At 42.6% G+C, this 70,963-nt stretch overlaps 2 protein-coding genes, 5 non-coding genes and 2 pseudogenes across 8 annotated transcripts; 5 read left to right on the top strand and 4 right to left on the bottom strand.

Moving 5' to 3' along the window:
- Positions 1-335: 335 nt before the first annotated feature.
- PRSS16 (serine protease 16) lies at positions 336-8,385 on the top strand. 2 transcript variants are annotated; one of them, XM_078001338.1, is made up of 7 exons: positions 3,491-3,703; positions 3,800-3,847; positions 4,333-4,623; positions 4,796-4,937; positions 6,675-6,854; positions 6,968-7,113; positions 7,230-8,385. In XM_078001338.1, exons 2-7 carry the CDS (start codon positions 3,818-3,820, stop codon positions 7,296-7,298), a joined length of 858 nt encoding a protein of 285 aa, XP_077857464.1. In that variant the 5' UTR covers positions 3,491-3,703; positions 3,800-3,817; the 3' UTR covers positions 7,299-8,385. The 2 variants fall into 2 exon arrangements, with proteins under 2 accessions (XP_077857465.1, XP_077857464.1); XM_078001339.1 differs by lacking the exons at positions 3,491-3,703; positions 3,800-3,847; positions 4,333-4,623 and adding exons at positions 336-405; positions 480-646.
- Positions 8,386-22,449: 14,064 nt separating this feature from the next.
- TRNAI-AAU (transfer RNA isoleucine (anticodon AAU)) lies at positions 22,450-22,523 on the bottom strand. The gene has a single exon. It is a non-coding gene; the product is annotated as a tRNA-Ile (tRNA).
- An 8,328-nt stretch (positions 22,524-30,851) lies between these two features.
- LOC144340626 (histone-lysine N-methyltransferase SETMAR-like) lies at positions 30,852-40,216 on the bottom strand (annotated as a pseudogene).
- TRNAV-UAC (transfer RNA valine (anticodon UAC)) lies at positions 38,620-38,692 on the top strand. The gene has a single exon. It is a non-coding gene; the product is annotated as a tRNA-Val (tRNA).
- Positions 40,217-41,882: 1,666 nt separating the features above from the next.
- Positions 41,883-41,956, top strand: TRNAI-AAU (transfer RNA isoleucine (anticodon AAU)). Its single transcript has one exon. It is a non-coding gene; the product is annotated as a tRNA-Ile (tRNA).
- Positions 41,957-43,427: 1,471 nt separating this feature from the next.
- Positions 43,428-43,499, top strand: TRNAQ-CUG (transfer RNA glutamine (anticodon CUG)). Its single transcript has one exon. It is a non-coding gene; the product is annotated as a tRNA-Gln (tRNA).
- A 2,211-nt stretch (positions 43,500-45,710) lies between these two features.
- TRNAS-GCU (transfer RNA serine (anticodon GCU)) lies at positions 45,711-45,792 on the top strand. The gene has a single exon. It is a non-coding gene; the product is annotated as a tRNA-Ser (tRNA).
- Positions 45,793-48,484: 2,692 nt separating this feature from the next.
- LOC699544 (large ribosomal subunit protein uL11 pseudogene) lies at positions 48,485-55,130 on the bottom strand (annotated as a pseudogene).
- Positions 55,131-56,800: 1,670 nt separating this feature from the next.
- On the bottom strand, positions 56,801-60,686 carry POM121L2 (POM121 transmembrane nucleoporin like 2). Its single transcript, XM_001094164.5, has one exon. The coding sequence runs from the start codon at positions 60,644-60,646 to the stop codon at positions 57,479-57,481; it is 3,168 nt and encodes a 1,055-aa protein (XP_001094164.5). The 5' UTR covers positions 60,647-60,686; the 3' UTR covers positions 56,801-57,478.
- Positions 60,687-70,963: the final 10,277 nt, after the last annotated feature.

Genomic DNA, 70,963 nt, shown 5'->3' with positions numbered 1-70,963 from the left:
AAGGACAGTAAGGCATGCAAAGGAGGAATCTGAGATAAAGAAAGGGTAGACTGAAGGGTGGAGAGAAGGAGACTGAGACAGTGAGGGCTACTGAGAGCTGAGGGAAGAACAGACTGAGAGGCCCAGAGAGAAGGAACTGGGAGTTCCGATGCCACATCAGCAGCCTCTGTGTACAGACTCTAGCGTCCCTGCCCCGCTTTAGCAGTTCCTACAGACGCTTGACCTGCCAGGAAAGGAAAGAAACCTGAGCCTCTGCTGAAAGGTGATGGATTTAAAGCCCAGCTGCTGAGGATAAGATAAAGGTCCTCCTGGGGGAGAACAGAGTCCCAAACACCATGACTGTCTGGCTTGCCCGGTGGCTGGGCCCTCTGCTCTTGGTTTCCCTCTGGGGACTCTCGGCTCCAGGTAAGAGGAGGCTGGGGGTCAAGCAGGGCATCCTAAGGGGGCCAGCCTGACTTCCTCCCCTCCATGTCCCACAGCCTCCCTTCTTAGGCGCCTGGGTGAGCACATTCAGCAGTTTCAGGAGAGCTCTGCCCAGGGCCTGGGCCTGAGCCTGGGGCCAGGTGCTGCGGCCCTCCCAAAAGTGGGGTGGCTGGAGCAACTGCTGGACCCCTTCAACGTGTCCGACAGGCGATCCTTCCTGCAGGTGAGGCCAGGAGAAGGGGAGTCCACTGCCCATTCTGCCCTCTCCTCAGTCTCCCTCATCTCTTCCTCAGTCTGCACTTTTTTCCCTCTCCACACCTCAGTTCTCCCCATCCCTCTGCTTGAATCTCATGTTATGCCTTCTGTCAGTATCCCTTTTCCTTCCCTGTTTTTTAGATTTGGCCTTAGTCTCCCCTCTCCCCGGGGTCCCACTCTTTTTGTCTCTCAGATTTTGCCTTTCACCATTTCTTTCTCTCTGTCATTCACATTCATTCTTTCACTGCTCCTCCCTACCCCCTTCCCCTGTCCAGACTGGACACAAAACCTACCACGAGGTCTCAGTAGGTAGCAGAAATTTGAACCAGCTTTGGAATCAGACCTAGCTCACAACAGGCACTCAAAGATACCTACCAAAAGAAGGAACAAATTCACCATTTTTCAGTGCTTCCTCTGTATTTAGTCTCCAAAGATCATCCCACTTGGATCTTATTCCTAAATCCATCTGCATTTATGTCTTATTCTACAATTATTACTTCAAGAAACAGCAAGTTCCTTCAATGTGAGAGCCACTCCCTCAGTTCTGGGGATATAAGAGTGAAAAAGCAGGCCAAAAATTTGCTGTTGTAGATTTTGCATTCTAGATGAGAAGAACGGGAGAAAAGTGAGCAAGTAAATAAACAAGCTCATTTCAGATACTGTTAAGTAAATAAGGAAAGATCCATTAGGGAGAGAGACTGGAACAAACGAGGAATCGAGAATAAGTCAGGACTCACTCACAATGCCATTTCTTCTTCCCCATCCCACCTCTTAGCGTTACTGGGTGAATGAGCAACATTGGGTTGGTGAGGATGGACCCATATTCCTGCATCTTGGGGGTGAGGGCAGCCTTGGGCCTGGCTCAGTGATGAGAGGTAAGAGGCAAGGTTGGGGAAAAGAAGGAGTTGGGATGCTGGTGGGGACCAGGAAGGGGAGCTGCATATTGCAATACTGTGAGACCTGAGGGGTGCAAGGACTTAAACTCAAGTTGCATCTCACACCCCCCCCCACCCATACACTCTTCACAGGCCATCCCGCAGCCCTGGCCCCAGCTTGGGGTGCCTTGGTGATAAGCCTGGAACACAGATTTTATGGCCTGAGTATACCTGCTGGAGGCCTGGAAATGGCCCAGCTCCGCTTCTTGTCCAGCCGCCATGCGTGAGTGGAGGAAGGGAAAGTGTTTATGGTCAAAGGACAGGAATGTCTGTGCTTTGGCATCTCTGCATCTGTGTCTCTCTCCTCCACTGTCTGAAGTCAACCTCTGAGTCTCTGGTTCCCTCTGTTTTCTTCTGTCTTTCACAGTATCTTGTTTTTTCTCTTTCCATTTCTGGGTCTCTGTCTCTCCCTATCTGTCTTTCTCTTATCCTGTATTCTTTCTGTTTCTGTGTCTCTGTCTGAAGTAAGCCACTGTATCACTGTGCAGACCACCAGCATTTCTTACCTGGATTACAGCCACAGCATTCTCACCATTTTCACCATTTTCCCTGCTCTGCCCTTGACTTCCAGGTGGAAATCAGAGTAATTCTGTTAGTACATAAACCAGGTCATGATCCTCCCTGGCTTAAGTCCCTCAGACGTCTTCTGCATTGCTCAGAGTAAGGTCAAAGCTTTTATAGTGGCCATGGGGTCCAATGGGTTTTGGCCTCTAGTTAACTCTGACCTCCACTCTCTCACATTCACTGGGCTCCAGCTACACTGAAGTCCTCACTGTCCTCCAGACTTACAGGCACATTCCTGCCTTGAGCCTTTGAACTCATCTCTGCATGGCGTGACCTTCCCCCAGATATTTGTATGGCTCCCACCCCAGCCTCCTTCAGTGCATCTCACTCCTATTAACAACCCCCACCATTTTTCCCCCAACTTTACTTCACCTGCTTTTTGTTTCTTTCATCTGCTTTATTCTTACAGAACTTAGCTTTTTCTTTCCTCATTGGTGTCTCTGTCTGTTTCTGTCTGTAATAGTCTCTTTGCCTGTCAGTCTCATTTTCTCCGTCTCTGTATCTACATACGTGCCTCTTTGTCTCCATCTCTGTCCCTCTCTGCATCTTAATCTTTTCTACAAGCTAAACGGTTTTCTAACTACAGCAGGATGGCACCAACTGCAGGCCATTTCAGAAACGTTAGGGAAGAAAGAAAGCCTTTGGGAGGAGAAAGAGGATGTTAGACATATCCAAACTTCACTTTCCATTTTTCTTTGTGTCTGTTCCCTCTCCCAATACCTTCTGACTCATTAGGTTAGGATCCCTCCTTCTCCTCTGAGTAGCCCTCCTTGAGTGCCCTCAACCCTTCCCTACATTTGTCAGGTTTTCATCTAAACTGACTTGGAAATTTTTCCTCTCCTACCTAAAATGAGAAGGGAAAGAGGGTGGAGGCTTTCTAGAAAGTGGACGAGGACAGGGTCTCCCTTGGCCTAGGCACACATGTTCTGGGAAGTATATGTGGCTTTGAGAACCCTTGAAAACACATCATGAGAAAACAGCCCTGGCTTCTGGCCAGATTCACCCATTCATGTATCTGGATCCCGGTTTCCCCCAGAATGGGGAAATCTTCAGGGATTCCCAGCGATGAGGACCGACCGAGTCCCCTCTCTGTCCCTAGGCTGGCTGATGTGGTCTCTGCCCGCCTGGCACTTTCCCGCCTCTTTAACATCTCCTCCTCCAGCCCCTGGATCTGCTTCGGAGGCTCCTATGCCGGCTCCTTGGCCGCCTGGGCCCGGCTGAAGGTCCTGTGACTTCTGCGGGTGGGCTGGGGGGAGGGAACTCCAGGGCCCCAGTCTCAGATAATAGAAATACCCTCCCACCACTACCTTCCTCCCGCCCCCCAAAGAATTTTGCACAAGCTGTCCTCACAAGAGCCCGAGATCACACAGCGAGGGAGTGACACAGAGGCAGGAAGATATGCGATTCCAGTCCCTCAGCCCGCAGGCTGACGGCGTCTCCTTCCTTAGTTCCCCCATCTCATTTTCGCGTCCGTTGCCTCCTCCGCCCCGGTGCGGGCCGTGCTGGATTTCTCCGAGTATAATGACGTAAGGATGGCGGGCAGCAGGTGCGGAGGGTAGGGGGGTCCCAGTGGACGGAGACCCTCGACACTTCCGATACCTTCCTCTGCGGTCCGACCACAGGTGGTATCCAGAAGCCTAATGAGCACGGCGATCGGCGGGTCCCTGGAGGTAGGAGGTGGGGCCTAGACCGAGGGGGACTGGGAGGGAAAAGAGGCCTCGGATGCCAGGGAACAGAAGGCCACAGAAGGGCGAAACCTGCAACGTGGCGAGGTCTAAGGAAGGTCGGAGCTCGGGAGAATAGGCAGGTTTTGGAAGAAGGCGGGAGCTGACGAAGAGGCGGGGCACCAAGAAAAGAAGCGCTCCCCAGGGAGGGCGGGGTTTGGGCAGGGACGATCCTATCCGGAGGTAAGACTCAAGGTGGGGCGGGGCCACAACGGAGGGCGGGGCCTGCAGGGAAGACCCGAGGAGGAGGGCTGCGGGTCCAAGGTCTGGGGGCGGGGGGCTGTGGGCGGGGGCCTGGGCCAAGAGCTGGGTCTGCACCCTCTGAGTCTCGCTGCAGGAAAGTGGGGAACCCAAGGAGGACGCAGGTCCTGGGCAGGGAAAGCCGAGGCCCAGCCTAAGTATTGGCGGACATCGGCTCTTGCTTCCCACAGTGCCGGGCGGCGGTGTCCGCCGCCTTCGCGGAAGTGGAGCGGCGGCTGCGCTTGGGTGGGGCGGCTCAAGCAGCGTTGCGGAGTGAGCTGAGCGCGTGCGGTACCCTGGGCAGCGCTGAAAACCAGGCGGAGCTGCTGGGGGCGCTGCAGGCACTGGTGGGAGGTGCAGTGCAGTATGATGGGCAGGCGGGAGCGCCGCTAAGCGTGCGACAGCTCTGCGGACTTCTCCTCGGGGGCGGGGGCAACCGCAGCCACTCCACGCCCTACTGCGGTCTTCGTCGGGCGGTGCAGGTGAGCACAAGGACCCAGGCGTCCACCCACTCTGACCACTGACTCCCAGGAGAACTCAGGAACTCACCCTTGTATTTCTGGCTTTTGACCTCTGGGGACATAGGCCCTTGGGCCCTGGCTTGCTGAGAAGAGAGGAGGAATTTATGTCTTATGTATGTACATTGTTCCCTAGATTGTCTTGCACAGCCTGGGCCAGAAGTGTTTAAGCTTTTCACGAGCAGAGACAGTGGCACAGCTGAGGAGCACAGAACCTCAACTGTCCGGTGTGGGTGACCGGCAGTGGTTGTACCAGACATGTACCGAGTTCGGCTTCTGTAAGTGACTGGCCTAACCCTAACTTTGTCCCCTCAAACAACCTTTTTACTGTGCCCAGAGAAGTCATCTTACAGGTGGTCTGGACTCATTTCGACCCAGCGGTCAGGATTTGTGTAACCTGCAGATGTTGGGCTGGAGAAGGTGGAAGCCATACTAGTGTGCGCATGTGCTTGGTCCTCACATGCCTCCTCACGCACACACCGAGGTCTCCACTTGAGTGATCTTCCCTTCAGCCTGTTCTTTCTCTGTGTCCCCATTCCAGGGATGCCCCCCTTTCCCCAGCCACCAGACTAGAAACTTGAGCCTTGTTTTAGTTGCTTCCTTCCCATTTTCTAGCTAGCCTGTCAATTACTGAGTCCTCCTCACTCTGCATGGACAACTCTGTAGTCCATCCCTTCTGCTTTCTGTGCCTACCTCTGCTGTCCTGCTAGGAACCTCCATCCTTTCTTGCCTGGATCCCTTCCCAGCCTCCTCTCTGGTCTCATGGTTTTCACTTCATCTCTACAATCCAACTTTCTCATAGCATCCACAGAGATCCTTGTAAGTATAAACTTGTCCCTCCTCTACTCAAAACCACAGCTCCTCAAAGACCCCAGGGTAAGGTTGCCAGATACAATACAGGATGCACAGTTAAATTTGAATTTCAGATATACAACAGATTTTTTTTTAGTATAAGCATCTCCCAAATACTACATATGGTAAAGTTAAATGTTCAAATTCCAGCTCCAGCTCCATTTTCTACTCGTGATCTTGGGCAAACTTGGGCAAGTGACTGACTTCTCTATGCCTGTTTCCACATCTATAAAGTGGGAATACAAACAGTACTTCTCTCATAGGGTTGTTTCAGGACTAAAAGAGGTAATATTTGTAACATTCTAAGAATAATGCAGGTCTACAGTAAGTATTCCATAAACCCTTGCTATTGTTATTATTATAAGGCTTTACATATTTTAACCCTCTTAATACATTAGTCTTCCTAACACCTTAGCATCTTTGTACATGCTGTTTACTTTGCTTAGATTATTCATCTTCAAGTCTCAACAGGATGTCCTCCCTCAGGAAGCCATGATCCCTCAAGATAAGTCAGCCTTCCCACCTCCGACTTCGATAGCTCTGTGTTCTCTTTAGCATTTTACACAGCCTGTCATCATACATTTTTTATTGCCTGTCTTCCCCCCTGGATTGAGTCCTGTGACAGCAGAACCTGGAGCTGTCTTGATTGCCACGGTGTGTCCAATAGTGTACAACATTTATCTGAGCACATGGTAGGTGGTCAACAAATAGGGAGGGAAGGGATGAATTAATCTGATGTTATGGGTTAGCTTTACCCTGAAAGCACAGTGAGCTACGGATTTTAAGCAGGGGAGACATAATACAATTTGAGCTCCGAGCATTCCAGACCTTTGCACATGCTATTTGTTATGCCTTCTCTCTCTATCTTTGTTTGGCTCAGTCCTACTCATTTCTCAAGGTCTTATCCTTTGCAGGATGCTTTCCCTGAGCCCATCTTGTTTCCTCTGGGATCCCTGCCTTCTGGCCTTTTTCCATTATAGCCCTGATCACTCTGGGCTGTCACTGTTGGGGGACTGTGTGAGTCTCTCTGCCAGGACTGTGAGCTCCTTGAAGGGAGTATTACAAATGTTCTGGTCATCACTGAGGAAAGCTCTGAAAATGATTATTAAAGGAGAGTGGTGGGCTGGCTGTATACCCACACTTACAGGTATCTCCCTACACAGATGTCACCTGTGGGAATCCCAGATGTCCTTTCTCCCAGCTCCCTGCACTACCCTCCCAGCTAGACCTATGTGAGAAGGTGTTTGGGCTCTCAGCCTTGTCAGTAGCCCAGGCTGTGGCTCAAACAAACTCCTACTACGGTGGCCAGACCCCTGGGGCTAACCAAGTGCTGTTTGTTAATGGTGAGCATGCTATCAAAACCTGGCTCCTAAACCTCCACCTAGCCCCAGCTCAACATAGCCCCATCCTCTCCCAGCCCCCATCTACCTAGCCCCATCCTCTCCCTTCTTTCCAGGGGACACAGACCCCTGGCATGTGCTAAGTGTAACGCAGGCTTTAGGATCCTCAGAATCAGCTCTTCTTATCCGCACTGGCTCCCACTGCTTGGACATGGCACCTGAGAGGCCCTCAGACTCCCCCAGCCTCCGCCTAGGGCGCCAGGTAAGAGAAAAACGTCTCTGAATAATTTGCATTCTCATTTGAATAATCACTTGCATGTTCCTTCCTTCTGCTGGTGCTGAAATCTGACTTTCAAAATTCTTCCCACCTCCCCACAGAACATCTTTCAGCAGCTACAGACCTGGCTCAAGCTGGCAAAGGAGAGCCAGGTTAAGGGTGAGGTCTGAATCTCATACCCTTTCCACTCCCTGCATGGTCACCTCGGTCCTGGACACACTTATTCACTGAACAAAAGAAAGCAGCTTGTTGTGAAAGAAGAAATTCCCAGGAATTGGGATTCAGCACCTGTTCTGCATGTAACCGGCATGTGTCTGCAAACATCTTTATTCCCAACTTCAAGTGCTTTATCTCAGAGAGTTATGGAAATATAAGTAGATGATTATTCTCATTGTAAATATTGGTATTTTGAATGTTAAATGTCAAACAAATGTGACTCCTCATGCTGGTGCCCTCCCCCTGCTGATCGGATTCTGGTTCAAATTCTGCCACTCCAGTTCCTGGGTTAGGGGCTTTGCTGTAAGTTTCTCTTTCTGGACTTTAGATCCTGAACCTGTCCTTGCTTCTCAGTTTCTCTCACTGTACCCCTTTCCCTCAGTCTCTTCCTCTCTCTTTGCCCTGTGACTATTTGTCTTTCTAGTTTCCTGTTTCTCTGAATATCTTCATTTCTATCTCTCTGTTTTTGTCTCTTTCTCTGTTTGTCTTTCTGTTCTTCAATCTGTGTTTTTGTCTCTGGCTCTCTGTCAGTGTCTTTGTCTCACCTCTCTCTCTTGCTCTGCCCTGGCTATTTCCACTTTTCTATTTCTGACTGTCATTTTTGTTCTCTGTGTGTCTCCTAGTCACTTTCTCTCTCACTCTATCTCTGTCTATATTTCCCTCTCTCCTCTGCTGTGTCCTCAATCTCTTTGTCTTCCTGAGGCTCTGTTTCTGTCTCTGATGCTCTTCTGTGTCTCTATTTATTTTCCTGTCACTTAATCTTTGTCCTTCTCTATCTCTCTCATTTAGTCTTCCTTCCACACCCTTCACTCACCATCTCTTCCCACAATCAAATATCACTCCCTGGTACTTCCAGCTTCCAACCCTAGGGATTCATCATTCTGGTGGAGACTCCTTCTTCCAGGGCCTGGGAGGACAGGGCTAATCCTAAGGGTGCCTGCTTAGGCTATGTTAACTGTGACAAGAACCTGCCATAGATTTGCACTGTTCTTTCCTAAAGAGCAATTGTTTTTAACAATAAATACTTCTCAGCTTTTTGTACATCTTTGTATGCACAGAGATGGTAGTTTTAGAGTTTTACCCAGTTTCATATTTCCTTGTTGGTAAGAGGCAACCTCCTCATGCTATCATACCAGAGTCAATCTCCACTACAGATTAGTTCTGCCTGTTCTCGATCTTTATATAAATGGAAACATGCAGTATATACTATATGTTTTTGTGTCTAGAAGTTTGAAATCAAGGTGTCAGCAGAGCCATTCTCTTTCTCACAGCTCTAGGAGAGAATCCTTCCTTGCCTTCTAATCCTTCCTTGACCAAAAATGAGAGGCAGAAATAGAGCAGTGGAAATAGCCAGGGCAGAGCAAGAGAGAGAGGGGAGACAAAGACACTGACAGAGAGCCAAAAACAAAATTACAGATTGAAGAACAGAAAGACAAACAGAGAAAGAGACAAAAACACAGAGATAGAAATGAAGATATTCAGAGAAACAGAAAGAGATTAGAAAGACAAATACAGAATGCTTCCGTGCCGCTTCCGTGCCTCTTCTGGCTTCTGGTGTTTGCCAGCACTCCTGTGTTCCTTGGCCTGTAGATGCATTACTCCAGTCACATGGCCATTTTCCCTGTGTGCCTTCACATCACCTTCCTTCTGCACGTGCCTATCCATATGTCCAAATTTCCCCTTTTATGAGAATACCAGCTATCTTGGGCTAGACCCAGCCTATTGATCTGATTTTAAGTTGGTTACCTCTGTGAAGACCCTGATTCCAAGGTTACCTCTGTGAAGACCCTGATTCCAAATATGGTCACAGACTGAGGTACTGGGGGTGAGGAGTTCATTGTATCTTTACTGGGGAGAAGGTGGGACACAGTTCAACCATAACGCCACCCAAATGATAACAAGTGAAGGCTATTTATTCGGAACTTGCTGTACCAAGACAATCCACCACCATTATTTGTGTTTGGCAGCAATTCACAACAGGCAGAGGAGTGGGAAAGCGCTATAGTGGAAAAAAGAGAGGATTCTTGGTATGCCTTAACTAGAGGCTATGGCATGGGGAAGCTGTGGGCAGGCTAACTAGAAGAGGGGCATCATATGTGATTGGTTGGGAGTACATGTATGGCTTTCCTTCATTGGTCCTAAGTTGAAAGCAAGGGCAAAAATTAGGGAATTCTGGCCGGGCGCCGTGGCTCAAGCCTGTAATCCCAGCACTTTGGGAGGCTGAGATGGGCAGATCACAAGGTCAGGAGATTGAGACCATCCTGGCTAACCCGGTGAAACCCCGTCTCTACTAAAAAAAATACAAAAAACTAGCCGGGCGAGGTGGCGGGCGCCTGTAGTCCCAGCTATTCTGGAGGCTGAGGCAGGAGAATGGCGTGAACCCGAGAGGCGGAGCTTGCAGTGAGCTGAGATCCGGCCACCGCACTCCAGCCTGGGCGACAGAGCGAGACTCCGTCTCAAAAAAAAAAAAAAAAATTAGGGAATTCTGAGTTATTATATTTACTAAGTGCTAGCCATTTGGAGCCAATCAGAACAGGGGTATGATTGTTTGTCTTCTCCTACTGTTTGCTACAGATAGTAGCTTGACTTCCTGGACTGGTTACTGTAATAGTAGGTTGGCTTTCTGTGCTGGTTACTGCAGGTTGTAGGTCAGAGGTCCATTTTTACTTTTAGTTTGGCCATTATCTGTTTGTATATTCAATCTCTCAAACTTTTTATCTTGGATCTCATGTGGCTTGGGGATTGCTCTCTAGTTCAGGGAGTTTACAAGTCTACTGTGCATTCAGCCAGAGACAGTATCCTTTCTGGTCTTTTCTGAGCAAGCCCACCCTTGTGCATGTGTACAGTCTTCCAGACCACCAGAGATGAGTGGGTGGTCTGTATGACTGTGCACTTGCACAAGGGTAGGGTGCCCTTCGGTCATCCCTAGATGTCATTTTTAAATTTCTGGTAGATTTCTAAATTGAATATATTAACTTGCATGCTTCTGTTAGTATCCTTGAGCTGTCAGTTTTCCCTGATTACTCTTCACTGTGACCTCTATTGTTTTCAACCTTGCCCTTGGGCCGGATTTTTCCATGTTCTACTCCAAATAAAGTCAACCCCTTCACACAGGGGCCCTGAGCAGCCAGTCATCAAGGTTTGCCATACCTACTAGGGCAGAACCTCTTTAACACAGAGTTGAAGCTTTAGGGAAGTGGGAATAGGAGCTTCCTTGCCAAGGAGTAGGAGTGGGGCTCACAGGAGCAATGGGAGTTACTGGTCCTCACAGATAACCCTTCATGTCTAGAGTGGGACTTCTACAACATGTTGGGAAGGGGAGAGATGAGCACAAACCCTGGCTTAAGTGCCACAGACTTTCATGGTCTCTACCAATACTCAGTAAGTGATTTTCAATATGCTGTAGAAATTTGGTCAATTTCCAGAGACTTTAAATGAAAATCCTACCTGTACCTGGGATAAGTGAGGTACTGCACTTGTAGAATGTGAGAAATTACTTTTAAGATAGAGTCTGGTGTATTTTTAAGTAAACAGCACAGTTAAAACAAGAAGATCTCAGCCAGGCATGGTAGCTCATGCCTGTAATCCCAACACTTTGGGAGGCCAAGGTGGGTGGACCACCTGACGTCAGGAGTTCAAGACCAGCCTGGCCAACATGGTGAAACCCCCTCTCTACTACAAATAGAAAATTAGCCAGGTGTAGTGGCCGGCTCTGTAATCCCAGCTACTTGGGAAGCTGAGGCAGGAGAATTGCTTGAACCCAGGAGGTGGAGGTTGCAGTGAGCTGAGACCGCACCACTGCATTCCAGCCTGGGCACCAAGAGTGAAACTCCTTCTCAAAAAAAAAAAAAAAAAAAAAATACAAAACTAGACTCTTATAGTTTGCAGATGAGAACAATGAAATCTCAAGAGATGATCGAGCATCTCACAGAAACAAAGGCAATAAAACTCATACTTAAACCTACTCATCTAAATTTATGTTCAAAGCTTTTATTTCACTACCAGGGCTATAATGTGGCCTGGAACACATGGCATGTATGTGTGTGCATATGTGTGTGTGTTGGCCAAAGAGGTTGGAGGAAGTTTTTGATACTGGATCAAGCACTCTCAAAAATTAAAATTCCTACTAATGCTTCTGCCAACCAAATTCAAGACTATCATTTTTCCTGAGGAAAACCTGCCTGGTGGTACATGCCTTTGTTAACATCAAATTCATTAAAATTAAAATTACACACACCCACACACACACACACACGTCCCTCCTGAATTAAACAGTTTTCTGCAGTGACTGGGAGTCACCTCCAACCATCCCAGGGGGGCAGTTTTGTTTTTGTTTTTTGAGACGGAGTCTCACTCTGTCACCCAGGCTGGAGGGCAGTAGTGGATCTCAGGTCACTGCAACCTCTGCCGCCCGGGTTCAAGCAATTCTCCTGCCTCAGCCTCCCGAGTAGCTGGGATTACAGGTGCCTGCCACCACGCCCAGGTAATTTTTGCATTTTTTAGTAGAGACGGGGTTTCACCTTGTTGCCCAGGCTGGTCTTGAACTCCTGGACCTCGTAATCCACCCGCCTCGGCCTCCCAAAGTGCTGGGATTACAGGCGTGAGCCACCGTGCCTGGCCCAGGGGCAGTTTTAAACATTATCTCCATAGTCAGTGAAAAAGGCCAGGCTGCTCCGCACCTGGCAGGGCCAAGGTGTCTCCTGCCTGCCGCCTGTGAATTTGCCCAACTTGAGTCTCAATGCCTACAGCTTTTCCCAAATTTTGATGTTTCTCTTAAGGGAAATGCCCCGACTCTGGATGCACCCTGGCCTCGAGTTCTTCATGGCATTGATTTGGGAGTCTAGGTTGTGCCCGAAGATGGGGAGAACTCAGAGTTCTGGAGACAGGCCGTCCCACACAGTTTTTAAAACCCCACCTGCTGGATTACCTGAGGTCAGGAGTTCAGGACCAACCTGGCCAACATGGTGAAACCCCATCTCTACTAAAAATACAAAAATTAGCTGGTCGCAGTGGCGGACACCTGTAATCCCAGCTACTCGGGAGTCTGAGACGGGAGAATTGCTTGAACCCGCGAGGCAGAGATTGCAGTGAGCCAGATTGCACCATTGCACTCCAGCCTGGGCGACAAGAGCAAAAATCCGTCTCAAAAAATAAACACATAAATAAAAACAAAACCCACCCATGCAGGACCATTCAGGGTCGCGGTGCCTGGAGAACCACCCTGAGCCCAGGCAGCGAGAGGCTGCAAATTCCCTGGTTCTGAGGCCTCAGGGAAGAGCCCACCTGCCCGGTAAGGGTCTCCAAAAGTGAAAAGGAATCTGCACCCTGCCCTAGGGAGCCGAGTCCTTTGAACCCTGCAGTGGCTTCGTGGTTGCTTCCCTGATCCACTTGCCACAGTCTCAGGGTTGGAGCAGCTTGGCGTTTGCTCCCGGGCCTTCCCCAGATGGGAGAAGGAAGCGTGCGTGGGAACTTGAAGTTTTTCAGGTCAGAATCAGGTAGTGGTAGTGCTGGTGGTAGTGGTAGTGGTAGTGGTAGTGGTAGTGGTAGTGGTAGTGGTAGTGGTTGTTTGAGACCAAGTGAGCCACCGTACCCAGTCAAGAATCGGCTGTTTAAGAAAGACTACTTTTCTACATAAGAAGTAGGGTTCTTTGGGCCAAATGTTGAGCTTTTCTCTTTCCTTTTTCCTATCTGCTTGATGAAGAGAATGCAATAGGAAGAATGTGAAGATTTTTAAAAATTGTTTTTGGTTGTTTCACGTTTGGGGATTTTTTTTCCCTGCAAGGAAAAGAAGAGTTAAAGGGAATAAAGAAAAAACTCGTTTTGTTTTCCTTTGCATATAGCAAAGGGGCCACAATTCTCATCCTGCCGGCTGGTTAGCTCGGTTGGTTAGTGTTGTGTTAATCATGCTAAAGGTTGTGGGTTTGATCGCCTTACGGGCCACATGAGGGAAATTAGTTCTTTACCACTTTTGTTGATCACATCTCCTGTGAATTCTGCTTACACTTTCTCTGAAAATAAGCTCTATATCGCCACTACTGAACTAGGAACACAGTCTTTTAAAAGAATAATGTGACCAAGGGCGGTGGCTCACGCCTGTAATCCCAGCCCTTTGGGAGGCCGAGGTGGGCGGATCACTTCAGTTCAGGAGTTCGAGATCAGCCTAGCTAACATGGTAAAACCCCGTCTCTACTAGAAATACAAAAATTAGCCAGACATGGGCAGGCGCCTGTAATCCCAGCTACTTGGGAAGCTGAGACAGGAGAATCGCTTGAACCCAGGAAGGAGAGGTTGCAGAGAGCCAACATTGCGCCATTGCATTCCAGCCTAGCTGATAAGAGTGAAACTCCATCTCAAAAAAAAAAAAAAAGAAACGAAAAGAAAAAAGAAAAGAAGAGGAAAAAAAGTAATGTGAGAGCTAAGATGGAGGCCTTCATTTTCGTTTTTAAGTAAAATTGAGTAAGGTAAGGTGTGTGTGCTAAGGGAAGGGGAAATAGCATTAAACAGTTTCCAGCTTTGTTTTAGACAAAACTTTTTGAAACATCGTTTCACGTTAAACTTGTGAAAGATGAAAAAAGATTCTATTTGTTGTGACTGGTTAGCTCAACTGGTTAGAATTCTGTCATAGATTCCCATTTGTCCCTGGCTAAGCACACTTCATGATCTTGCAAGTCCTCTCCAAGGTTTAACAAGATCCCCAATAAATCTGTAGAATCTGATGGCTGTTCCCTCACAATTTAAGTCTTTGCTTTTATTTCCATCTTCATATACAGAAAATTGGCCTGTGTGAATTGTCTACATCTGAGAAGAAATTGTGAAGTCATCTGCACTTCCAATCACTTCCACACCTGGGTTTTCACCGGATCACATGAAATAGGATTTTTAAATGACATATGTGAACAATTTTCATTAACATCAACACACTAGGAAAACAAAAAAAAAAAGCTAAAAGCTTCATTTTAAACTGAAATGACATATAAAAGACATTGTTGTTTAAACGTCTAATTAAAGTTTAATCTTGGGATAAGAAATATGGTGGGTGCAGTGGCTCATGCCTGTAATCCCAGCACTTTGGGAGGCCGAGGCGAGTGGAACACTTGAGGTCAGGAGTTCGAGACCACCCTAGCCAACATGGTGAAACCCCATCTCTAGTAAAGATACAAAAAGTAGCTGGGTGTGGTGGCACACGCCTGTAATCCCAACTACTCTGGAGGCTGGGGCTTGAGAATCGCTTGAACCGGGAGGCGGAGGTTGCAGTGAACCGAGATCGCAACACTGCACTTCAGCCTGGGTGACAGAGCAAGATTCTGTCTCAAAAAGTAAAGAAAAGAAATATATTCACATTTCAAAGTTAAAAAGCATAAAAAGATACAGTGAAAAGTCTGTTCTTATGGCTTATCCACCCATAAATCATTTCCAATGTCCATAGGTAAACTCTATGCATAGTTGCTTATGTATCCTTTCCAATATTTATACAAATTCTGGTTTTCTCTAGTTTTTTATTTATTTATTTAGAAAGAGTCTGGCTCTGTTGCCCAGACTGGTGTGCAGTGGCACTGTCTTGACTCACTGCAACCTCTGCCTCCTAGGTTCAAGCAATTCTTGTGCCTCAGCCTCCCGAGTAGCTGGGACTACAGGTATCTGCCATCATGCCCAGCTAATTTTTTGTATTTTTAGTAGAGATAGGGTTTCACCATGTTGGCCAAGCTGGTCTTGAACTCCTGGCCTCAAGTGATCCACGCACCTCGGCCTCCAAAATGCTGGAATTACAGGTGTTGAGTCACCATGTCTGACCGTCTCTTTTTATAAAGGAACACATCATGTTGCAATTTGCCTTCATCACTTCACAATGTAACTTGGAATCACTATTTTATCAGTATTTAAAGATCTAGCAAATAGCACTTTGCAGTTGGCAAAATCAGAGCTCATTTTCAAGAGTTGGCATATTCAGCAGAAGTTGAACCTGAAATGTTCTGTTTGCATCACTGAAGGAGGGAATGTACACAAGAAGGAGACTTTGAGAAACTTGAAAGTCGGAGAGATGATGACAGCTATAATGTTCTGCTACAAAGGAGGACAACACGTTTTCTGCCTAACAGCATAAAATAGTACAAGAATATGTATTAATTTAGCAAATATTTACTGATTTCTCCACTCTTTAGAATGCAATAATTAGTTGTTATTCTACGTCTGGTAGTTGCTGTTGAGATATTGTTATGTGGAAAAAACAGAATCCAAAACAGTTTTGCAAGATTATGATTTTTTTATTTAAAAAAAACTTTATTATGGGATGATTTACATATGATAAAGTATACAATTTGATGTTTTGGCATATTTATACATATATGTAACAACTACCACAATCAAAGTAGAGCACGTTTCCATGATCCCAAAACGTTCCCTTGTGGCCTGTGATAGTGAGAATAGTGGTCCCCCAACAATGTCCACATTCTTATCCTTGAAACCTGTGAATGGTATCTTTCACAGCAAAAGGAACTTTGCAGCTGTGATTAAATTAAGGATTATGAAATGAGGTGATTATCCTCAATTACCTGGATTGGGCATTATAATCACAAGGATCCTTTTAAGAGGGATCATTGTCAGAGAAGGCGATGTGACAGTGGAAGCAAAAGTTGGAGTGATGAGTCGGGGCACAGTGGCTCACGCCTATAATCCCAGCACTTTGGGAGGCTGAGGTGGCGGATCACCTGAGGTCAGGAGTTTGAAACCAGCCCGGCCAACATGGTGAAACCTCATCTCTACTAAAAATACAAAAATTAGCCAGGCATGGTGGCATGCGCCTGTAATCCTCCCTACTCAGCAGGCTGAGGCAGGAGAATTGCTTGAACCCGGGAGGCGGAGGTCACAGTGAGCAGAGATCGCGCCACTGCACTCCAGCTTGGGGAACAGAGTGAGACTCCATCTTAAAAAAAAAAAAAAAAAAAAAAAAAGGTTGGAGTGATGCAGGGCGATGAGCCAAGTAATGCCAGCAGCCTCTTCTAGCTGGCGAAGGTGAGGAAACAGATTCTGTAGAGCTTACAGAAGAAAGACAGCCCTGCTGACTCACTCTAGACTGCTGACATCCAGAGCCGTGAGATAAAAAATTTGTGTTGTTTTAAGCTATTAAGTTTGTGGTAATTTTTCACAGCAGTAATAGGAAACTAACACATGCCCTTTCCCAGTCAGTCACACTCCAACCACACAATTTCCAGTCAACTATAGGCCCTTTCCATTATGATGGTTTTGCCTTTTCTGGAATTTACATGGAATTATATGCTATGTACTCTAGTTTCTGGTTTTTGCTCAGAACATTTTTGAGATTCATTCATGTTGTTGCACATATCAGTAATTTATTCCATTTATTAGCACTTTATTGGTAAAATGTATTCTATTTGTACAGACATGCCACCATTTGTTTTTCCATTCATGTGTGGGTGAACATTTTTATTATTTTCACGTTCTAGCTATTATAAATAGGGCTGCTGTGCACATTTGTGTAACAAGTCTTTGTGTAGACATATATAAGCCAGAGTTCTTCAGAAACAGACAACCAATAGTATGTGTTTGTGTGTGTATGTGTGTGCACGCGTGCGTGTGTGTGTGATTTTAAGGAATGGACTTACATGATTGTAGAATCTGGCCAATTCAGATTCTGCACGGTATGCCAGTAGGCTGGAGATCCAGGAAAAGTTACTGTGGCAGCTAAAACTCAAAGGCAGTCTCCTGGCAAAAGTCCCTCTTCCTGGGGAAAGAAGTTAGTCTTTTTTCTCTTAAGTAGTTTTCAACTGGTAGGAAGCAATCTGCTTTACTCAAAGTGTACTGATTTAAATGTTAATCTCATCTAGAAGTACCTTCACATCAACGTCTAAACTAGTGTTCGATCAAATATCTGAGTACTATGAGCTAGCCATGTTGACATGAAAAATTAACCATTGCATATGTTTTCACTTCTTTTCCAGGAAATACCTAGAAGTGGAATTACTGGTCATTTAGTAAGTGGGTGTTTAACTTTATAAGAAGCTACCAGTGTTATCCAAAGTGGTGGTGCACTTTACATTCCAAAAAGCATTGTATGAGAGTTCCGGTTATACAACCTCCTCAGCATTTGTTGTCAGACTTAATGTTTGTGAAAGATATCCTATGACATCTTTGCCTATTTCATAATCATGATTTTCTCCTATATTTCCTTCTCAGAGATTTATAAATTAGCACTTTCGTTTAGGCCTATGATCTATTTTCAGTTAATTTTTTTGTGTATTCTAAAATAAGGGTCAAAGTTAATTTTTTTTCCATATGACTATCTCCTTGTATCTGCACCATTTTTTAAAAGACTATCCTTTCCTTATAAAGCACATAGGCACCTATGTTGAAAGCAAAGTTATTATACATGTACATCTATTTTTGTAGTCCCTATTTTATTCCATTAATCTATATGACTCTCATAAGTATACTTTAGAGTAATTTGTGGGCCAATTAGGATGGCTATTATCAAAAAACAGAAAATAAATTTGTAAGGATTTATTGGTAATGAACCCTTGTGTATTGCTGGTGGAAATGAAAAGCGGTGCAGCCACCTTGGAAAACAGTAAGATTTCTCAAAATTCTCTTTTTTTTTTTTTTTTAGACAGAGTCTTGCTCTGACTCCCAGGCTAGAGTGCAGTGGTGTGATCTCGGCTCACTGCACCTTGCCTCTGCCTCCTGAGTTGAAGCAATTCTCCTGCCTCAGCCTCCCGAGTAGCTGGGACTACAGGGTCGCGTTGCCATGCCTGGCTAAGTTTTTTTTTGTATTTTAGTAGAGACCAAGTTTCACCATGTTGCCCAGGCTGGTCGCGAACTCCTGAGCTCAGGCAATCCGCCCATCTCAGCCTCCCAAAGTGCTTGGATTACAGGCGTCAGCCACAGCACCCGGCCAATCCTCAGTTAAGTGTAGAATTACCATATGATCCAGCACTTCCATTTTTGGGTATATATCCAAAAGAAATGAAAACAGGGGCTCAAACAGATTCATAGCAGTGTTATTCACGATATCCAAATATCCATCAACAGATTTATGGATAAACAAAACGTGGTATACACATACAATGGAATATTCAGCCTTGAAAGGAAATTCTGGCTGGGCGCAGTGGCTCAAGGGAAATTACAATGGTGAAACTTTAGGAGTAGGCTGATTGAAATCTTATAAAACTTCATCATAATTGTAGTTTGCCAAGTTAACAGTTCACATGTTAAGTATTTCAAACAAATTATTGGACCATTTTGGGTGGAAACTTGATATTAATAACTAGTGTAGGGTTCTTTGCAGTTTGTTGAAAAAATTGTAGGCTAGGCACAGGGTTCATGTTTAGATTTTAAGCACCTTTATAACAATGAGAAGTTCTTTTTTGGAGATGGGGAACTGTCAACAGTTTGTTAACCTGACATCTCTGCTGATTTAGTTTCTGGGCAGAGTTCCTGTGTTAGCATTCTCCTCTTCTTTTGCATTTATCAAGTTGTTTGGTAGAGGTGGAATCTAAGTGGTTTTGTCTCAACCACTCGGGAAAATACTTGCAAGTTGACCACTGTCGGATTTACAGAATATAATTTCTCTAAATCCTCTCACATATTTCTTTCTTTCTTTCTTTTTGAGATGAAGTCTCGCTCTGTCGCCCAGGCTGGAATAGTGAAGTGCAGAGTAGAGTGGCCCTATCTCACTGCAACCTCCGCCTCCCGGGTTCAAGCAATTCTCCTGCCTCAGCCTTCCGAGTAGCTGGGACTACAGCCGCACACCACCATGACCCGGCTAATTTTTGTATTTTTAGTAGAGGTGGGGTTTCACCATGTTGGTCAGGCTGGCCTCGAACTCTGACCTTGTGATCCGCCTGCCTCGGCCTCTCGATTGTGCTAGTATTACAGGCGTGAGCCACCGCGCCCGGCCCACATATTTCTTATATAGATTTATTTCTGTTCTCTCTTTTTAAAATGATCACTGAAAAAAATGCAGGTGTGCTTGGAATATGGATTTGTATCTAAAAGAAACTTTTATATTAGTTCCAATAAATAAGATATATTAGCTACTTCATAGAGAAAACGGAAAAGACAAAAACAGTGAAAAATTATTATTATTTTTAAAGGGTAACTGATTTACAAAATCAGATACATGAAATGATTCTCAATGAAACTAAAGTAGTTCTCAGGGCATATAATAAAAATGCTAACTTCTATTTCTCCAAATACACTTTAAAGTTAGAACGTTAACTATTTGAAAAGGCGAAAAAAGCCTACTTATCTTGATACAATTGTAGGGTCACTAGGATTTTATAATTTTAGTATAAATACCATAAGATCTAATTGAATTAGTGGCTAAATATTTATGCCATAATAAAAGCAGCTAGGATACTCAATCTCCTGAGAATTTCAAAGAAAGCAGCTTTTAAAGATGTACAGAAGCAACTCTTTCTAACACCACCACCGATAGATGTAAAATGTAACTTTTGCAAGAAAGGTAATTTAAAGGTCGTCAGCTAACAACTTACCAAAAATCATCTAGTCCACAAGCGAGTTCACACAGATCTCTGGTCTCCGTACCCTCTGTTGTGGGGAAGGACAGGGACTGAGCGGACTCGCTGTGGGGAACTCAGGTTCTGGGCGGGTGGCATTCATCCACTCACAATCCCCTAGGCTGTGCCAGATGGCAACCACCCTTGGGGCCTCCTAGGTACAGACGCTGGGAGGACCGCCCAGATTCCCTTACCAGAAGACGCCCATAGAGTGCAGAGGCGAAGGTGTTCCAATTTCCTCAGGTGAAGGATATCTACTGGTGGCTACAGGGCACAAATAAAGAAAAAGTGTGTGGATCCCACCTACCAGTTGATGTCCAGCAGAGATCCGAATGCCTATTTTAGTTATATTTGACCCTCCGGACCCCTGGTCCCAGAACCTGCCCTCCCCCAAGCTCTCTCTCTACCTCTGTGCCCACTCCAATCAGTCAAACAGAGCATTTCGGGGCAAACCCAAAAGAAGAGCAGGCAATTTAGCCCCCCTGGGGCCTGTAGCCTGAACTCTTCAGACATGTTGTCCCAGTCAGAGCCTGGAGACGCAGCTCAGTATCTGCCTGCCCCAAGAATCCTGAGGCTGCAAGATCTCCGGACAGCCCTGGGAGACAGGCCGCTGCACTTACATAATAACAGGGTCCTCTCTGGTACCAAAAGCCTGCAACGCTTAGCAGAAAATAGCTCCTCCAGATAGCTCCTCATCCTCCAAATAACTGGGAGATGATTCTAGTCAAGTTGGAATAACAGGGATCAGATTTACATTCCTGCTGTAAAGAACCAAAACCTAACAAAAAAGATGAAATGACACTTTTCAAGACGTACAATATTTGGTAAGGAAGAATAATAACCCCGGAATCACAGGGGAAAAAATGAATGATTGGAGAGAGGGGGAGGTGAACACCAGGATTAGCCCCTAACTATGGCCTTGAGTTTCCAGGCCCCAATGCAGGAAGACAGAACCCAAGCAGAGCCGGTGGACTCCCAGAGTTGATGAGGAGTTGATAGACTGGGAGACTAGGGCAGCTACAGTTAATATGACAGCATACCAGAAAGAAGAGAGCTGTAATAAGAGATAACTCCAGAAAAAACTTCTGCAGTGTTCAGCTTAATACTCATGAGTATGTGCAGGTATGGAAACTATACAGGACAGAAAAGACTACCCAGAATCATCAGAGGTAATATGATATTGAATTGTCTAAAGTAACTAAGAAATTGTTTCTCCTTGTGAGACAAACAGGAATTATATTGCTGAATTTAATGCTTTCACCAAAAAAAGATAAGGGTCTAGATGAATGGGGTGGGAGGGGGAGGAAGAGACCCAAAACTTTGGCTGTTGGCCGGTTAGCTTAGCTGGTTAGAGCGTGGGGCTAATAACACAAAGCTCGCGGGTTCTATCCCCGTATGGGCCACATGTTTTCCTCAGTACTTCTGGGTAATTCTAGAGAAACTCGTCGGTTTTCAGCCACCGAAGAGCTAAGGGTAATTAACAATGCAACTCGTCGGTTTTTAGCCAGCGAAGAGCTGAGAGTAATTAACAGTGCTCTCAGACGGTCCAAATTCCCTGCCATCATTTCTTAATCTCTCTGAAACCTAACTCCGTTCCCGAATCCCCCAAATGTCTACATCTCCTCAGGTAAAGTTCTTATTCTTTTCCTCCAGGTGTAAGGGCTGGGGACAGAAAGCTGTTCAGGGCAAAGGGCCCAAAATCGGGAGTCCTGCCGAAGGGAAAAAAAATTAAAAATTAGAATTTTACCGGCTTTTTAAAAATTATTTAAATAAACCTTAGTTGATTTCAAACTGTCCTTCCAAATTACTACTGAAACCAACCTTGTTTCTCAAATTTACAAGAGATACGAGATAACAGAGAAGAAATATTGAATTGCCCTTTCAAGTTGGAAGCAGTATGCAATATGCATGTTTATTAATCACAAGAGGCCAGCTTCGACTCCTGTCTAGTTCATCCTTTCCTAAAAACAAAACAAGAAACCAAACCAAAATAAACCAAACCAAGTCTGTGCTCCATGTTCAAAGCGATAGCTTCCTCTCAGGGCAATCTTTTCTGTCAGTTAAATCTGAAAGAGTCTTCAGAGACATATAATAACAATCTCCTAAGAATGTCTTCCCTTTATCTTGTATCTTTTGACAATTTGAGGAAGAAGGTTGGTTTCAGGAGTAATTTGGAAGGACAATTTGAGATCAAGTGAGCTTCATTTAAATAACTTTTTAAAAGCCAGTAATCTTCTAATTTTTTTTCTTTCTTAGGCAGTGCTCCCAGTCTTGGGTCGTCTGCCGTGAACAGCTTTCTGTCCCCAGCCCTTACACCTAGTGGAAAACAATAAGAACTTTACCTGAGAAGATGTAGAAATTTTGGGGATTCGGGAATGGAGTTAGGTTTCAGATGGATTAAGAAATGCCTGCGGCGAATTTGGACCGTCTGAGAGCAGTTGTTTATTATCCTCAGTTCTTCGCTAGCTGAAAACCAACGCATTGCTTTGTTAGTTATCTGTAGCCCTCAGCTGGCTGAAAACCGACGAGTTTCTCTAGAACTGCTCCCTGAAAAACTGCTGAGGAAAACATCTGGCCTGTACGGGGATCGAACCCGCGACCTTGGCGTTATTAGCACCACGCTCTAACCAACTGAGCTAACCGGCCCTCGGTAATACCGGTCTCTTTGTCTTGCATTTAATCTCGACCTTCATCCCTTTTTTGGGAAAGCATTAAATTTAGCAATATAATTCCCGTTTGTCTAACAAGAAGAGACAATTTCTTACTTGCTTTACACTCTTAATTTAAAAAAATGAGAAGCTTTCTCTTAAAACAAAAGCAAAACAAGGAAAGAACATTTTTCATTTATTTATTTTTATTATTTTATTTTTTAAGCCATGTTCCTAGAGTTGAAAAAGGACGCTTAAAAATTCCAAACTGCTGCGAATAGTCCAGGAATCCATGGAAACATTTGTTGCTTTCTAAATGTCTGGTAATCAGTACGTGCAGACAGTGAATCAGACTCCGTGAAATATTAGTGAGTCCTTGTTTTTTAAGGGCCGTTCACTAACACAACCTAGAAATTGGCATCTGAAGGACATTCCCGACGAGTCTGTTTTCGATGGTCCCACCGTCGAGATCGTCCTAGGTTTCTTATGCCCGGAGCCTCCATTTGGAAGTTTCCCTACCTGTTGCCTCAGACTTCCAGAGTGATCTCAAATCAAAGCCCACTTTGAAGACCTTGGTATTGGAGAATTCTAGAAATGTGGCTCTACACCACTCAGGGACAGTTAAACCGATCTTTCTACCCAGCCATTGTCTCCCAAAAATATTATCATTGTTTTTTGTATCTTCTTTATTGTTTCAGAGATTTTGAACACATAGACAAAGTTAAACAAATGTTTTCTTTTTTCTCTTCACAAATAGTGGCATTTTATCCACTGTTGTGGGAAGTCAGGGACCCTGAATGGAGGGACTGGCTGAAGCTGCGGCAGAAGAATATAAATTGTGAAGATTTCATGGACATTTATCACTTCCCCAATCAGTACTCTTGTGATTTCCTATGCCTGTCTTTACTTTAATCTCTTCTTAGGACCCTGCGATGATTGCATTAACTGCACAAATTGTTTGTAGAGCATGTGTATTCAAACAATATGAAATCTGGGCACCTTAAGAACAGGATAACAGCGATTTTCAGGGAACAAAGGAGATAACTTTAAAGTCTGACTGTCTGGGCCAGGCAGAACAGAGTCATATTTCTCTTATTACTGAAAACAGGTGAGATAAATATCACTGACTTGTTTCCCCAGTAAGGAATATTAATAATTAACAGCCCTGGGAAAAGAATGCATTCCCAGGGCGGGGCCTCTAAAATGGCCGCCCTGGGAGTGTCTGCCTTTATGCAGAAGTAGATAGGAATGAAACACGCCCTGCAGCGCCCCCAGGCTTGCTAGGATTAGGAAATTCCAGCCTGGCAAATTATAGTAAGACCGGTTCTCTGCTCTTGAACCTTGTTTATCAATGACAATGCATGCACAAGTGGACATGGAAGTTCATTAATGATTCTAGTTTCACCCTGACTTTGTGATCTCGCCCTGACATCCTGCCTTGTGATCTTTTGTCGCCCTTAAAGCATGTGATCTCTGTGACCCACGCCCTATTCGTATACTCCCTCCCCTTTTGAAAATCGCTAATAACAACTTGCTGGTTTTACCGCTCAGGGAGCATCATGGAACCTGCCAACATGTGACATCTTCCCTGGACACCCAGCTTTAAAATTTCTCTCTTTTGTACTCTTTCCCTTTATTTCTCAGACCAGCCAACGCTTAGGGAATAGAAAAGAACCCACGTTGAATATTGGGGGTGGGGGTTTTCTCCGATAATCCACTTTTAAACCCTTTGCTTTTTTTTTAACTCAGAATATATTTTTGCAATTCTTTCATATCAGAACAGAAAAATGTTCTTCATTCTCTTTTAAATATTCATAGGATTCAGTTATATGTGTTTATACCATAGTTCAACGGGCATAGCTTAGACTTCCATCCTCCTATTGCAAATTGTCCGTATCTATGAGCATACACTGTATCTGATGTATGCCATGATACTTTGCACATGTGGAAAGGCTGCATCAAAGAAAATTTACATTGGTAATTTTGATGGCCATTGTCCCCCTGTGCTTTAGAGGGTTGATCCCAACACTCTTTTTGCTTGCTTGTTTGTTTTAACTATGCTGAGCACAAATAGGATCCTGGACACATTTCTACACCTTCTTCCTGAATTCCCTGCTACAAATTCGAAGTGAAACTAGGCAATCAGTGTGTAGACTGTCTAGTTGGGGCATATTATATTCTGGAATATTGTTTTGGGGTTACAAGTAATGATGTAAAGGGACTGTGATAGAATCAGGTGGGAGAAGGAAGGGGCTGAGTGGAGAGCAGGGAGAAGGAGACAACAGTGGCCTTATTTTGTGAACCTCAGAGAGAACAACACGGGCAGAAACACCTGAGGGAGAGAAACTAAGACACCTCAGTCTGTCTGGAGATTAAGACTGAGCTGCAGAGTGGTACAGGGCGACTAGTAGGAGATGAAGTCTGAGGAGGAGAGAACATGTATTAATATATGATGCAAAACCCTCTAGTAGATTACTATAAATTAATCAGAATACTTGATGGTAAAGTGGATGTGGCACTAAAAATAAATTGGCAGGGTGCAGTGGCTCACGCCTGTAATCCCAGAACTTTGGGAGACTGAGGTGGGCGGATCACCTGAGGTCAGGAGTTTGAGACCAGCCTGGCTAACACGGTGAAACGCCATCTCTACTGAAAATGCAAAAATTAGCCAGGCGTGGTGGCAGAGGCCTGTAGTCCCAGCTACTCAGGAGGCTGAGGCAGGAGAATGGCGTGAACCTGGGAGGTGGAGCTTGTAGTGAGCCAAGATAGCACCACTGCACTCCAGCCTGGGCAACAGAGCAAGACTCCGTCTAAAATAAATAAATAAATAAAAATAAAAATAAATTATCAGGTGTTAATTGACCTACATTAAGTCTAAACTAAGAACTATGATCACTATAGGCCAAGTTAAGGATTTTTGAATTGGTCCTAACAACAATGGGAATCTATGCAAGGATTTTAGGCAGAAAAGTCACATGGACAGAGTCACATTTTAAAATTTAGTTTATTATTTATTTTTGAGACGGAGTCTGGCTCTATCCCCCAGGCTGGAGTACAGTGGCACAATTTTGTCTCACTGCAAGTTCCACCTCCCAGATTCAAGCGAGTCTCCTGCCTCAGGCTCCCTAGTACGGTACCCAGTAGCTGGGATTACAGGCATGTGCCACCACACCCAGCTAATTTTTTTTTTTTTTTTTTTTTGTATTTTTAGTAGAGACGGAGTTTCGCCATGTTGGCCAGACTGGTCTGGAACTCCTGACTTCAAATGATCCACCCGCCTCGGCCTCCCAAAGTGCTGGGATTACAGGTGTGAGCCACTGTGCCCAGCCAGATTCACGTTTTAAAAAGATCTCTTTAACTTTGTGTAACAACTACACAGGTCCAGTTCTAGACACTTGACAGGCATCAGGGAACTATAGCAACGCATCAGTAGTACTGTGCCAATGAAATATCTGCCCTCATAGAGGATGGAAACAGAGATAAATAACAAACATAACAAAAATATAAATTATAAAATATGTAAGAAGGTGTTAAATGTGATTGGTAAATAGAGGCAGGTAGGAGGAATTGGAGTGATGGGAATAGGTTGGAATGCTAAACAGAGCTGTTAGTGCAGCCTTAGTAAGATTGTGACTGGAAGAAAATGAGCAATCAAGCCATCTGACATGCGAGGTGTTAGAAGCAGAGCACAACCACTATAAAAGTCTAAAGGTGGATACTCGCATGGAATGTTTGAGGAACAGTAAAAGGGTTCAGTGGCCAGAGCACAAGGGAGGAAGAGAGTCATAGAGATGAGATCAGAGAGAGATAGAGGATCGGAGTATGTAGGATCTTGTAGGAGGTCTTAGGACTTTGGCTTTAGTTCAAGTAAAATGGGAAGCTATTGTATAATTCTGATTTTAGGAGAGACAAATCTGATATATGCTTTAAAATGCTGTTTTTAGTAGGTCTTTTGTAAACAGACTCTAGGAGATTGTATTCGGTTTTATATTAAGATTGCATTAGCCAGGTGCGGTGGCTCACGCCTGTACTCCCAGCACTTTGGGATGCTGAGGCGGGCGGATCACGAGGTCAGGAGTTGAGACCATCCTGGCTAACATGGTGAAACCCCATCACTACTAAAAATACAAAAAATTAGCCGGGCGTGGTGGTGGGCGCCTGTAGTCCCAGCTACTGGGGAGGCTGAGGCAGGAGAATGGCCTGAACCCGGGAGGCGGAGCTTGCAGTGAGCCGAGATCTCTCCATTGCACTCCAGCCTGAGCGACAGAGCTAGACTCCGTCTCAACCAAAAAAAACAGAGTGCATTAGGTTTTTGTATTCCATGAGAAACAGGCTCCAGGATATAGTTTTCACGAAGGAAGTCTATTGTGTATCCAAGAATGATATACAAAAGAGGACTCAACCATTCCCATGGGGAGCTCTGGAGCTATAATGATCCTTTAGAATTGTCCCGAATTGGGGAAAAGGAGCTGGGTCATTGTATCCACTCATAGACGTGGCTTTAGATGTAGGCTGATCCCAGAGAAAAGGTATAACCTTAAACAGGGTAGCTTTCTTTAGCTTAGAACAATTCCTGGGAAGAGCTCAGCTTTGAGTTAGCAGCAAACAGCACACCAGGATGTTGGATGTCTGCGTACCTTGCCCCACAAAACATTGGGCAATGTAGAAAACCACTGGGTTCTAGGTAGAACACCATCATATCCATTACAGTCTACCACTTGCCCTACTCAGAGCCGCTTCCTTCATTAATGAATTCATCCCACCTGGGAATAACTTTTCTAGGATTCCAGTTGATCTCTTCGTGAATAAATCTGAAAAGAGGCGAGTGGCTGTTTGGCTCCTTCTATACCTAAAAAAAAAAAAAGAAATCCACAAACGGGTCCATATATCCAGAGCCAGTAGGCTTCATTTACCCACAGGGGCTGGCCTTGGCCTGAGTGCAGTAATCTCCGAGCTGGACTCTTGAGTCTGGATGGGGAGGGAAACTCAGCGAGAACATCTGCCAGCCCAGGTTCCTTTCGAGGACCTCAGTACATGTACATATAGGAAAACACCCTAATCCCACTCCTAATCTTCCTGGAGCGTCCTGAGTCTAAGTGGAACCTTGTGATGATCCCATGGAGCGAAACTTAGGAGCAGCGAGTGAGCGACTGGAGCCCAGCCTGCACCTGGAGAGGCAAGTCTGGCCCAGTGCTCCCGGAAACTGTGGCTTTCAGCAAAATCTCGGCCTCGCATTGACTCTGCAGGAAAAATGTTCCTGAAATGAAAGATCGTTCAAGTTGCCTGCGAACCGAGTCCCTGAGGTCTTTTGGGGACCAGGCGATGAGAGCATCAATTATAATAATAATACTTTGCTCGGCAAAAAATTGCTTGGGACTGTTCGTGTCCACCTGAGAAGACATGGACTCTTGGCTTTGAAGAGGACTTTTTCCGTGTCGAAAACGGTAGGGGCTCTGGTGGGAGAAAGGCGGCAGGGGTACTTTGGTTTATATTCACACCACAGGTGACAAGGACAACCTTCTCTCCTAAACGGCTAAAGATGGTGCGGGGGTGCAATTCTAAAAACGTGCACTGAGAAATTCAGCTAAGGATTCCTCAAAAACGCAAGTTGTTTCTACCCGGTTTCGGACTGGGGACCTTTCGTGTGTGAGGTGAACGTGATAACCACTGCACTACAGAAACCCTCATGTTTGACAATTTTTCTCCCAGGGGGAGAAGAAAATTTTTCTGGGTATCCCAGATTTGGTAACATCGAATTGATCTTTTCTTTCAGGAAATTATCAAGGTTGATAAGCTTTTCTATTTATTAAAATCAGTAATATTGGAGTTCAGGAGTCACACAAAGAAAATACTACAACTTGTGAAAAATTTTCTTTTCAAACACAGCACAGAAATTTTACTTAGCCCCCCAGTAGAGTACATTTTTTTCTGTTTAAGTGCTCCCTCTGTTAGGCCTTCTCCAACAATAGAAGGCTCTGTGATCTCCATCTCTTGGGAGGCAGAAAATTACCCCAAGAAAATTACCAGGAGCCAGTGGATTGAACCCTGGAAACGGCCCACTCTTTGTGTTGGGCAGTGCTCCAAGGGAAGAAATTGAGGGCCCAGGAGTCGAGTGTGTCCAGTTGTCTGCCAGGCAGGATAAGGACTGGGAAAAATGAAAAAAAATTCCTAGACATACACAACCTACCAAGCCTGAATCATGAAGACATAGAAAATCTGAACAGACCAATAGTAGATAAGGAAATTGAATCAGTAATAAAAACGTCTCCCGTCAAAGAAAAGCCCAGGACCTGTAGCTTCTCTGGTGAATTCTATCAACTATTTAAAGAACTAATACCATTTATTATGGAAAACAGTATGGTGGTTCCTCAAAAAATTAAAAATAGGGATACCATATGATCCAGCAAACCCTCTAGTGGGTATATAGCTAAAGGAAGTGAAATCAGTATGTCCAAGAGATTATCTGCATACTACCAAGATATGGAAATTTTTTTTTTTTTTTTTTTTTGGTGGCACAGAGTCTCCCTCTGTCGCCCAGGCTGTAGTGCAGCGGTGTGATTTTGACTCACTGAAACCTCTGCCTCCCGGGTTCAAACGATTCTTGTGCCTCAGCCTCCCGAGTAGCTGGGATTACAAGCCTACGTCAGTATACCCCGCAGATTTCTTTCTTTCTTTTTTTTTTTTTTTTTTGTATTTTTAGTAGCGACGGTTTTTCACCATGTTGCCCAGGCTGGTCTTGAACTCCTGAGCTCGCCTCGGCCTCCCAAAGTGCTGGGATTACAGGCGTGAACAACCGCACCCAGCCAATATATGGAATTCTTGTGTTCACCATTGGATGAATGGATAAAGAAATGCATTTAGCCTCCCTGTGCCTTGGAAGTATAATTTCCAATTTATCATCTGTGTGTACATTTTTATTGGTGTACACACAGTAAATTTTATTTTTTATTGTTGGCTCATAACTAATTTTTGCAGTCTGTTAATCTACCATAGTTTCAGTTTTGTTGTATTTTCTTATATATTTATATTGTGTACTGACGATGTGTGCATGGATTAGTAATGAGTACTCTATTATTTTTAATTAAATGTCATAAAATACATGAAAATACATTTTTCTGTATAATCACATGATTTCCTCCTACTATGAATAAAGACATAACTCACTAAGGGGAAGAATCTTGGCCAAAATGTGTGATAAATCATGCAACAGTTAAAAGTGTGCAAAAACAAACAGTAAAGATGAAAGGCGGCACAAATTTAATAAAGTTACTCCATAAATCATAATTGACATTAAATGTTGGAATGTAGGAACTGATTTATTAACCTCATAAATTTAAAACAGACATGTTATCTTTTGACAAATTGTTTACCTATTTTAGTTTTCAAAGTGGGCAAAATTAACACCTCAAAACATAAAAGTGTTTTAAGAGAAGAATCAGAGAGAGAGAGAGAGAGAGTGTGTGTGTGTGTGTGTGTGTGTGTGTGTGTGTGTGTATAATGGTAATATGTAGACTTAACAGCACCTTTTTGCCTAAATGACTAAATGGCCTAGACCAAATCTGGCAGAGTCCTTTTTCTAGAAGAACTGGGAAAACCTTTCATATTTAAGTTTGGAACAACAGAGAGAACGGGAAGACTTTGGCATTTAGGGAATGTGATTATTTGTATTTCTCGATAAAGTGAGAAATCTTTTTGGAAAAGCTATTGTTTTCATCAGTTTCAAATCTGAGACCCCTTTCTTGTAGGCAGATGTGCTAACCAGTACACCCCAAAAAACTTTCTCTTCTGTGCAGCAATCCATAGCAGAATGAAAGGAGGATTCTTTGGATATACGCAAACCTAGTAACTTTTAATATGTTTTCCTTTTTAGCATATTTTTATCCACAGGGTGTTTCTTCCTTCATACTGTCTTTTTTTTTTTTTTTTTTTTTTTTTGAGACGGAGTCTTGCTCTGTCACCCAGGCTGGAGTGCAGTGGCCAGATCTTAGCTCACTGCAAGCTCCGCCTCCCGGGTTTACGCCATTCTCCTGCCTCAGCCTCCCGAGTAGGTGGGACTACAGGCGCCCGCCACCTCGCCCAGCTAGTTTTTTGTATTTTTAGTAGAGACGGGGTTTCACCGTGCTCGCCAGGATGGTCTCGATCTCCTGACCTCGTGATCCGCCCGTCTCGGCCTCCCAAAGTGCTGGGATTACAGGCTTGAGCCACCGCGCCCAGCCCCTTCATACTTTCAATTCGTTAAAATTAATATTTAGGTTGGTGCAAAAGTAATTGCAGTTTCGGACAGTGAATTTTTAAATCATTATGACTAGGCTCAAACACATCTTTTTTAGTCAAAATAGGAACCATTAAAATCAACACATTTTTGCCAACAAGAAATAAGTTTGTTTATCCCTGGAGGGTAAAAACCTGTGCTACGGGATTGGACAGTTAGAAAATGCTTGCATCCCGCTGGTTGTGGAAGCGTTTTACCTGCAAAAAGTTGTGGAGATGTTTGAAGAAGTGGTAGTCGGTTGGTGAGAGGTCAGATGAATATGATGGATTAGGAAAATCTTCGTAGCCTAATTCGCTCAACTTTAGAAGCGTTACTTGTGCGACTTGCAGTCGAGTGTTGTCGTGAATAATTGGGCCCTTCCTGTTAACCAATGCTGACTGCAGGCGTTGCAGTTTTCGGTGTATCTCATTGATTTGAGCATACTTCTCAGATGTAATGGTTTCACGAGTGTTCAGAAAGCTATAGTAAATCAGACAAGCAGCAGATCACCAAAAAGCGAATATGACCTTTTTTGGTACAAGTTTGGCTCTGGGAAGTGCTTTGGAGCTTCTTCTCGGTCCAATCCCTGAACTAATCGTCGCCGGTTGTCGTATAAAATCCACTTTTCATCGCACGTCACAATCCGATGGAGAAATGGTTCGTTGTTGCGTGGAATAAAGGAAGATGACACTTCAGAACGGCGATTTTTTAAAAAAAATTTTTGCTCAGCTCATGAGCCACCCATTTACCAAGCTTTTTCACCTTTCCAATTTGCTTCAAATGCCGCATGGTAAAATGGTCGACGCTGAGTCGTTTGGCAACTTCTCTGGTAGTTGTAAGAGGATCAACTTCGCTGATTGCTCTCAATTGTCTTGCCACTACACTCTTCATCTTCAAGGCTCTCCTCACCTTCGCAAAACTTCTTCAACTACCACTGCATTGTACGTTCATTAGCAGTTCCTGGGCCAAATGCGTTGTTGATATTGCGAATTGTCTCCGCTGCTTTACGACCCATTTTGAACTCGAATAAGAAAATTGCTTGAGGCCGGGCGCGGTGGCTCACGCCTATAATCCCAGCAATTTGGGAGGCCGAGGCGAGCGGATCACCCGAGGTTGGGAGTTCCTAGACTGGCCTGACCAACAAGAAGAAACTCCGTCTCTACTGAAAATACAAAATTAGCCGGGCGTGGTGGTGCATGCCTGTAATCTCAGTTTCTCGGGAGGCTGAGGCAGGAGAATAGCTTGAACACGGGAGGCGGAGGTTGCGGTGAGCCGAGATCGCGTCATTGCACTCTAGCCTGGGCAACAAGAGCGACATTCCGTCTCAAAAAAAAAAAAAAAAGGTGAAGAGAGAAAAAAATAGTTTTTTGTTTTGTTTGTTTTGTTTTTGGTTTTTTTTTGGGGGGGGGAGGGGGGACGGAGTCTCGCTCTGTCACCCAGACTGGAGTGCAGAGGCGCAATCTCGGCTCACTGCAAGCTCCGCCTCCTGGGTTCACGCCATTCTCCTGCCACAGCCTCCCGAGTAGCTGGGACTACTGGCGCCCGCCAGCACACCCGGCTAATTTTTTGTATTTTTAGTAGAGACGGGGTTTCACCGTGTTAGCCAGGGTGGTCTCGATATTCTGACCTCGTGATCCTCCCGCCTCGGCCTCCCAAAGTGCTGGGATTACAGGCGTGAGCCACTGCGCCCGGCCTTTTTTTTTTTTTTTTTTTTTTAAACATATATGTATCTTGTTAAGAGGGAAGTGAACTTCGCGTCACGACCGGTTAACTTAATTGGTTCGACCGTTGTGCTAATAATGCCAAGGTTGCGGGCTGGATCCCCGAACGGGCCACAGTGGGTGTTAGCTTTTCATCATTTATATCGATCATCTATGAACGCTGTGAACGCAACCAATATGTCTGAATACAAACTATAGATTGTCACTGCTGAATCCAAGCACAGTCATCAAGATAATTTCACCTGCCAGAGGGGGTATTAAGTAACACTTAATACCTTAATTTGAAGAAACGATATCGTTTAGTTGTCGTCATATATATACATATATATATATATATATAGTTTGTTTGTTTGTTTTTGAGACAGAGTCTCTCTCACTGTCCAGGCTGGAGTGCAATAGCACAACTCGGCTCACGGCAACTTCCACCTCCTGAGTTCAAGCGATTCTCCAGACTCAGCCTCCCGATTTATTTTCCATAATCTTGATTCTTGAAGATTAGCTTAGCTTGTTATATAATTCTTGGTTCACACTTTATTTCTATTTTTTAATGCTGATCTAATTTTTTATATTACTGTTCAGAAGTCTGATACTAGGCTTCTATTTATAGAAATTTCCTTGGATAATCGTTTCAATGATTACATCTACTCTATTGACTCTTTTCTTTCTTTCAGGTAATCCAATTAAAGTATAAATTTTCTGAGGCCTTACCTTAAGGTATGCAGAAAAGCTTTCCTTGCTCCTTTGTCTCCATATTTGGTCCCCTAAATTTCTCATTTGCATAGCAGCCATTGAGACTTTAGCTTGAAAGGAAAATATAACTTTTCTTCTTCAAACTTTCCTAACTCTCCACAGCACATCACACTAAAGTGTTAAGTGAAAGATACTCCTCTTTCTTCCTGCTCTAACCCTTATTTTCTCATTTTGTCTTATTTGCTCCTACTCCCTGCCTCAAATTTAGAATTCCTTGGAGTCTCCGCAAACACTGACTTATTTCTCCATGCTGCCTCTAATGACAGATTCCCCTAACCCCTCCATCTCTCATCAGCCAATTTCTTACTTTTCATCTATTAAGTCTTGGATCAGTTATCACTTCTTCTGAAAGCTTTTCCTCATTATTTGGAGTGACAGAGTTTCCCCTTCTCTATGTTTCTGTGATAGTGCATGAGTATTTATCTCCGAGGTTTCATTTGTCAATTTAAAATATAACCACCCTGTTTTGGGTAATTTTATAATGAAAATCAGGGCTTGAGCCCTTTGTTACCTCGGGCACGTCCATTTTTTTCAGGTTATCTGTTACCTCTAGAGCCTAGCTCAGGATGGGGCATATTGTAGGCTACTCATTAATTTCTTTGAAATAAATGTCTAATCAAATTGTTGAAAATAATAAACTCATGCCATTTATACTTCAGATTTAATGTCAGAAAAAAATCATAAGACTCCAGATCTTGCTAACTGGGAAATACTGTCTTTCTTCTCTGTTTCCTGAAACATTGTGATCAATCCAAGTTTTAGCTGCCAAGAGCAGGAGTTTTCCACTTTGCTATTTGTCAGAGATTCATAAGTGGCACTGTCCTGTCATGTCAACAGATTTGGAGGAAGAGCACCATCTCACTGTTGAGCATCTTCCAGATACCCGGGAAATGCTGGAAAAGGAAAAAAGACAGTGACAAATGTCAGTTGAAATAGGAAAAGAAATAAAGAATAGACGAATGTTGTACATCACCTGTCCATTAAACAGATTGACGTAATCACTGAGCATATGCTTTCCAGAGCAGTATGAGTGACACAAACAATAGAATGACTGATGACTCCTAGACACACTCACCACACATGAACTCCCAGTCACATGAATTCGCAGATACCACCTCTTTTTTCATCACCTTCTGACAGTCAACTGGGCACAGCCCACCCCTCCCCCATCACATCCCCTGCTCAGCAGTGTCCTCCAGACAAGCATTGACTTTGCAGAAGCTTGAGTGGTCTCCAGATCTTAGTGTGTTGGATCCTCCTGGCTCCTCAAGGTCAAGAAGAGAGTTGGAAATCAAAGCCATAGGAAAACATTGAAGAGTTCCTTGAAATCAAATCCCTGTGTTTATTCTGCCTAGCTTTGGGGGAGAAATTTAGACTCCAGGTATGAGCTGTATTTGGTTATGAATCATGGAGTTTCTATAGCATTAATTTTAACAAATAGAAAGTATGAAGGAAAGGGCCAGGTGCGGCAGCTCACGCCCGTAATCCTAGCACTTTGGGAGGCCGAGGCCAGCGGATCACGAGGTCAGGAGTTTGAGACTAGCCTGGCCAACATGGCGAAACCTTGTCTCTACTAAAAATACAAAAATTAGCCAGGCATGGTGGCGCACGCCTGTAATCCCAGTACTCAGGAGGCTGAGGCATGAGAATTGCTTGAACCTGGGAGGTGGATGTTGCAGTGAGCTGAGATCGTGCCACTGCATTACAGCCAGGGAGAGAGTGAGACCCCATCTCGGGGGGTGGGGGGAAGAAAAAGAAAAAAAAAAAAGCATGAAGGAAAGAAACACACGTGGGTAAAAATATAAAGAAAAAACGTGGCTGGGCACAGTGGCTCATGCCTGTAATCCCAACACTTTGTGAGGCCAAGACGGGTGGATCATCTGAGGTCAGGTATTCGAGACCAGCCTTACCAACATGGTGAAACCCTGTTTCTACTAAAAATACAAAATTAACCAGGCGTGTCAGCATCTGCCTGTAATCCCAGCTACTTGGGAGACTGAGGCGGGAGACTGAGGCAGGAGACTTGCTTGAATCAGGAGAGAGAGGTTGCAGTGAGCTGAGATCGCCGCAGCACTGCACTTCAGCCTGGGCAACAAGAGCGAAACTCCGTCTCAAAAAAAAAAAAAAAAAAAAAAAAAAAAGAAAGAAAGAAAGTAAGAAAAAGAAAAAAGAGAAACATTAAAAGTTATTAGGTTTCAGTATATCCAAAGAATCACCATCTCATTCTGCTGTGAAAGGCCTGATTGTAGCAGGGAATTTCTGTAATGTAATAATTAGCATGTCCGCCTAGCCTGTGAAAGGATTCTGGTTTTTAAATCCAGTGGAAACAACAGCTTTTCCAAAAAATTTGTCTCACGAATACCTTCTTCCAGTCTGAGGCTGGCGTTTTCTCTCTCAATAGCCTTTTAATGAAAATAACGTTTAGTTTGGATGAAGTCCATAGTTTCAATCTTTTTAAAAATGCTTACTTGTTTTGTCAAATCTACAAAACATTTGACTATCACAAAGGCAAAAAGGATTTTTCTAAATTTTCTTTAATAGGCTTTGTTTTCATTTGCACTTTAAGGTGTATGGTTAAACAATTTGAACACGAGCTTCACAAAGACAGCCAAATGGCTACTGAACAATTTGCAATTAGTCAAAAAAAAAAAAAAGAGAGAGAGAGAGAGAAGAGGGTCTAAACAAGTAAACAAACGAAAAATGAGAGACGACGCTACCAGGTGTCATCCATCTCTGGCAAACATTTATTGTTGTTTTTTCCTTTACAGAATTATTTTCAGAAACCTTCCGCAGGAGATTTGTGCGTGGAGGGGATGGGGTGGAAAGTAGTAGGGGATAGAGAAGATTACTAAGAAAAGTTTCCTGTTTGGAACTGCGGCAGATCTCTTTGGATAGAGATGACTACTTAACCTCACTCTGCTTTCCTTCGCCGCGGTTGCCGCCGCGACCCTGCTCTTACCACCAGCAATTCCTTCAGGGACTTGGTCAGCAGCCCAACTTGATCTGCGTCTCTCTGCTAAGGTGTTTCCGCAACAGGGTCAACTCCGAGCCTCACCTTTCTAGGAATCCCGGGAGACGCGCAGGGGTCTGGAGTCCAGGCAGAGGCTTCCCTGGGTTCGGCGGCCACTCTGCCAGAGGTTGTCAGTTATCTAACTGTCACTAGAGTCACCGCTCTAGCGAGTTTAATTTAGGCACGGAATAGTCCTGCCTGGGTTGAGGTTGGCTTAGGATGAGTTTACTTGAGTGTGTGATTTAGAAATAGGTCTATGGAACAGACAGACATGAAATCCGGCACTGGGGCCCTCGCAGGCAGGGTATCTAGACTGGCAGCAGCTGGTGCAGGATATTGCCAAGGACTCGACATCCAGCTCAGCTCAAGGTGGGGATGAAGACGTCCTGGTTGCAAGGAGGGAGCCCTACTCCGCCCGGAATCAGAACTGTGCACAGCGGGCTCTGGATTTGCCAGGATGTTTGAGGGAATTTGAAATGAGAAAGGAGAGGAGGAAATGGTTTAATGGTGTATTGAGTTACTGGAGTGTATTTCAGTCACAGATTTTGGTTTTAAAAAAAAGAGAACTATGGAGTGCAGGATTTCTGCTTGATTGAGTACAAGACTAGAAAATAAGTGCTACTACCTCCCTAGTCCACCTACACTTCAATGTCTTAAATCCTAGTGCATCTGCAGAGCCCAGCACCGGATGGGGTAGGGGAATTGGGGCGGAGAGAACACAGAACTGGAATTCTAGGCAGGGGAGTCAAATTTGCTGGGCTCTCAACTGAAACCATCGCCTTTGTTCTTAGTTGGCTAAGGGTATACATATGATCTGAATTCCTCTGAGTATTCCCAAATTATTTGGGGGAAATTTTAGCTGGTTTTAACTTAGAGATTAGGTCACACTAGGTCTCACATCCTATGTACTTTGAGAGAACGAAAGGATAAAGGGCAGAAACTGGCATTTTAAAAGAGCCGATTATCACACATTTTATAGCTATTTAATAATGTAATCCTTAATATTATGACCTGAAATTCTCTCCACGGCTGACTCTCATGTGTTCAGCTTTATTTCATACCCCACTGCCCCTTTCTCTCCAACCACACTGTCCTACTTGCAAATCAGTCCCTCTTATTTACCATGGGTTTGGGTACATATGATTTCTTTTACCTTTAACACTCTTTTAAACCTAGTTAACATCTCCCCAACCTTCAAACTTGAGCAGAATCATTATTTTCTGAGAGAAATCTTCCCCTAAACTTTCTAAATTAATCTTCATATATTAAATGAGAGCACTATATGTCCCTCTTTTCTTGGACATGATGCATTAATTTGGATGACAACTTGATTACTGTCTGTCTCTCACAAGAACATAATTTCCAAGAAGACAGGTGCAGTGCCTGGTTTCGTTTACTAATAAAACCCTACTGTCCATTGCAATGCCCATATATGCAATGGGCACACAATAAACACGATTTGAATAATATGTGAACCCATACCATTCTATAAAGTAACGTTAATCTTGAGACAAGGAACTGAGGTTAATAGTTAATTGTCCAAATTGCAGAATTAGTAAAAGAGTAATTTCCTATTTTTCTCAGATTTGGGACTCAATTGCAGAAACTGTGTAATCAGTAGGGAAAGAGGAGTTGAATTCTTCCCTTTAAAAAAGACAGATAATAACAATGGCCTTCATGGTCAGCATCTTTAAGGAAAAATGCAGACTGGTGTATTTGAACAGGATTTTCACAATCACCCCAGTGAGACACTAATTAACTACACAAATTGAATGCTGTATAGAGAGGTATTTGATAGACAATAGAACCTTTCCACTTTCCTGATAGTCCTCTGCCCTTACCAAATTCTGTAAACATGCTTACCTTCGTGATATATGCAGAACAATATGAAGATCTCCAGACAGGAAACGCAGACATCTGGTCATCAAGATAGGAGATACATTCACTTTGAGCCTCAACTTAAGTTCGCAATATTCTGGCCACCACAACCCTTCCTTTTACACTATGTAGAATCTTGTTTACTACATTACATCTCCTTATATTTTTTTCCATAAACATCAACAACAACGAAATCACACTCTTCTGAATTCCTGCCTCTGCCCCGTGAAAAGAAAAAAAAAAGAAAAAGAAAAAAAATCAACGTCTACAGTAAGGAGCCTCGCATCTCAGGGGAAATTTTCTTAAATTCTCCAGTCGCGTCTGAAAAAAAAAAAAAAAGTTTTAATGAAGGACTTTGTAGTAAAGAAAAGCATAGTAAACTTGATAATTTACTGAAAGGAAAGGCCAATCAACTCGACGTTACCAAAGTTGAAAGAGAAAAATTTATTTCTCCCTTAACGAAGGAAGCCAATGGTGCACATCGGTTTCCGTAGTGTAGTGGTTATCACGTTCGCCTTACACGCGAAAGGTCCTCGGGTCGAAACCGAGCGGAAACAGCTTGTAATTTTTCGGGGTGTTTCTGTTTTTCAAGATTCCCTTAGCTTACCTTGTCAGTGGACGTCCTTACAAAGGCACCATTGCACGATCTCTCGAACACTCTCAGCTTTCAAAAAGCTTTAATACTGTTCTATTAGGTATTTCTCTCTGCATGTTGTCAGCAGTGTTCTGAATAGGAGGAGGTTCCTGCCTTTAAAGGGGGCGAGATTGGGGGTGGAGGGGTCTCTGCTCTCTTCCTAATGCGAACTGTTGCCTGCCGGCTTTATTCAAAGAGAGGCTCTTGGGGATTTCCATAAGTAAAAGTCTCTGCTTCTAGACCAAGAGTCCCTGACCACTTGAGTGAACATTACCAGTCTCCAGCAATTCATTTATTGTCAGACAATATTTTCAAACATCACATGACTTTTAGGGAAGAAAAGAAGAGAGAATGGGGAGGGAATACGTATAAGACAAGATTCTGCAGGGAGAGCTCAATTAGGGCAGAGGCTACTGCGTCGCCTGTTTCTCCACGATCCTTTCCCTTGATGGTCCCATCTCCCGATCGCCACAAAGACCTCAGGGATTACGTTCGCAGGAGCCTTGTTTAAGGGCCTTTTGGCTCGGAGCATTTCCACTGCGGGATCAATGCCTAGTAGCACTTTTGCTGGAAGATAGCGTTGCATGGAACATTGGGCCGGACATGCCTCTCCAGGTCCAGGCTGGGCTCTGGTTGCTCACTCGCTGCTGGGAACCTGGCTCCCACCGGGGCATGGCAAAGTTCCACTTAAGGACGCTCCAGGTGGATATGGGGTAAAGTTAGGGTGTTTCCCTACATGTACATACACTGGGGTCCTCGAAAGGAACCTAGGTGGGGAGATGTGTGGACACAAAGCGTGAAGATATTTGTGTCACAAATTAAGTTAACCAGAGTGCGTCCACCACAGAACTAAACAAGTAACTAACTGGAATGATTCTACCAGTTTTTGTCAGCTAGCCTTAATAATTAGCCTCTACAGTGCTGGCAGATTGATTACATGAATTGAATAGCCTAATGTCAGTGATGGAAGCTAAGCATGGGCCCGGTAACAATGGGCTTGTCTGTTACAGGAGCTTAAAAAGATCTTTTCAAAATGCAAATCTGTTCATGAGACTTCTCTGCCTAAAATCCTTCCATGGATTCCCATTGTTGGTAGGGCCAATTCAAAAATCCTTAACTTGGCCTATACAGAGTAATCATAGTTCTTAGTTTAGACTCAATATAGATCAATTAACGCCTGTTAATTTTAGTGCCCCATCCTCTTCACCATCAAGTAAAGTATCCTGATTTATTTATAATAATCTACTAGAGGGTCCTGCAGCATGCACATGTTCTCTCCTCCTCAGGTCTCATCTCCTACTGCTTGCACATCACTCTGCAACTCAGTCTTAATCACCAGACACACTGACACTGTCTTAGCTCCTCTCCCATCAGGTGTTTTTGCCATGTTATTCTCTCTGAGGTGCACAAAGGAAGGCCTCTGCTGGCCCTTCTCCTTGCTCTCCATTCAGCCCCTTCCTTCTCCCACCTGATTCTGTCACATTCCCAAAGTCTTGCCTAACTGAGAGAAGGTGATATTCCAGAAACAAACATTCCCCAGTATGAATTTCTCTACATTTTCACTGACTGTAATTCAGGAAGAAAGAGGGGTAGAAATGTGCCCAGCGTCCTATTTGTGCTCAATATAGTTAAAACAAACAAGCAAGGAAAAAGAATATTGGGATCAACCCTCTAAAGCACAGGGGGACAATGGCCGTCAAAATTGCCAATATACGTATTCTTTGATGCAGCTTTTCCACATGAATGCGTGGTATCATGGCAGATTATCAGAGATGGTGTATGTTCATAGACATAGTTTGCAATAGCAGGATGGAAAACTAAACTAACTGCTCATTAAACTATGATATATACTAACATAATTGAATACTATACCTTTTTTTTTTTTTTTGAGATGAAGTCTCACTCTGTCACCCAGGCTGGAGTGCAGTGGCACAGTCTCCACTCACTGCAACTTCCACCTCCCAAGTTCAAGTGATTCTCCTGTCTCAGCCTCCTGAGTAGCTGAGATTACAGGCGTGTGCCACCATGCCTGGATAATTTTTGTATTTTTAGTAGAGATGGGGTTTCACCATGTTGGCCAGGCTGGTCTCCAACTCCTGACCCAGATGATCTGCCCACCTCAGCCTCCCAAAGTGTGGTGATTACAGGCGTGAGCCACTGCTCCTGGCCAACTACTACTCGTATATTTTTTAAATTATTATACTTTAAATTCTGGGGTACATATGCAGAATGTGCAGGTTTGTTACATAGGTATACACGTGTATAGTATATATAATACTATACATATTTTTAAAAGAATGGAGAACACTTGTCTATTCTGATATGGAAAGGTTGCAAAAATACATTGTAAGTAAAAATTTAAAAAGGCAAGGGATTTAAAAAGTGTATAAAATGCTACTATTCGTAAAGAGAAAAAAAGAAAACACTTGGGTAACATTGTCTATGTATTCAAAATCTCTGGAACGATAAACAAGATATTAAAAACAATGGTAATGCTTTTGGGAAACAATGGCTGAGTAGACAACGATTCGGTTTAACGGCCCCTGGAATGGTGACTAGAACCACATTTCTAGCATTTTCCAATACCAAGGTCTTCGAAGCGACCTTTGATTTGAGGTCACTTTGGGAATCTAAGGGAACACATAGGAAGACTCCCAAATTGAGGATCTGGACATAAGAAACCTGGGACGATCTTGATTGTGGGACCATCGAGAATCAGACTCGTTGGGAAAATCCTTCAGGTACCAATTTGTATGTTGTTTTAGTGAACGGCTTTTACGAGGCAAAGATTCGTTAATATTTCACCGAATCTGATTCATTGTCTGCATGTATTGACTAGACATTCAGAAGGCAGCAAATATTTCCATAAATTCTTGGGCCATTAGCCACAGTTTGAAAGGTTTAAGCGTCCTCTTTCAAGTCTACGAATACAGCTATTTTGTTCTGTTTTTGCATTGAGAGGAAATTTCTCGTTTCTATTAAGACTCTAAAGCAACTGACAAATTGTTCCTCCCTGTAAGACAAACAGGAATTACATTAAAGAATTTAATACTTTAGTGGAGCAGTGGCGGGGATGCGGGTGAGAAGAATAACAAAGCGGGATAATCGGGAGCGGCCGGTTAGCTCAGTTGGTTAGAGCGTGGTGCTAATAACGCCAAGGTCGCGGGTTCAATCCCCGTACGGGCCACTCGCTTTCTTTTACCCTCCTCCGAGAAATTTGGTTTTCATGCTCTAAGATGATTCAAATTCACCGTCACCATTTCTTAATGAACCTAGAACCTAAGTTTGTTTCCGAATCATCTGAAATGCTACATCTCCCCAGGTAATGATGTTCTTTTTTTTTGTTTTAAATGTTCTTTCTGTTTCCTCTAGGAATAAGGACTGGGGACAGAAAGTTGTTCAGAGCAGAGACCTCCAAGATTGGGAGCCTGCTTAATGAAAGTGGGGGTGGGGGGCGCGGAAAGAGTTCAAGGAGTGGAAAGATAACTGGCATTTTTTTTTTAAAATAAAGCTTATTTGACTTCACATTTTCCTTCCAAATTAGTCCTGAAACCTACCTTCTTTCTCAAATTGTCGAGACACAAGATAAAGAATAAATTCTTAGAATGTTGTGGATGTGTGTCTCTGAAAACCCTTTCGAATTTAACTGAGACAAAATTGCCCTGTGAGGAAGCTATCACTTTAAACAAGGAACACAGACTTTGTTTTGTTTTGTTCACAGAAACCGATTGTGTGTGGGGTGTGTGTGTGTGTGTGTGTGTGTGTGTGTGTGTGTGTGTGTTTTCACATGGTCTTCTGTGTGTATCACAAAAGGATATGCGAGGGAGAAGCAGGGAGTTTTCTTTGTGTCCGTTTGGAAGTCTACCCTGTACATATTTCCCATTGGTGAAGGGCAGTGGAAGGACCAGGGGAGCTGTGCACTGTCCTGGGAGACTCCAGAGGGACCTTTGTCTACTCTTCCCCTTCTTTCCCTGAGTTGCTATCTTAGGGTTGCTGGGATCGTCCTCTAACCCTGTAGTTCAAATGCATTTATTTCAGTTTTCTGTAAACAGCAACGTGGCTCCCCTGTGACTTCGGTAAAATCTTTCCATAACGTGTCCTCAAAAACGCTACATGTTACCCTGGTAAAAATGATTTTTGAGAAAACAATTCGATCTATAACGAAAAGGAGTAAAGCATCTCAGGTATCTGACTCAAATTTCTCACCTGTAAAATAGAAATTATGGGTCCCATCTCACAGCGTGGTTGTGAGCCTCACAGGTGAGGTAACAATAGAAAACACTTGTCACAAAACCTGGCACACGGTAACCTGGTATACTGTGTGCCTGGCACCTGGCACACAGTCTTGTTTAACAATCTCACTTGTTTTCCACTGATGAAATAGAGAGACCCGAGGACGGGGCGCCAAGCTCTTAAACCACTTGAAAGGAAATACAAGGATGAGAGGACTCCGGACATTTGGAAGTCAACGTTTTCCATTAAGACTCTGGTGTAAAAAGTGTTGAATGTAGGCATGTGGCAGGTAAGCGTCTTTTTGACTTAATCCTCCAAGAGGAAAAGCAGAGTGTACCCATCACCCAAACTTCGGGGCAGAGGGAAGCAACCTAAGGTGGCGAAATAGGTCACCTATGACTTTAGGAAAGACTGTCGCAGATGTAGGTTCCATGGTTTAATGGTTAGCACTCTGGACTCTGAATCCAGTAATCCGAGTTCAAGTCTCGGTGGAACCTTAGTATTTTGTCCTCTGCTAAAACTGAGGCTGATGAGAAGAGGAAAGGAAGTTGGGTGATAGTCACGGACAGAGAAAAATTGGGATGGAAACTAAGGAAAGGATTTACCCACGTAATGGGTCTGGAAGAGCTGACAGTCGCCGAAGCCGAGAGAAAACTGTCCTCAGACAAGACCACAAGGGGATACAAGCTCAACTTCTGAGGGCTGGGCCGATAGAACAGGTGACGGGAAGATACAACTGGCGACAGTCAATAGTCAATAAAGATAGATGCTGCTTCGAGTTTGCACAAGCAAGTTTTGCTTGGACAGAGAAGAGGAGGAAATGAGCTGAAAAGACTCCCTGTCCCAGCATAACAGTGTTTACTCTACGCCCCCTCCCCGCCCACTCTCCCCAACCCGCAAAGTCCCTCAGCGTTTCCTAGTAAGGGTTCCCTGAGCGCATTGCTGGGCGCGCAGCAACTCGGCTTTCTTGGCATTTCCACGTCTGGGCATGGACCAGCTCCTGAAGAAGGGATTTCAGAGCTCGGACCCTCTTAGACAGATTGGAGAAGTTCGATCACCCGGAAATTGCTGGGGCGGTTCGGTTTTGGAGAGAGGCGGGGACGAAAGAAGAAAGCGGTAAGCCAGGAGAGAAGGCAGGGAATGTGATCAGGAAAAAGTTCTTGCGCTTTTTCTTCTCTGAAAAAGGAATGTCAGAGAAGCCAGCGCCCGGTGCAGCAGAGAAGCTTAGCGACAGGGTTGCTGGACCGGAGACCACGAGATCCTAGAGGCTACAAAGAAACATTTCCCCAAATGTGTCTCCCCTACCGCGCATTAACTCCCTGTGGGATGTGAATGCTCCCTACTTCCGTCTTCCCCTGCGAATCATTCTCGCCTTTTAGATAACATCTTACTGTGACAGAACAATTGGAAATGCTGGTGTCTCCAAAGTCTTCTGTAAACAAGACACAGGGTTGCGTGTCTCAATTGCGTATTTTACATGATTTTATGAAGGAACTGACAAATTCCTCATTTACTTCCGACTAATAACATTCCATTTTTAACAAATCGGAACGTACATATTGGGCCGTGGAAAGTTAGTGTTTTCATTTTTTTTACAATTATTGAGACTACTAGGAAAATTCTTTGACTTTTATCAAATATGAATATCCGTAAAGTTATATGTTTTGTGTGGTCCCAAGTTTCCTGCTAGGTTTCACTTTTATTTACTACTACCATTTATTTATTAAACTAGATAAACGTAATGGGAATGTGTTGAAGGTTCCACTTTAAATAATGCACCTTAAATAATCATAAAAACACCTTTTGGAAGCCTCGGACTTATTCAAAACCACAATCTACTGATCTTTTAGTTGTTAATTCCACCGAACCTTTCTTATTCCAGCTATAAGAAGTATTTATCCGCGGACACATGAATTGATGGAGAAAAAACATGTTAACAGCCATTGCACTAAAAGATGCATTTCCAATGCAACTCTACTTTTCATATATACTAAATTACTTAACAAAATTGTTGATTTGTGTTTGTTATTGTGTGCCACCATTGAATATAAAGGTAATTCAAACCAGAAGAAAAACGGTGAAACTCTTGGGGATTATTAATGGAAATAAAAAAAAATTAGAGGTTTCAATTTATATAAGTATTTTCCGTTGCTGCGCGTTATGACAGGGTCTTTACGCATAAAAATACGTAATATTGGGATAAAATTCTGTGGCAGAAACAGAACAGAAATACATTTGCAACAGAAAAAGAGTCCCCCCCATCCTCCCCCTCCACCCCCAATTTTCAGCGGCTTAGCCTTCAGTAAGAAGGGCTGTAAGGCCTAACTTGAGATCTGAGAAATGAGTGATGAACTAAGGCAGGTGAAGTGAGGGCAGAGAGAAGAGTTAGGAGTGCTGCGGTTAGAAAATGAGAAGGAGAGCATGGAGCTTGGGGAGAAAAAAAATTCACTGTAGTTGGAAAGTGAGAATGGATACGGAGGAACGATGACACTCAAGACTGGACACACAGGCGTTGGGCAGGATCATCAAACTGTAAAAGGTTCTCCATACGAAGGTGGAAAGAACTTGTTTTGTGTAAGAATTCTTTAAGGAGACCACAAGTTGAAGGACATCACAATCCATATCAACACATCACCAAAATCAAGCTGCAAAGCTTCGTCAAAAACAAGCCTTAAAGGAGTATCCCAAAAACGGCCTGCGGCCCGAAGGACGAGGTGGCCGAGTGGTTAAGGCGATGGACTGCTAATCCATTGTGCTCTGCACGCGTGGGTTCGAATCCCACCTTCGTCGACTCTTTTCTTTAAGAGGGTAACCAGGTTTCTGTCGCAGGTCTGAGTTGTTCTCAGAAACGTTATATACATTATCTACAGCTTTCCTCCTTTTGCTTCCTCTTATTTCTCTCGACCATCTATCAGTTTTATTTCCTCCTGAGGTTCCACAGAATTCCTGCGGATCTGAGTGGAATTACTCTCCATTCTTAGATTACAGTTTACTACATCCAGCACGCACCTGAAGGGCTCTCAGCCAAGATGTCCGCATGGTGCAACCGATCCCTTGCTCCACTCACATAGTGCTTCATGTTGCAAAGCCAAAGAACCAAAGGCATTGGTCAGACCCTGACTACCCTCTCCTCCGAACAATTAACAGAAGTTTGTGTGTCACCTTCCTCTCTGTTTACATATGAACGAGTAATCTGTACCTTTGCTTATTGTCAAAGTAAAGTGCTTTGGAATCTCCAGTCTTGGATTTTCTTCAAAATACTAGCTGATGTTGGGGAGCAATAGAGAAAACATTGACAAAATATTGTTAATTGTTTAAGCTGGTTGATGGGAAGTTGAATGTTCGTTATACTAATATTTTCACTTCCTCAAATTTTTATTAAAATGTTTTTTATTTTTTATTTATTTTTTATTTTTTGGACAGAGTCTTACTCTGTCGACCAGGCTGGAGTGCAGCGGCACGATCTCAGCTCACTGCAACCTCCGCCTCCCGGGTTCAAGCGATTCTTCTGCCTCAGCCTTCCGAGTAGCTGGGACTACAGGCGCCCGCCACCACGCCCAGCTAATTTTTGCATTTTTAGTAGAGATGAGGGTCTCACCTTCTTGGCCAGACTGGTCTCGAACTCCTGACCTCAGGTGATTCACCCGCCTCGGCCTCCCACAGTGCTGGGATTACAGGCGTGAGCCATGGCGCTCGGCCTTTTAAAACTTTTTATCCAGAAATAATTTTAAACTTAAGGAAAGAAATTAAGAATAAGAATAGTATAAAGACCACCCATATTCCTTTTATCAGGATTCACCTATTAACGTTAATTCTCTCTCTCTCCGTATATGTTTATATCTGTGTATGTTTGTGTGTATGTGTCCCAGATCATTTAAGAGTAAATTATATATATTATGTTCCTTTGCCCTTAAATATTTCAGTGAGTTTTCCTAAAGGAGTAGTTTCTTGTGCTATAGCCATAATATAGTTACCAATTCAGTATATTTAACATTGATATAAGTTTTTAGGAATTTTCTAACCTGTATTCCATTTTTTTCAATTGACCAATAATATCCTTTGTAGTATTTACTCCCTCCGATTCAGGAGTCAGTCTAGAATTGGGTGTTTTCCGTACCCCTTTAGTCTCCTTTAACCTGGAACATTTTCACAACCTTTCTTTGTATTTTATGATGTTGACTTTTTGAAGAACATGGTAACTGCTCACATTTTTAAAACATAGAACATTTCTTATTTGGGCTTTGCGTGATTTTCTCCCCTTATAATTGGGTTCACGTTTTGCATCCCAGAGAATAGAATGTATGTGACATGTCGTTCTCAGGACTATTAAATCTGGAGACATGCAATGTTCATTGCCCCTCATTACTGAGGTTAATTCCAATCACATAGTCAAGTTGATATGTATGTATAGTTTCCTCCTTGCAACTAATAAGCAATCTGCGGGAGATGCTTAAAGATCATACAAATAACTTGCTCCCCATCAAAATTTTCCTCTAGAGTTAGCGTCTATTGATAATTCCTACGTGGACCATATTTACTATGATGGTTGCAAAATGATGTGTTTTTTTAACTCCAGAATTTTCTTCACATTTACCAGTTTTTACTTTGGCATTCTACTGTAATCAAGAATCCCCCTTGGCCGGGCGCTGTGGCTCACGCCTCTAATCCCAACACTTTGGGAGGTCGAGGAGGGCGGATCTCAAGGTCAGGAGTTCAAGACCAGCTTGGCCAATATGGTGAAACCCCATCTCTACTTAAAAAAAAAAAAAAAAAAAAAAAAAAAAAAAAAAAAAAAAGCCGGGTATGGTGTCGGGCGCCTGTTGTCCCAGCTACTTGGGAAGCTGAAGTAGGGGAATCGCTTGAACCCGGGAGGCGGAGGTTGCAGTGAGCCGAGATTGTGCCACTGCACTCCAGCCTGGGTGACAGAGTGAGACTCTGTCTCAAAAAATAAAAAATAAAAAAAGAGTCCCCCTTTAACATCCATTTATGTATTTATTATCAGTATGGGCTCATAAAATCTTATTTCTCAGTGGTTTACAATTCCATTATTGCCTTTTTAATAACTTTGGTAGTCCATGTATCCCAGATTTTGTCAGAGGCAGACCCTTCAAGCTAAGTACTCTGTCCTTGTGACATTCCTCCACCATATTTCTTAAAACTTTCTTAATTTCTGGCATGACAAATTGTTCTAGGCTCTACTACATTTACCCTGTCCCCGTCCTGAAGTCTCCTATTTCTCAGAGGTGATCTTTTAGTGAGGAATATATTAGAGACCAATATCCAGGGTCTAGGTGTACTTACTGTTTCTAAGACACCTTTGCTTCTAGATTATCAACAATATCTAGGAAATACATGTGTATACTCACATATACAAAATATGCAAATAGACGCACACATATGTACGTGTGCACATATACATGCGTGTGCACATACATATGAATATTTTAATAATTATGAGTACCCAACGATATTTACTTTTTTTTTTCACCAGTTGTCAAATGATCCTTTATTGAAATACTTTCCTTTGTGCTTAACTGGCTGGGCATTCCACGGAACCACTGTTGATGTCATCTATGATGTCATGAGGGTGGCTGCCATCAACATTACAGCCCACAGACTGGGCAGTCCCCAGGATCTCTTTAATGGTTCCAGAGAGTTCTCTGGCTAAGGATCGGTGCCGCATCTGTCGAGCAATGTTGATGATCTCATCAAAAGTGATATTCCCACTGTGTTTAATGTTTTTCTGTTTCTTTCTGTCTCTTGGTGGTTCCTTGAGGGCTTTGATGATCAGGGCAGAGGCAGGAGGCACCGCCTCAATCTGGGCCTGTCTGTTCTGAATGGTCCGTTTCACTGTAATCCTTAGGCCCTTCCAGTCACCCGTTGCCTTGGCAATGTCATCACCAACCTTTTTCGGAGACAGACCCAGGGGGCCGATCTTGGGGGCCAGCGCAGAAGTGGCACCGACTTCACCTCAGGTGCACCTCAGGTATACGACTTTGATCTGGTTGGGGTCGAACTTCGTCGGCTGGTGTCGGATGAACCCGGATTCCGGACGACCGAAGAAAGTTGCACCTTTGCCCCCTCCGAAAGCCGAGAGGTTTTTTTTGTTTGTTTGTTTTTTGTTTTTGTTTTTGTTTTTGTTTTTGTTTGAGCCAGAGTTTTTCTCTTGTTGCCCAGGCTGGAGTGCAGTGGCGTGGTATCGGCTCACTGCAACCTCCACCTTCCGGGTTCAAGCGATTCTCCTGATTCAGCCTCCCGAGTAGCTAGGACTGCAGGCATGTGCCACTACCCCCCCAGCTAATTTTGTATTTTTAGTAGAGATGGAGTTTCTCCATATTGGTCAGGCTGGTCTTGAACCGCCGACCTCAGGTGATCATCTGGCCTCGTCCTCCCAAAGTGCTGGAATTACCGGCACCTGCGTGAGCCACCGTGCCCGTCCAGATATTTACAATTCTAATGTATCTCCTGAGGGGCTTTTAAAAAATTTTTTTTAATTTTAAATTTTTGTTTGCCTTCCCACCATCTATTTGTATGATCCTCTTCTGCAATTAGAATAGTGGCTGAAATGATTTACTCAAATGAGTAAATCAACACATTTACTCACGTGCCCTATCCTATAATACACCTAAAATTGCTTCAAAATTGCTTTGTCCACATTACAACAGAAAACAAAATCAATTAAAAAGAGTCCAAGATTTGTTTGTAATTCTCGTCCTGCCCCAAGTTAAAAGTAACTTGGTCTGGTTCTTTCTTTTCCTACACCGTGATTTGGTATCCTCTTGAATATCAGCCCAGGCTGGAATGTAGGGCCGTGATCTCAGCTCACTGCAACCTCCACCTCCCGGAGGCTCAAACCACCCTCTCACCTCTCCAGAATAGCTCGTGTTTTTTTTGTTTTGTTTTGTTTTGTTTTTGTTTTTGTAGAGACAGGATTTTGCCCTTTCTCTCAGGCTGGTCTCCTGATCTCTTGATCTCAAGGACCCGCCCGCCCCGGTCTCCCACAGGGCTGGGATTTGAGCCACAGTCTGGCAACCACTACACTTCTAGGTAATTGATAATTGACTTCATTGCTTCCTGATTTATCCTTCTGCATGTCTGTCTTATTTTTCCTTTCTTCTTGCACTTCAGAAAGTAATATAGTACTATAAATAGTCCTTTGCATTTTGCTTTTTCTTCACTTAACAATGTCTTCTAGAAATTGTTCCATAGAAGTTAATAGATATCGTCCCTATTCACTCTGTTTCACACTATCCCAATGTGTACACGCACTGTAGGTATAAACTAGTCTCCTATGACTGGACATTTAGTCAAAATGCTTTTTGGAGTCAGTGGGTAAAAATAAATTGAAGATTGTAGGCCTAGGGGGTCAAGAACATCTTCAAAGCAGCAAGAGTAAAGGAACAAAACGTGCTCCCCTCATCATCTTATTTCCGTTTGTCCGATTCATTTTTTTGTGTGTAAATTCTCATTAATTAGGGTGCTCATTGTTTAGAATAATTTATATACTTTTTTTTTTCCATATGTAACGACTCACTAAAGAGGGCTTTAATTTAAATTTTTTTCTCACGGCTGGGTGTGGGGGTTTATTCTTGTAATTGCCAGCACTTTGAGAGACGGAGGCGGGCGGATCGCTTGAGTCCATGAGTTCGAGACCAATATAGCGAAGCCCTGTCTCTACTAAAAACACGAAACATAGGCCGGGAGCGGTGGCTCACGCCTATAATCCCAGCACTTTGGTAGTCCAAGGTAGGCGGATCACCTAAGGTCGGGAGTTGGAGACTAGCCTGACCAACATGGTGAAACTCCGTCTCTACCAAAAATACAAAATTAGCCAGGAGTGGTGGCGCATGCCTGTAATCCCATCTACTCGGGAGGCTGAGGCAGGAGAATTGCTTAAACCCGGGAGGCGGAGGTTGCAGTGAGCCGAGATCGCGCCATTGCACTCCAGCCTAAGCAACAAGAGCTAAACTCCGTCTAAAAAAAAAAAAAAAAAAAAAGTTAGGTGGGCGTGGTAGTGCGCGCCTGTAGTCAAAAAAAAAAAAAAAAAAAATTTCCTCATCAACAACAACAAAAATTGCAAATATCGTACTAAGACTCCCCTCCCCGATTTTGCTATTGAATCCTGATGCATAAACTTAAAAAACATTTAATGCATTCCATTTCCCCCACTAGCATTTCAGATTTAACTTATTTGTTTCTGTTTTCCCCATAAAGTCCAAATGACTCTAGTTTATGTATGTGGGGATAAAAATTGTGTCTTTTTGGGCCGGTCGCGGTAGCTCACGCCTATAATCCCAGCACTTTGGAAGGCCGAGGCGGGCGGATTACCTGAAGTCGGGAGTTTCAGACCAGCCTGACCAACATGGAGAAACCCCGTCTCTACTAAAAATACAAAATTAGCTGGGCGTGGTGGTACATGCCTGTAATCCCAGCTACTAGGGAGGCTGAGTCAGGAGAATCGCTTGAATCTGGGAGGCGGAGGTTGCGGTGAGCCGAGTTCGTGCCATTGCACTCCAGCCTAGGCAACAAGAGCGAAACTCCGTCTCAAAAAAAAAAAAAAAAAAGAAGGTGTCTTCGTGATTAACATATATTGCTTTAGAGAAGAATTCACAAAGCATTCTCGTTAACTTTATCTGAAGTTTACAAATCATGTGTGAAAGCGTACAAAGGAGTGACAGTGAGCAGGAGAGTCTAACCCAAGTAAAAATGCGAAACAGCTGGCCCTTCGTAACCATGGGTTCTGCATGCAATGGATTCAACCTACCGCGGATCTAAAATACTTAAAAAAACCCTGCGTCTATACTGAACATGTACAGAAATTTTCTTGTCATTATTCCCTATGCAGTGCGATATAACAACTATTTACATAGTATTCGCATCATGTAAGACAGCGATCCACAACCTTTTTGGCAGTAGGGACCGATTTAGTAGAAGACAATTTTTCCACGGACCGGACCGGTACCGCTTCGCGGCCAAGAGGTTTGGGACCCCTGATATAAGGTGCAATAAATAATCTAGAAATGGTTTAAAGTATGCCGGAAGGTGTACATAGGTTATATGCAAATACTCGGTCATTTTACATTAAGGGCTTGAGCATTGGTAGATTTTACTATTCGCGGGAGGTGCTGAAACCAACCTTTCACGGATACCAAAGGACGACTGTATAGTTACTGAGCAGAAGTAAAAAATGCTTTTCCTTCTCGTGTACGAAAATTATAAAACCATAACATACCAAAGATAGGTGTGTATTATATTCACTGGAAGACAGAACGCGAATCCGCTAGAAATTAAAGTTAAATTTGTCATCTCTCTTTTGAAATGACTGATAAGGGAAGAAGGTATTGCAAGAACAGATGAGAAAAGAAAACGATTAACGCCTTTATAAAAGTTGGGCGATGGAGTAATAATTAATTTTAAGACGTTAAGTAAGGAGACGTTGAGTATCTGATTTTCTTTATTATATCAAGCTACCCACGATCCCGGGAAATAGTGATCATTAACATAAACACCCTAGCAGAGAATGGTTTACGATTCGTCGATCTCTAGGTTATGGGCCCAGCACGCTGCCGCTGCGCCACTCTGCTAGCAGGCTGAAAAGACCTTTTACTTTCCTTTGCTAAGATGATAATCAGTAAGTTTATATTTACTCGTACCAACAAATTCTGGTTTATTTATAAAATGGAATCCTATTTAGCTCTAAGAATGAATTTCTGTGACAACACAAGTACTCTTTAAATACACATAAATGTTTTTATTTATTATTATTATTATTTTTTTTTTTGAGACATGGCCTCTCTCACCCAGGCTGGAGGGCAGCTAGGCGATCTAGGCTCACTGCAACCTCTCCTCTGCTTCCCAGGTTCAAGCAATCCTCCCGCTTCAGCCTCCTGAGTGGCTGGGGCTACAGGCGCGCTCCACCACACCCGGCTAATTTTTTTTTTTTTTCAGGTTTTGTATTTTTTGTAGAGAGGGGCTTTCTCTATGTTGCCCATGCTGGTCTTGAACTCCTGAGCTCAAGCAATCCTCCCGTCTCGGCCTCCAAACATGCTGGGATTACAGGCATGAGTCACCACACCCAACTCAAATAAATCTTAAAATGACATAAATACATCTCAAAACCATAACGTTGTGCAAAAATGCCACACTATGGGATATACTCTATGATTTCACTTCTATCGAGTTCCGGAACAGGCAAACTAACATCTGGTGATAGAAGTCAGAATACAACTTCGCTTGCAGGATGCATTATTGACTTGATAAGGGAACCCAATGCAATTTGGATATTTTCTCAATCTTAATCTGGATGGTGTAATTTCAAAATTACATGAAATTATACATATATAAAATTCATTGAGGTCTATGTATACTTTTTTTTTACATTTTATTGTATGTATGTAAAGTATACTTCAATAAAGTACTGAAAAAAGTGAAAGCAGAAATGAAGAAAGGAAAGAAAGAAGGCAAGAAAAAGGAAAGTATGTTCTATATACACTTCAGGGAGCTAAGGCAAAATTGACCAGAGGACAACTTCCTAAATGGAGTTGTAGAGCCATGAAGTGGTCCGTAGGAGCAGAAGGAAATTTCTAGCACTATCTGGAAAAAGTACCTGAGCTGTGCCTCCCACAGATAACACCCTCTCAATGCAAAACTATTTTGCTGAGCTTTGCTCTCCTCCCAGGAAGGTAGGATTGTTTATAAAAGGCCTTAATGTATGACAGAATGGTGGACCTAATAGGGGTACTGGCTCTGATAGATTTTGAAAGCCTTCTCCTAAATAGGAAGAAAGTTTCCTTTTAATGTATTAATTCCAAAAGAAAAAAAAAAAAAAAAACAGAAATTAAATGGAGCTCCAGAAAACTAAGAAATACTTATTGTTTAACTGAGGTGCTCATTCATTCAATATTCAGGAAAATGTGTCTGTTTGGACCATGGATCTGGACTTCAGAGGCAAAGAAAGATCTCCTGAGTAGGGACAGGTCTCTTCTGTGGCTGGCTGCAATTACTACATGAAGACCATATGCTTTTCTATTGTTTTCTTTTTGGCTTCCTTTTATGCATTGTCGTGAGTGGTTGGGCATGTGCAGTACTAACTATGCCAGTCCAGGAGTGGAGCAGAGGGTATATCCTGAGGTCCCTGGAAAATGAGTGAAGAGAGTCAGGCTATTTCTGTGGCAATGGTGGGGAAGTCAGTTAAAACTACTGGTGGGGAAATCAACACATACAGGGCAGCTGCTCACACACAAACCCACAGATAGATAGACATATAGACACACATACAAAGGCACCAAACAATTTATAGCTATTCTTTAACCAGTCCTTTAATTTCATTAAATTCCAGCATTCTCTCTTTTAGAGAATCCAGTCATATCTTGCATGAAAGTTTCACTTGAAGTAAACACAACAACATTCAAGAGGAGTTATTCTGTTTCCTTAAGCTAGAGTACTAGCCAGTAAGAAGACTTGTAATATAATTGTTGAATACAGAGTCTTTGGGGATTGAACCTGGGGTGCCCTCCTTAAGGGAGAAAGCTGTAAGTCTTGCCATATTCTTATGCTGTGTTGATGAAGGATAAGAAGCAACTCTAAAACGTTTTAGACCTGCACTATTCATGTACTTGTTATCTACAGTGGCTATTGAGCACATGAAATGTGGCTAGACTTAGCCTGGGCAGCATGGTGAAACCTCGTTTCCATAAAAAATTAGTTGTGCATGGTGGAGCGTGCCTGTAATCCCAGTTACTTGGAAGGCTGAGGTGGGAGGATCACCTGAGCACGGGAGGTCGAGGCTGCAGTGAGCCGAGATCACACCACTGCACTCCAGCCTGGATGACAAAGTGAGACCTTGTCTCTAACAAAAAAAAAAAAAAAAAAAAGAAGGAAAGAAATGTGACTGAACTTGAGATGGATGTAAATGTAAAATACACAACAGATTTTGTACACTTTATGTGAAAAAACTCTAATTTTTTTCAAATTAATTAAATGTTAAAATAATATTTTGAGTATATTAAATAATACATATCACCACCCATTTAATGTGGCTTCTAGACTATTTAAAATTATATACCTGGCTCACATTTGTGGCTTGTGTTATATTTTGTTGGACTATGGCTGATGTAGCCAGTCCGCATCTTGTATACCATAAATTTTTATCATGACCTCTTTTCAATGTCCATTGATTAATATATCACTAATTTTACAGTTGTAAACACAGTTTTGACATTCTTTAGACTAACCAGCATGGTGTCTGCTATCGATCCAGAAAAGAGAGCTGAAGCAATTTGACCATTCCTAGATTATTAACTCTTGACTAAGGAAAATGACTGCCTTCCAGGGGTAGATTGAAAATAACCCACATTTATATCATACTTTCTACACTGAGGAAAGTTGAAGACATCGTAGGTGTTGGGTGTCCGGAAAGAGGACTATGGAATGTACTATCAGCTAAGAGGCATTGTTTCCTCCCTGTATTCAAGTACTAGTCTAAGGGCTTAAGATGCTTAATTTTCCTTTGAGTTATTCTCTATTAATTAGGTAAAAGGCACAGAGTGATTGAGAAACTTTTCTATGTGAGGTGAGCCACGTGTCAGCCTAGATTTGGACTATATTATACTTTTACCACTACCCTTTACTCCAGGAAAGTCCCATAATGAGGGGTGAGGAGCACAGTCTTTGGAGCCAAACTACCTAGCAACAATTTTTTAAAATTTAAAATTATTTTTCATCGACAAATCATAATTGTCTACATTTATGAGGTACAGTGTGATGTTTTGATGTTTCCATATATGTATACAGTGTGGAATGATTAAATCAAGCTAGTTAATTAAATTAAATCAGGTGCTGGATATGTTCCCTTGCCTATCTTTTATTTTTTCATACCCAGAGGAGCTGAATTACCTATCATTTTTTATGGTGGGACATTTGAAATTTACTCTCTTATTTTGAAATAGGCAATTCATTTTTGTTGACTTATAGTCACCTTGCTGTGCAATATATTTCAAAACTTATTCCTCCTATCTATCTGAAACTTTGTACCCTTTGACCAATAGTTCATTCCCTTCTTCTCCCCCAACCCCAGTAACCACATTCTACTCTTTAGTTCTATGAGTTCAACTATATTAGATTCCACAAATAAATGAGATCATGTGGTATTTGCTTTCTGTGCTTGTCTTATTTCACTTAGCATGATGTTCTCCAGGTTCATCTTACACATTTGCAAATGACAGAATTTCCTTCTTGTTAAGGCTGAATAATATTTCATTGTGTATCTATGCCACATTTTCTTTATCCATTCAGTCATTGATGGACAGACATTTAGGTTGATGCCATATCCTGGCTGTTGTGAATAATGCCGCAATAAACATGGGAGTGCAGATATCCCTTCAACACATTGACTTCAATTTCCTTGAATATACATCCAGAAGTGAGATTGGGGCATCATATGGCAGTTCTATTTTTAGTTTTTTGAGGAACTTTCATACCATTTACCATAATGGCTGTACTAATTTACATTTCTACCACCAACGTACAATGTTTTCTCTGCATCCTGGCCAACACCCCAGACGCAATTCATGCCTTTGTCACTTTCTCACTGTGTGTCGTTAGACAAACTACTTGGCTTCCTCATTGTTCTGTCCCCATCTGCAAAATAATGACTGAAACAGTGCCTACTCATAGGATTCTCATTAACTCAATAGTTTGACAGTTTCTCATAAGGTTAAATATACACTTATCATATGACCCAGCAATACCACTCCCAGAAATTTTCCTAGAGAAATGAAAACATGTTCACACAAAAACCTGAACATGAATGTTTATGGTGACTTTACTTATTATCGAGAAAAAATGGAAATAAATGTTCTTCAACAGGTAAATGGATAAATGAACTGTGGTACACTCATACAATTGAATACAATTAAAAATGGATTTTTAATCATCAATAAAAGAAATAAATGATTGATATAAGTAACAACTTGGATAAATCTCAGTGGAATTATGCTGAGTGAAGGAAGCCAGTCTCCAAAGGTTGCATACTGTTTGATTCCATTTAAGTGACACTCTCAAAAAGACAATGTATAGTGACTGACAGAGAACATGTTAGCGTTTACCAGCAGTAGGGATGGTGGGATGTATGAAAAAATGTTCTTACTGATAGACATTCAACTTGTTTGGAAAGTCTGGATATTATAGATCCTGCTGATGTGCATGCTGCACACCTGACACAGAGAGGAGTGGACAGGAAGGGAAAGGCGAGGTTCTGTTCAAGTCCAACGGAACACCTGGCCTCAATCTGCAATCACCACTAGATGCTTTAGTCCTTCACGTTCTTCAAGGATGTAGATTAGTACACACAGTGTGAACATCTAAAGCTCCAGCTTTAGATCTGAAGTATGTTTACTTTAGAAAATTGGAAGACACTGAGGTTTTTCAAAAACAATACTGAGGTCCAAATCAGGGTGCAAGTGACAGGGAACACAGGCTACTTCTTGTAGGCATGATGCCTTCGGGAATGCCCTTGTTCCCGATTCTTTGAGGTTTTTGATTTTGTGCCCAAGGAAAATGAAGAGGCTGATGATCTAAAAGGTCCTCTCCCAACAGAGCCCTGGGCAGGTGGAAAAGGCATCCCAAAGTCAACACTGCTGCCTGCCTTAGCTTGTCCAGGGACTGGGGTGCTTTGAGCAATGGGGGCCATAGTCTTTCTTGCAGAAATGCTGGCTCTCCCCAAGGCAAAAGCTGTGCTGTGGCTGGGCAGGCCTTGAGTGTTCTGGCTCCAGCCTTTTCCATATGGGATCATGGTACTGGTGGTCCCACTAGGCAATGCTCCAATGCTGAAAGCTCCGGAGGTGGAGCTCATGTCTGGGCCAGTCATTCTAATCCCAGACTCATCACAGTCCATAGGGGTCACGAATCCCCCAAAAGCGAAAGGTCGTGGGGCTCTGCTGCCAAACACTGAGCCAAAAGCCCCACTTTGGTGGGTCTGAATTACAATTCTAAACCCAGTTGTACTAGCTTGACTAATGGGAAAACCTGCTGGAATGCTGCCAATGCCTGGCCAGGTGCTGGCAGGGGTTTGAGAGGTGGAGGCTGAGGGTATCAAACACCCCAAGGCTGACTGTGTGGTACTGATGAAGGCTGGCTGAGCTGGAGTTGGCACTGGGGTTGGCAATGCCACTGCTGAGCTCCCAAAAAGAAAAGAGCTACTGACACTTGGAGTAAGGGCTGGCTGGGAAGGCCCTTGTTTCTGTCCATCTGTGGCACCAAATGCAGGCTGGGGATTAGCTCCTTGGGATAGTGGGAAAGGTGGCCTTGAGCTTGATCCCAAGGGACTTGTGATTGCTGGAGTCAGGCTGGAGACGCTGGGGGACGATGCAGGCCAGTTCGTGGATACTAGGGTTGAGGCGGGCAGAGGGCTGCCCACACTCCTGAAATTAGCAGTGCTGCTTCTAGGGGATATTTGGACAGCACTGGAAAGGACCTGGGTAAAGATGGTGACTGTGTGCACAGTAGGAATGGTAGGACGGTGGTGTGGTGGGAAAATGAATCCTGTGGCTGGGGTGAAGTCGGCTCTGAAGGCCTGAGCAGTCCTAAGCAGGAAAGTGTCGCAAGTGGAAGGGACAGAATAAGTGTTGCCTATGGCACCTGTAACATTCACTACACCAAAATCCAAAGGTGGCTTAAAAACAGAGTCTTTAGATGTGCTGGCTAGGGTGGTGGGCATGACCACAGTGGTGGCCTTGACCAGGCCATGGAAATGATGGGTAGAAGCATGAGTAAATGGAGGAGGGGTCTGCTTGGAGGAGAAAGGAGCTATCATGGGCATAGTTTTAAGTGGATCTATGCTGCCAAAGATAGGCTTGAAGGTAGGAGTTAAGGTGCCCTGAGTTGAGAGGGAAGAGCTTAAAGACGCTGCAGCTGTGACTGAAATTTTGGAATATGAGGAGCCTCCAATCTCGCTATTGTGCAGGGGCCCCAAAATCGGTTTTAACATGAGGTGAGCAGAAGTTGCATCAGGAGGTGCAGATGCGGAAAGATGGGGAGTTGGGCTACTCACCATTCCAAGCAAAGTACTTTGGATGGTGGGTGGTGCAGGTGGGTCTGGGGGCATGGGAGACCTGTCAGCCTGAAAGGTTGAAGGCAGCCAGATGGTGTCAGTAACTGGTGATGTGGGAGAGGTGGGGGTCAGCACGATGAAAGTAGCTGTGGGCTTTGAGTCTGGAGAGGTGCCTGGAAGGAGCTCTGACTGTGAGCACCCTGGTGGGGTTGGTAGGCTGGGTGTCTTCAAAGGAGAATGGGCCACACTGGTTACCTCTCCCGTGGACTGTGGGGAGGTCAGTGGACCTAGAGACTTCTGCATTTTTGTTAAGTTTTGCAACTGAGGATTCGCCCCCTGGGTTAGATCTGTTTCCGAAGAAGGCGGAGTGAGAGATAGGGAAGGCTGAATAGCAAGCCAAGTCTCAGGGACAGGGTCTGTGGTGACCTCAGTTGTATCTTCTCTCGCGTTGTTGCTCCGCTGTAGTTCAGTTTTCTTCCCCAAGGTCAAGTCCTCATCAGAGACTGCATAACCAAGCTGGGGAAGTGGGATCTCCGACAGCAGGTTCTCAGGGCTAGAGGGCAGCTGTGGAATCTTTTGATTTTGCTGCCCAGAACTTCCAGATGCTCCTGAGGACTCAAAATCTGATACCAGTGGGACTGAAGAGTAAGGCCGATGATCAATTTTTTTCTTTTTTATTGGCCACTCTGGTGTCTCGAATGATACACTGGGAATACTTCTTTTCCAAGGGTCTGAGAAATTTCTGGAAGAGCTGTAAGAGCTGGAAATAGCATTCCTTTTGGAGCTGAGGGGGCCACCTCTGTATATGCTGGCCAAGGAGCTCATGGAGGAGCAACTGGGTCTCTTAGTCAAGCTGTGATCCGAGCTCCAGGAATGGAGACTTCTCTTCAGCGGCCCAGGCCTGGGCACAAAAGAAGTGAGGGTTCCATTTTTCATCAGAGGCTTAAATGCAGATGGTTTGGTCTCTGGACTCCTTCTCTTACTGTCCAAGCCCTCAGGGAATAGTGGTTCTTCCAACCTCCCTTTCCCTTTTCTGCACTCTCTGAGGGCCCTCAACACTGTCTCCTTTGAACACGGATCTGAGGGCTCCTCAGAGGGTGGGGGTTCTGCAAGGGCAATTACATCTTCAGGAGAAGTGGAAGGGGACACCCTCTCATCAGGAGGAGTGATCTTGATGGTCACTGGGCTCCAAATTGGCCTAGGATGTCGAAGAGACCAAATAGTCCGCTTTAAGTAAGTTTCCCACCAGTCTGAAGGGAGAGGCCCCAGGGTGGAATTCTGGGACTTCTTCATGGGAAAGCGCCTCCAAGCCTCGTTGGCCAGCCACGTGGTTGGATTGGCAGGATCCAGGTTTGGCGACCTCCTCACAGGTCTATACCGTGGGGCAGGGTGGGCGCGGTGGACGAACTGAACCCGATGAACTTGGTGAAGGGGCTGAGTTGGCCGGCGTTTCGTGGGCCTCTCGGGCAAGTCGGCGCGCACCTGGGCTGGGGACGAGGGCGAAAGTCCCAGCTTGCTCAGGAAACTGCCCATGAGGAGATATGAGGCGGGGTCAGTGGCTTCAAGCAAGGTTTTGGCTTCCGAGGTTTCGGACATCTGCACAATCGGACCGAGTCGAAGAGCGCAGTGTTCGGTTGACCGTTGGGATTCACGCGCGAGGAAAGCGCGAGTCTCAGGGCGCTTGGCACTCTCCAGACCCGGCACCCGCGGGAACGGGGGACGCGCGGGACTTCAGCAGTCCCAGTAACTTGCTTAGCTGTTTTGAGACCTCAGCGGGGCGGTCAGACGTTTTGCTCTCTCTGCAGCGAGTTACAGTACTTGGCGCGGGGAGAGGAACTCGAGAGGAAGCGCACGGCCCCTCGCCCCTGGCGTGGGCAGCGGCTGTCTGGGACCCTGTGGTCCGGATTCACCAAGTGGCGCGGAGCTGGAATCGAGTGGGTGCACAGTTTCCAGGCTGCGACTATTATGGGCCTCGAAGGTACAGGCTCAGGGGGCTCAGGGCCCCGGCGCAGATCTGTCTGCCCGCGGGATCCCCTGAGTCTGAGTGGGGAGCACTATCTGCGCCCCGCGGGGTGAGTGCGGGCGGCTTTCGCAGGTGCGCAGGACTGGAGGTCTGGACCGGTGTACCTGTGCCGTCCGGATGGCATTTGTGGCACTAGCAGTCGGGAAGGCCCCTGATTGAAGATCCCCGCGCTTCTCCCTTTCTGCAGCTCTTGACGCTGCCAGTAGATGTCAGTCATTTGCCGCACAGCCACCTTTGAGGTCCACCTGTGTCTCCCAGCGGCCGAATCCAGGTTTCCTTCCTGTTCGCACTTGGAAAACTCATGGCGATTGCCATCAGGAGTGGCCTCAGAGATCCGGAGTGAACGAACGGGAAATCGCGTCTTACGGCCCAGAACCTGAGCCCTCCACAAACAGTCGGCTCAGTCCCTTGCTCAGGCCACCTCCTGTTCTCTTCTGCTCTGTGAAAGGCACTGTTAAGAGAGTGAAAAGACACGCCACAGACTGGAGAAAATATTTGCATAATACGTATGTATCTGCTGAAGCACTGGTATACAAAACATACATAGAATGTTAAAACTCATAATAAGGTAAAAAATTAATGGGCAAAATATCTGAACAGAAACCCCGCCAAAGAAGATATACAGATGTTAAACAGTGTAAAAGGATGCTAAACATATGCTATATGTCAATGTTTAGCTATATATAACTAAACATCAGTAAATACTACTGATTGCAATTTAAACATCAGTAAGATACTATAATTAAAAATTGAACATCAGTAAGATATTACTACACACCTATTCAATTGGCTAAAATTCAAAACACCACATGCTAAGGAGGAGGTGGAGCAACAGGTACTCTCATTCATTACTGATGATAATGCAAAATGGTACATCCACGTTGGAGGACACTGTGGCAATTTCTTACAAAGCTAAAACACAGTCCTACAATACAATTCAACCACCACAATCCATATGTTCATCCAAATGAGCTTAAAGTGAGTGTCCACATAAGGACCTGCACATGAATGTTTATAGAAGTTTTATTCATAATTGCAAAAATTGGAAGCAACCAAGAAGTCCTTCAACAGGCAAATGAATAAACTATGGCATAACCATACAGTGGAATATTATTCAACATTAAAAAGAAATGCACTGTCAAGTCATGAAAAGATATAGAGGAACCTAAAACCCACATTGCTAAGTGAATGGAACCATCTGAAAAGGCTACATATGACTTCAAATACATGACAGTCTGCAAAAGGCAAAACAATAGAGATAGCAAAGAGAGTGCAACAGTGGTTTCAGGAGAGGAGGTAAAGAAATGTGGGATACCATTAAGCACACCAACATACACAAAATGAAAGCACTAGGAAAGGAGACAGAGAAAGGAGTAGAAAAAATTGTCAAAGAGAGTGGCTGAAAACTTCCCAATCTAATTGAAAAACATTAATCTACACATCCAGAAAGCTCAACAAATTCTACATAGGATTATACAAAGAGTTCCACAAAGAGACATGTCACGTAAAAGCACTGAAAGACAAAGACGAAGAGAAAATCTTGAAAGTAGTTAGAGAAAAATGACTCATCACTTACAGAAGAACCCTAAACAAATTAATGACTGACTTCTCATGTGAAACAATGGAGGCCAGAGGCAGTGGGATAAGATATTCTTATTCTTATTCTTTTTTTTTTTTTTTTTTTTTTTTGAGATGGAGTCTCACTCTGTTGTCCAGACTGGAGTGCAGTGGCGCAATCTTGGCTCACTGCAAACTCTGCCTCCCAGGTTCACACCATTCTCCTGCCTCAGCCTCCCGAGAGTAGCTGGGACTACAGGCACCTGCCACCACGCCTGTCTAATTTTTTTTGTATTTTTAGTAGAGATGGGGTTTCACTGTGTTAGCCACGATGGTCTCGATCTCCTGACCTCGTGATCCACCCACCTCAGCCTCCAAAAGTGCTGGGATTACAGGCGTGAGCCACCGCGCCCGGCAGGATAAGATATTCAAAGTGTTCAACAAAAAATACTGTCAGCCCAAAGTTCTATATTTAGCAAAGCTACCTTTCAAAAACGAAAGCAAAATAGACATTCCCACATAAACAAAAATTGAATTTGTTGTTAGAAGATCTGTCTTAGAAATACTAAATGAAATTCTTCAGACTGAAGGTGACACTATATGGTAATTCAAATACACATTTAAAACAAGAGCACTGGTAAAGGTAATCACGTAATTATAAAAGACAGTATAAATGTGTACTTAACTGATTCAAAAAGTAATTGTACAAAACAATATGCATATTATGCATCTGGGAGCCTATAGCATATAGAAATGTAATATATATGCTAATTTATTTGGATTTGTTTTATGCAAAAGGAGGTGGGTGAGAAGAAAGCTGCACTGGGCTAAGGAAATAACTTAAGACAAATTTATAGGAATAAACAAAGAAACCAGAAATGATAAACAAGAAGATTAATATAGAATAAGCTCTCTCTTTATATATATATATACACACACACACATATTTTTTCTCCTCTTGTTTCTCTCAGCTTATTTAAAACACATAAAATTACATAAAGTAATAATTGTAATAATGTTAGGTTTGTAATATTTATAGTTGTAATATGTATAACAATAATATGATTAAAAGGGAGAAATAGGAGAAAGAGCTATATGGGAGTGAGATTTTTATATCTCACTGAAATTAAGTTAGTATAAATCTGAAGAAATAATTCAAAATTTATAGTGGAAAAATCATCAAAGAGATTAAATGCTACAGTATAAAATATTTACTTAATGCAAAAATGGAATATAGGAGGAATAGAAGAACCAAAAGGCATGAGACATACAGAAAATAAAAAGTAAATACCAGACAAATCCAAATATAGCAGTAATATAATTGTAATAATAATATTACATGTACATATATTAAGCAATTCAATCAAAAGGCAGAGATTGTCAGGGTGGATAAAGAAACAGTATTCAACTATCTTTTGTCTAGAGAAGACACCATTTACATTTAAAGATACAAGTAAATTGAAAGTAAAAGGATGTAAAACATATGTCATGCAACTTCATCCAAAAAAAGCTGTAATGGCTATACTAATAGAAAAAGTAGACTTTAAAACAAATAATGCTACTAGGGACAAGTAAGGACAAAAAGGGCTAATCCATCAGGAAGATATCATAATTATAAACACCTATGCAATTAATAAGAACACCAAAATACATAAGACAAAAGTGACAGAAATGAAGAAAAAAATAGACAATGCAAAAATAATAGTTGGAATCCTCAGCCCCACTTTCAATAATGAATAGAACAACTACAAAATAGATCAGTAGGGAAACACAAGACCTGAAGAATGCTATAAACCCAACTAGACCTAACAAATATTTATAGAATCTCCATTAAACAGCAGCAGAATGTACATTCTTCTCAAGAGCATATGGAACATTCTCTGAGATAGATCCTATGCTAGGTCATAAAACAAATCCAAATAAATTGAAACGGATAGAAATAATGCAAATTATGTTGTCTGATCATGATGGAATGAAATCAGAAATCAAACACAGAGAAATTTAAAAATCCACAAATATGTGGAAATTAAATTTCTAAATAGCCAGTGGGTTAAAGAAGAAATATTAAGGTAAATTAGAAAATACTTCAGATAAATGAAAATAAAGAAACAACATACCAAAACTTATGGGATTCAGATAAATTAGGGTTTAGAGGAAAATTTATAGCTATAAATGCCCATATTAAAAAAGAAGAAAGATATCAAATGAGTAAACTAAGTTTTCACCTTAAGACACTGGAAAAAGACCAAACTAAACAGAAGCAAAATTCAGGATAACAGTGAAATTAATGGAATTAGTAATAGAAAAATGTAAAGAAAATCAATGAAATGAAAAACTAGCTCTTCAAAAAGATTAACAAAATTAGCAAACCTTTAGCTAGACTGTCCAAGAAAAAAAGAGAACCAAAATTATTGGAACCCAAAAATGAAAGAGTGAACATTACTACTAACCATATAGAAACAAAAAGACTATAAAGGAATGCTGTGAAAAACTGTATGCCAAAACATTAGATAACTTAGATGGAACAGACAAATCCCTGTAATAATGCAAACTACTGAAACTGACTCCAGAAGAAATAGACAATCTGAATAGATCTATAATAAATAAAGAGATAAATTAGTAATAAAAAACTATATACAAATAAATGTCCAGACCTAGATGGCTTCAGTGTTGAATTCTACCAAACACTTAAAAGAATTAATACCAACTCTTCACAAACTCTTCCAAAAAACAGAAAAGGAGGGAACACTTCTCAACTCATTCTACGAGGCCAGTACCAGTATCCTTATACCAAAACCAGGCAAAGCCATCACAAGAAAACTACAGACCAATATTTCTTATGAATACAGACATAAAAATACTCAACAAAACACCAGCAATATGAATCCAACAACATGTAAAAAGAATTAGATATCATCACCAAGTGGGATTTATCCCAGAAGTGCAAGATAGTTTTAAATTCTGAAAATTAGGTAATGTGATACACCATGTCAACAGAATAAAACCCAAAAACCACATGATCATCTCAAAAGATGAAGAAACGCATCTGACAAAAATTAAACACTCTTTCATGATAAAAAGTCTCAACAAACTAGAAATAGAAGGGAATTTCTTCAACCCCAAAAATGCATCTACAATTGCATGGAACCCTTGAAAAACTAGAACGAAGTTGAAAGACTCACACTTCCTGATATCAAAATTTACTATAGAGCAACAGTAATTAAAACAATGTTGCACTGCCATAAGAATAAACATATAGACGAATGGAATCTGCAGTTGAGAAGTCAGAAATAAACCCTTATGTCTATGGTCAACTGACTTTTTCCAAGAGTCCAAGACTATTCAATGGGAAAAGAACAGTCTTTCCAACAAATAGTGCCGGGACAAATTGATAGATATGTGCAAAAGAATAAAGTTTGACACTTACCTCACACCATATACAAAAATTGACTCAATGGATTAAAGAGCTAAATACAAGAGCTAAAATTATAAAACCCAATATTTGGGAAACCACTGCCTTATAGAAAGCTTATACATTTGTACTACAAGGCAAATACAGGAATGTTTATAGCAGTATTATTTAGAATATAAAAAATCTGGAAGGTATCTGAATGTGTATTCACAAAAACAAACACCAGAAAATAAATAAATTAATTGTGATATACCTGTGCAGGGGAATACAATACCACAATGTAAAGTGAATGGTCTCCAGGTACATTCAATAATATGGATGAATATCACAAACCAAAAGTTGTGGAAAAGAAGGCAGACAAAGAATAAAAAGACAATATAGATATAAAGTTCAAAAACTGGAAAATAAATTTTGTCTTTTGATTCATACACATGAGGTGTATTAGTATCAAGTAAGGAAAACAGAGAGCACACTGATTATTTTAACAGGATGTATTAGGTGGAATTGGCAAAATGGGTATTGGAAGACTAAAAAGGCAAAAAGGAACAGTAGTAACATCACGAAACAGCTACCACCCCAAGAGCTGAGGAAATACATGTGCAAGAGGTGGGGTTATTAGAAGCTCGAAGCTTGGAGAAAGGGACTCAGTGCTGAAGCCAGATCTCTGAGGAGGGGTCACTGGCCAGCTGGTGCTGTGATCTCCGAGAGGATATGATGAGGTTGGTTCTGGGAGTGTGGAAAACAACACTGAAAACGTGAACTAATTGCTGCTGGAACTTACTGCTGCTACAGAGTGAAGTGCTGCTGGGATGATGCTAACAGGAAGAGAACAACAGAATTGAGAGTTTATTCTCTCTTTTCCAGCTTTCCATTGTCCTTCTAGAGTCCTCCACTGCTAGATTCTGAGAGAGGGTATAGGGTGAGGTTTGCAGTCCCAGCCCCAGCTTCACAAAGCAGAATGTAGAAGTGTGAACAACATTAATATAAAGTTCAGAAACATGCAAACTTAACATATTCTCTCATAATGCATATATATGTGGCAAATCAATTGAGAACAGTAAAAAGAATAATAAATATAAAATAATTATTCTGCAGAGGAAGAAAGGAAGATGAGATTGAGAAGGGCAGATTTAGGGCTTCAAAGTATTGGCAATATTTTATTTCTTCAGTTTTATTGGGTAAATTTGTATTTGCAAAAAAGTATTTTAACTTTTATATATTGCATTTTTGTGTGTATGTCAATATGAATGTACATTCAAATTTTCACAGTAAAATATACTTTATAATATTTAACACTTAAGTTGTTAGAAGCAATTAAAATACAGTAAAAATTTTAAAATCTTAGGAAAATCACTTTGTACATACCAATTAATATAGGTACTGAGAATTCAATTAAAAATTGAATTGACTCATTAAACAAAACAGTATTAAGTTTGCTTTTTAAGGAAACTTCAGAAATATAAACCTGCTCCAAATGAAAAAAGTCATAGCAGCATCTTAAGGGAAAAAACATTCTCTGGGAAGATGCAACAAGGCCCAAGCAATAGTAAAACTCGTGGTAATTTTATTGGCTGAGTGAAATTAAACCGATTAATTTCTCCCATCACAGTCCTAGAGCCTTGGGGAATGCAGCAGAATATTCTATTGCATTGTTCAGGCAGGAAAAAGTGTGTGTTTCCAGGTGGTGGCTTTGCACCTTCAGTTAATAATTCTAATAAATTCACCATGATGATACTTGGCGTCTGGAAGAGCTATTTGCAGCTTCTCTGGATGCATCAGAGCAATCCACCCTCCACAAAAGGCATGTGCACTAAGGATGACAAGTCAAAATGCAGATGAGCCCTCCCTAAAAGGGAAAGAGCCAACCTTGGCCTCTCTGCACAGCGCGAGAGTATCTGCCTGCAGTTGTGGGCAGCAGCAATCTCCTGTGGTAAATATTCTTCAAAGGCCCCTGCTCTGAGAATTCAAAGGCAGTTTAAGGATTCTTGAAAGCTTTTCCTTGTCTTATTTCTCCATGTATAGAAGGGCCCCATACGTGATTTAATGTTCTGCTGTCATTGTCTTGAAATTCTTAGTAATTTATTAACAAGAGGCCCCTTGTGTTTTCGTTTTGCTTTGGTTCCCCCAAATTTAACAGCCAGTACAACTCCTATTCTTTCTCTTCCAAAATTAATGTAATTCAAGCTTTCTATTTTCCTTCCTCTATTTCAGTCTTACTTCATTAATTTTAGTTACCAAGTTCTGACTCTTTACATTTTTGTTCTTTTTTAAAATTTTCTCTCTCTTCCTTCATTTCTCTTTTTCTTCTCTGCTACTTATTTTCTCAGTAGTGGTTAACAGAATGGGCTCCACTGCCTGGGTCAAGTACAATTTTGCAACATATGAGCTGTGAGAACCTGGGCAAGTTACTCAATCACTTCTTGTCCTCATCTGTAAATTTGGAATAATAATTTTACCTACCTTACAGGATTTTGTGAGGGTTAGTTATGTTAAGTATCTGCAAAGTGTTAGAACATTGCTTACACATAAGTGCTCAGCAAGTATTTATTAAATAAGTAACCTTATCTTTATATTCTTTCTCTATATATTTCATTTTCTACTTTGATATTCTTTATTTTTAAAATTCTCCCCATACTTTATATACTATTTTGATATTATTTAATCAAGCTTTAGTTAATTTCATGTATTATATCTCCTCAGTATTTTTATTCTTCCTATACTTTATACCTTAAGTAATTTTTTAAAAATCCAATTATGGATTTCTTTTTACTGCTCCTTTCTGGATAACCTCTTCTTCTGTACTGTTGTAACTTCCCTTATTTTTCTCTATATTGTTTTGGTCCATGTTTTCACATTTGAAATGCTTTGCATCGTTTCCAGATATTTTATATTTTTTTCTTACAACCACTTCTCTATAAAGCTCTTCTCTTTCAATGATTAAGTTCACAACATTCCTCAGATGGTTTTGCTTTTCTCTGACTTCAGAAGTGGATTTGTATAACTTTTATTCTTTTGCTGTCCTTTTACAATTTTTTACACACAACTCTCCAAATTCTAGCATTCTTTTTTTTTTTTTCTTTCTTCCTTTCTTTCTTTTTTTTTTTTGAGACCCAGTCTCGCTCTGTCGCCCAGGCTGGAATGCAGTGGCGCGATCTCGGCTCACTGAAAGCTCCGCCTCCCGGATTCTCCTGCCTCAGCCTCCCCAGCTGCTGCGACTACAGGCCCCCGCTGCCAGGCCCGGCTAAGTTTTTTTTTTTTTTTTTTTTTTTTGTATTTTTAGTAGAGATGGGGTTTCACCGTGTTAGCCAGGGTGGTCTCGATTTCCTGACCTCGTGATCCGCCCGCCTTGGCCTCCCAAAGTGCTGGGATTACAGGCATGAGCCACCGCGCCCGGTCGCATTCATTTTTTCTCATTCTGTATCTTCTTTTAGTATTGTTTCTTTCATTACTACAGTGTCTATTTCTTATCGTCCACTTTCTTTTCACTGATTTTCATATCTTATTTTTCTTTTTTCTCTCTCTTCATTCTTTTTATCTTTATACTGTTCCTCCTCAATTTCTATTCCCTCTCTATTCATACTGTCTTATGTTATTAAATGTTTTATATTCTTTTACAAATCATCTTTATATTTAAGTTGAAAATGTTTTATATTCTTTTTATATTTTATTTTATTTTATTTTTTGAGATGGAGTCTTGCTCTTGTTGCCCAGGTTGGAGTGCAGTGGTGCGATCTTGGCTCACTGCAACCTCTGCCTCCTGGGTTCAAACGATTCTCCTGCCTTAGCCTCTGGAGTAGCTGGAATTACAGGCATGTGCCACCACGCCTGGCTAATTTTTGTGTTTTTAGTAAAGACGGAGTTTCATCATGTTGGCCAGGCTGGTCTTGAACTCCTGACCTCAGGTTTGTATTCTTTTTAAATCATCTTCTGTTAAACAATATTTCTGATTTTATTTTAACACTGCTTTTAATTATTCTTTTAATTTTTAGTATCGATAATTTAGAAATATATTTAACAATTCAGGTATTATTTTAAAATATATTTTCCCTCCTTGACGTCTTTGCTTAATTTTTCGTTTTTTTTTTTTTAACTCTTTGATATTTCAGATTGTCTTAAAGTAAAATCATTTTCCTTTTGTAAACATTGCTATTTTCATATTGGTTTATTACTTTACTTTCTTCTTCCCAAACTTTCCTTTGTAGGATTTTACATAACATGCTGTAAATAAAATGCCATAATAATTATATATTTGTGTTCTCTTTCCTCTTTCCCTGCATATCTGGATATTAATTTATAACCTTTGTCTCCTTTTCAAGCACTTTCTCTGACTCACTTATTGGTTGCTGTTTATTCTAAAAGTGTGTTCGCAACTTTTCTATATTTTAGCCATCACCAATACTTTTTTTATCTTTTGGTAATTTAATTATGTTTCTTTTTAATATTTCCTCTTTTTGATTTTCTTTTTATTGATACTAATTCTTCATTTTATTCCTTCTTTACCTACTTTTTCTCTCTTCCCTTTTTGTTGTTTATTGCATCTAATATATTTTTAATCTTCTTTCTATTTAATTCAATATACTCTGAATTTTCTACCTTACTAATCCTGTTTTTCTTGTTTTGTGTGTGCTTAAACTTTATTGAGGTATGACTTATGTACAGAAGAGTCATTTTAAGTTGTACAGTTTCATCATTTTGACACACACACACACACAATGTCACAACCACCTCAATCAGAACATTTTCTTCTCCCCAAATTTCCCACATGTTCTTTTGCAATCAGTGCACCCTCGACCTGGGCCCAGTCAACCAACGGCTCTAATTTCTATTACATTAGTTGTGACTCATAAGATTTATTACAAATGGAGTAATAGAGTATCTTTTCTTTACTGTCTGGCTTCTTTTTTCTTTTTGAGACAGAGTC

This window comes from Macaca mulatta, chromosome 4 (assembly GCF_049350105.2).
Source record: "Macaca mulatta isolate MMU2019108-1 chromosome 4, T2T-MMU8v2.0, whole genome shotgun sequence".
Taxonomy (NCBI): domain Eukaryota; kingdom Metazoa; phylum Chordata; class Mammalia; order Primates; family Cercopithecidae; genus Macaca; species Macaca mulatta.
Note: the sequence above shows the minus strand (reverse complement) of the source record. Positions and strands in the feature narration are given on the sequence as shown.

Excerpts from the sequence above, each read along its gene's own strand:
- PRSS16 (XM_078001338.1), top strand. The coding sequence starts at position 3,818 with ATGAGCACGGCGATCGGCGGGTCCCTGGAG. Across the intron at positions 4,624-4,795 it reads GTCTTCGTCGGGCGGTGCAG|ATTGTCTTGCACAGCCTGGG; the intron begins GTGAGCACAAGG and ends ATTGTTCCCTAG. Across the intron at positions 7,114-7,229 it reads GCCTCCGCCTAGGGCGCCAG|AACATCTTTCAGCAGCTACA; the intron begins GTAAGAGAAAAA and ends ACCTCCCCACAG.
- POM121L2 (XM_001094164.5), bottom strand. The coding sequence starts at position 60,646 with ATGTCCGAAACCTCGGAAGCCAAAACCTTGCTTGAAGCCACTGACCCC.